Below are 71,416 nucleotides of genomic sequence, written 5' to 3' on the forward strand. Positions count from 1 at the left end.
CAGCGGGGCACTTTGACACCAGAAGTTGGAGCACGTCACTTCTCTGTGACTCTCCATCTCACTCAGAAGAAAAACTGGAGGCTTCACCATGGCCTCCACATTCTGTGGGACCCAGAGACTCTCATATTATTTCCTACTATTGCTGAGTCCCACTATTGTGGAGTCTGATTCTCTTTTGCTCTAGAATCTGACCTATGAGGTTGGGGTAAGGGTGGAATGGGCAGTGAACAAAACTAACCAACAGTGAAATAAGATCCGATGAGCCTCGGAAACCAGACTTCCCTGCTGTTCCCTGGATTTGTCAGGAACATGTGTCAGGAAGCTCAGGAACTTTGCACATGCTGGTTCCCCAGTTATCTGCACAGCTTCTTTCCTTACATCCTTTGTAACCCTGCCTAAACTCACAATCACCCCTACCTACTCCAGCACACTCGACTCTTCTTCCTTGCTCAACATTTCTTGACTGCATAATCTGATAGGCTACATTTGATTTCTAGGTTTGTTAGTATTTTGTTTCTTGTCTGTTTCCACCCAACAAGACATAAACTTCAGGAGAGCAGAGTTTTTGGTCTCTTTCATTCTCTGCCATAACTCCGTGCCTAGCATAGTGCCTGGCACATGGCAGAAGATGCTCAATAAGTGCCTGTTGAGGAAATAAGTATAAACAGGAAGTGCATGTGCTGTGTTGCTGTGGACTAAGTGTATTTCCTCTAAGCTTGGTTTTGGATGGCTTGTGGCAGCATGAAACACACAATTATAGGCTAGTCTCTGTAGTTTTTATTAGTGTTTTCTGGGACCCATTAAACAAACAAAAAAACCCCATATTTTGAAAAATATAATTCTTTCATAAAACAGAACTACTCAGTTTGAATTTAACATAGTTTGCAGGGCAAGATTTCTGACTTAAAAAAAAAAAATAGTGGCAGTAGGGTTGTTTTCCACAAATTGTCAACCCAGAAGCCGATGGGAAGAGAAGCAGGAATTATGCAGATAGTTACAGAAAGCTCCATCCCCCAGTTCAGCTAAACTGGTGAAGGTGCCTATAGTTCAGCGGTTCTTGAGCCACCTTCTCAACAAGTATTTATACAATGTTCTTTCTATCTCTTATTCCAGAAGTGGAGTCCTGGGAAGCAGTGCTGGGGCTAACTGAGCTCTGATCTTGTGATTGCTCTTCCCACTGACACAGGAAACAGGAAGGATCTCTCCAGTGGGCTTCTGTGGAGTATCGATCACACCCCATTCTTTGATAAGCTCCTCACAAATACGGCTCCAGGGTGTTCACATGGTAGGCGCGCCACAAACTTTTTTTTAACTATCGGAGAATAACATAATTGCCTTTCCCTCTTACTGTTTTAACTTCTCCTAGGTTGTTTTTTTTTTTTTTACATTTGAAAAACAACACACTTGCAAAACTAAAATCTAGCGAGCATGACTAACTTTATCAAAAGACCCTTCAGTATTTTTCAAAAAGAAAATACAAACCAACCCAAAAATACTAAAATTTAGAACTGCTTTATACTTAAATAGCAATTTACATCATATAAACACGTTCGTACTCTTCATTGGTTAAAACAGGTTAAAATTCATTGCTGGCTTCTTACACCAGATAAAGTCTCACAGTTCCTAGTAAGGTGACAGAATACTCTCACAATGAATATTGACTTGCAGAACCAAACCCTATCTTGCTTTCACTTCAGCGCAGGGAGGAAGGCAAAGGAAAGAGTCTCACAGTAAAATGTTCATCTGATAGATAACATGTCCTTGAAGTTTGGGCCAGTTCATCCAGGGAAGAAACAATTCATGTCCCGATTGTGGATACGGCCTCCTAAGCTGAGGAGTCTTCTAGGAGACATTCATTCATTAACATATAATTAGTGAGGACCTGTCTCATCATGCCAGGTACTGGGAAAGCAATGTTGTTAAGATATCATCCCTGCCTTCAAAAGGTTTACAGTCTAGCGAGGTAAGGATTTGAAGAAGGACAAACATATTCAAAGACAAACTCATCACCTGGGTCTGCCCTGCTCAGAAAGCAAGTTCAAGATGCTGTAGGTATGTTCCCGGGAGTCAGGACACTGCTCAAATTTTGTTAAGTCAAATATCTAGAAGCCTCAGATGATCTGAGTCTGGTAAAGTCTTGGCCATGCATTTCCTCCCTCAGGTTCCCATAGGCAGGGGGGACAAATAAGAGCCAAAGCCTTTTCTTAAGGAGGGTTTAAGGAGACCATGTGTGGTGACCATAGGAGCATTCAGCTCAGATGAGCTTCTCAAGTGAGAAACCGTGAGTCCCCAGAAGAAGGGGGTTTCACCTGATACTGGCTTGTCTCTGGGACCTTGCTCTCCTTTGCAACACCATGGTGGGAAGGATTCTGTCCACACCCCAAGTTGGCATGGCTCAATTGTCTTGAGTTGTCTAAGTCACGAGCAACATGTAACAAATGCATCAAACTCAAGCCAAGACAATAGATATGCTGAGAATTTCATATGCCATCCTATTTAAGCAGGAACCAGCTGCCAGAAACTGTCACTTTCAACAAATAACACAATCTGCTAACTGTCTGCAGTGTTCCAGTCAGTATGCCCCAGACTCACTCACTACCTAACGAGGATTGCTCCTCAGTGAGAGAGGAGGGTGCCAGAGGAGCCAAGGCCAGTCTGGAGGAATGTGAGAAACTTACAGGTTGGGGAAGGGCCGGCTCAGAGAAGGATCCAGGCAGCTTAGATGATGAATAGGCAAAGCCAGGGATGGAAGAGTAGAGAGCAAGTGAGAAGACGTCCCTAATAAGTTCACACAATTCAGACACAGACACAGACACACAAACATTTGTGCGCTTACACTAATTCAAATATCTGCAGGTTTAAGTCATTCTGTGTGAAGTGTAATCAGATGCTGGAAAGCCTCATGGTTCCTTAGCCTTGCTTGGCAAGCACGGTGTGTCTTTTAGGCAGGAAGGTCTCAGATCTGGGCTGCTCACTGTCATTTCAGTTCCCTCAGTGACTGCTCCTGGACAACACTGAGTAACACCTTCATGGAGATGACCAAGCCAGGCAGAAAGATAAACAACTTGGTGGGACCTTTAGAAGGGCATTGATTTCACTAAGCTATGTGCTAAGGCCACCGGCCATAATGGCTCGCATTATAATTAGGACAAAATTCTTAATTCTTCATACTAACAACCTTCTGAATCTATTACAAAACTCTGCAGCCTTTGAGCTCATCTCAGCTGAGTAAGTACCCCATCAGTACATGAGAAGAGCACGCCTTCTTATTGGTACATGTCTTTGTCCCTGAATTCTTGCTCGAAATAGAGAGGCAGGAGGGAGGACAAGGCCAAGGACGTGGGGAGCCAAAGAGCAAAGCTGCAAAAGGGATCTGGATGTTCAAACTCATTTTCGAAGTGCCTCCAGGCTCACGTTCCTCCCAGATTTCAGGGTCTGGTGATAAGTCTCCAAGTACCCAGAACAAAGCCTTCACTGCAAAGTCTCCAGCTCCTTACTGACCAGAGCTCCTGAACTGAGTTTTCTGGTTTTTTCTCTTCCATCCTTCCTTTCTTTTCTTTGTCTTAAAAAAAAAAAAAAATATATATATATATATATATATATATATATATATTCCTCTGGATGCAAATCTAGGCAAGACATCATTCGCTTTGGAATGAGTTAAGATGAGTCAGGAAAGAGATTATCCAAAAGAAGAAAAATTGTAAGAATTAACATCTGCAAAGATTTTTCCCAGGAACTAATAACTAGCTCTCTCCTCCTCTCCCTCCCTCCCTCTCTCTCTCACATATACATTCTTCTCTCAGGGTTTCCTTTTGCAATATAATTGTTACTCTGTGAAAATGTGTTCTATTGCTAGCTCTTGCTTAGTTTTTCTGACTTCAGCTCTCACCTGAGGTTCTGAAAAGAAATCCCTCTAGATATTTCAACCCATTGTCCAAAACATTTTAAAAGTGAAAAACTAAGTTGCCTTTAATTGGCACATTGTAAATCAACTATAATTTTAAAATGTTTAAAACGAGGTGGACTTTAATGTCTTGCTTTTGCTTCCTTCTCAAGACTAAAAGGTCTTATTTTTCTGCTGTTCTGAGAATTGATCACCACCATCCTCTTGATTGGCTAAATCAGTGGTTCTCAATCAAGGGCAGTTTTGCACCTCAGGGAACACTTGGCAATGTCTGGAGATAATTTTATTGTCACAATTTCGGGGACCAGCGTGCTATTGACATCTCGTAGATAGAGGTCATGGATGCTGTTGAACATCCCACAACACGCAGGGCAGCCAAATAACATACAGCAAAGAATAAGACAGCCAAAGTGTCAGCTGTGCCAATTGAGAAACCATGGACCTTGGGAGTACCAGAGCAAAGCAAGCAACTGGGGTAAAAATAACCAAGGCTGGACCTTCTCTTAAATTACTAACAGTGAGCAGAGGTGGCAACTGATGTTTTTCACCCATCCTCCAAGGGGGAGGAGGGAAGAGAGCCTTAGCACCAGGTAAATCATTCCTGAACGAGTATAAAGCCCCTCCACCATTTTTCTTCTCGCTGATTTAAACATGAAAGCCATGGGATTATGCAGTGATTATAGTCCACCCGGGGTTTTGGAAGTCCTTCTTCTCCACTCACAGGCTCCTGAAGGTCAGGTTAAACTTCCCAGCATCCTCCTGGTTCAGCTCATCAAGCTGAGACCCCGATGTTCATCCTGGCAACCATGCTCACCTCTCTTGAAAAGGCCACGTGGATGGATGCTTCTGTGGGGGGGACACATCTCCTTTTCCTAAATCATTCTGCATACAAAAACATTTAATGCCCTCTGATTTTTTTTTTTTTCCTTTCTCTTAGCAAGAAGCACAAGGCTACAAACTCGGTTCTTCTTGCAGCGGAAAAGAACTTCACAATGCAGGCAACGACAAATCACAAACCACATAGAGCATCATATGTCACAGAATACTGTGTACGTTTGTTCCCCATATAGGACATACTTCAAAAGTAACAAGATAATTTTATCAACGGTCCTGTTCCTTCTTCCCTTTAGAAGTAGATGTGGTTTCATTTTCCCCTCAAAGTACATAAATATCAGAGAAAAGTAGTCTTTGAAATATTTATGTCTGAGGACTTCTTGATTGGTTGTCACTTGGGGTGGGTTTGTGTTCGAGGTGTTACCAGCTTCAGTTTTCATTTTCCCTCCATCCACGTGCATTCTTCCCAAATTTATATACCAGTCTTCTTCCATCCACACGTTCCAGAATCTCTCTTTTGTAGTAATATCTGTAACAAAGGACATCGTATCAAGGGGCTGGTCAGATTAAGACCCGCCGGTGAGGAGTTCCCATCATGGCTCAGTGGAAACAAATCTGACTAGCATCCATGAGGACACAGGTTCAAACCCTGCCCTCTCTCTGTGGGTTAAGGATCTGGTGTTGCTACGAGCGGTCGTATAGGTTGCCAACGCAGCTTGGATCTCACATTGCTGTGACTGTGGCATAGGCTGGCAGCTGTAGCTCATAGTTCAACCCCTCGCCTGGCAACTTCCATATGCAGCAGGTGCAGCCCTAAAAAGACAGAAAAAAAAGACTGCCGGCTAAAGAACTGGTTGCAAGGCCTTACCACGTTTGGAGACTTGAAACTCCTCACCTCATGGCTCGGCTGAGTTTTTCGTAGGTCATGCTGCTGTTGTTTTTCTTTTTCCCCCAGAGCTGTGCCACGGCCTCTGATTTCAAGAACCTGAAGATGCCCTCAGACCGGTCTTCCCACTTGATTAACCCCGGATTCTTGTCTGGGTTCAGGAGAATGTCTCGAATGAATTCCCATAAGTGAGTCCCTCGAGGATCTGAGACAGTGGAAAAAGGCGTTTATTCATGGCCTGAGTCACAGCAAAGAAGGCCCAGGAGAAGCCTAGAGTTGAGACATCTCCCACTAAGTAAGAGTAACTCAATTCCCTGCTACCTGCTTGTGACACCACACCACAGAATCCTCAAATACCGGGTATTTAAAAGAATGAACTAGCACAGTGCTTTACTTTACAAATCAGAAAGCTGAAGCATAGAGAATCTAACAGATTTGACCAAGGTCACACAGCTAACCTGGGCAAAGCCAAGACGAAAGACGAGGTTGTAGATCTCCTAGGCTCGGGACACAAGGTTTATTCTAAATATGGCTGACAAATTGCTGGGGAATCCCTTCAACTTGTTACTTCCCAGGAGAACAACGTTTTATCACCTTTTTTTTTTTTTTCCTTTTTTGGCCACACCCACGGCATATGGAAGTTCCTGGGCCAGGGATCCAATCCAAGATGCAGCTTCAACCTAGGCCACTGCTGTGACAATGCTAGATCCCTAGCCCACTGTGTCAGGCTGGCAACACCACAGAGACAAACTAAGTGGTTAACCCACTTCGCCACAGTGGGAACTCCCTTAACCACTTTTATATAGAACCTCGACCCATCAAACGGCTGCCACTCAGCAACTGCGCTTGAGCCAAACGCACTTTGATAGCGTTCTAGAATTTTAACGCCTTGGGGGCAGGGGTCTTGCGGAGGTTGAGGGGGCCAATTTGAAAATGAAACCGTGACTGTGATGAAATCAGCAACCAAGATTGGCAAGAACAAGTTCAAGTCCACCCCTGTGGGACTTGGGATTGCACGGTTCTCTCCCCGAAGCCCAGGTGAGGGGCTGTGTCCATTCATCTGTAAGACGACCTGGAGCAGCAAAGAGTACAACTTCCAGATTATCTCACCTTGCTTTTTTTCCATGGCCCACACTCCCCCAACTCCACGGCTCTAATATTTCATACCTTTTCATAAGGTTTTATTATCAGGGGACCTGCAGCTCCCTAAAAGTGCTGCTGAAGCTTCAGAATACACAGTCATTTCTTGGAACAACAATTCCACAAAAGTAGGAAGCCAACATTCAAAAAAAGAAAAAAAGAACACACCTCCGCTGTTTCTTCCCGTCTTTCTCCTCTTCCCACCCCACCCCCCTTTTTTGTGTGTGAAAAAGGGAAATCCCTCCCCCGTGCCTGCAAGCTGTCCTCATCCACTGATGTCTGAGTTTTAGAACAAGTACAACAGAATGAGGAGGAAATAGCCATGGGGCTTCCACTTTGAGAAACAGCCGCAGAGGAGGTTACTTTGCTGGCAAGCAATGCCTCTCGTTTTTGGGGGTTTTTTTTTTTTTGTCTTTTTAGGGCCATACCCTTAGCGTATGGAGGGTTCCCAGGCTAGGGGTCCAATTAGAGCTGTAGCTGCCGGTCTACGCCAGAGCCACAGCAATGTGGGATCTGAGCCGCATCTGTGACCTACACCACAGCTCATGGCAACACTGGATCCTTAACCCACTGAGCAAGGCCAGGGATCGAACCCTCATCCTCATGGATACTAGTCAGGTTCGTTAACCACTGAGCCACGATGGGAACTCCTGTCTTTTCACTCAGTCAAGGTGAAGAAATGCAGGCAACATGCAGAGGCAATATTTGTCTAAAAACTGGTCGCCTCCAATTACTCTCCACTCGAAGGGAAAGGCCAGGAGGCGTCTGAAAGCCAGCCAACTTACTGTGCTTTTTGGTGTGGGACTTTGTAGGGTGGTCTTGCTCCTTTTTCATATCAGGTGACTCTGCTAAAGAGAAAAAATGAGAACTGCTTCATTTACCTATTTCCTACGATTATCATTTTCATTCATCCATCCACTCATTTAACCAGGATTTATTAAGCACCTACTACATGTCTGGCACTCTTCAGGTATGTGGTCTGTGCCCAAAACAGAATTGAAATGATATGTGCTCTGGAGAAAAAAAAAATTTCAGGTTAAGAAGTAGGGGTAGAAGTGTAGCGATGGGAATAATTTGCAATTAAGTATGAGGTGGTCCCGGAAGACCTCTCTGATAAGGGGACCGGAAGGGTGTGAGAGAGACAGTGACACAGAGAGTGGCGGAAGAGACTTCCATGCCTGAGAATAGTAAGTGCCAAGGCCCTGAGGTCGGCGCACACAGAGCAGAAGGAATCCAGCGTGGCTGTGAGCAAGGGGCAGAGAGGAGCAGCTGAGGTCAGATCCCGAAGGCCCTGGAGGTCTTTTTGAGGATTTTAGCTTTTCTTCTGAGAGAGATGGGAGGCTGTTGAAGGGTTGAGGTCATTGAAAAGTTTTAGGTTTTTTAAATTTGACTGTACATAATACAAAAATGTAAACATGTATAACAAAGAAAGCTGACTTTTAAGCTTAGAGGAGTGCCTTTTTGGCATGCAAAGTTACATTTTAATCAGCCTGACAAAGGGGCCATTGACTGGCCTGAACTCAGTACAGAGGCCACAGTGGACTACGGAAACACAGATTAGTTTAACAAATGACTTATTATGGTCACCCTTGTGAATATCACCAACAAGGAGATGGCAGAGGCAAATCTGTGACAATAGAAAACGAGGTGATCTAGTTCTGTGGGGGTGGGGGCACTCTGAGGGTCAGGAGGACCAAAGCAGATCTTAATCTAAAAGTCCCAGGATCAACACTCTGCCAGCTTTTTTTTTTCCTTCTCTCTCTTTTGGGCTGCACCCATTGCATATGGGAGTTCCCAGACTAGGGATCGAATCGGAGCTGCAGCTGCCGGCACACCCCACAGCCACAGCAACGCCAGATCTGAGCCATGTCTATGGCCTACACTGCAGCTCATGGCAACGCTGGGTCCTTAACCCACTGATCCAGGCCAGGGATTGAACCCCCATCCCCATGGATACTAGTCAGGTTCGTAACCATTGAGCCACGGTGGGAAGGCCCTCTGCCAGCTTTAATACAGAACTGCCCCTAAATGCTAGCCAATCATTATGTGATGTGGAGCTAGTAAAACTCACGTCTTGTGTGTGCATTACATCAGGGCTCCCTAACCTAGGGTTTACTGGCTGAGGTGTGGGCTTCAGCGGCACTTCAGACACTGAAACTGCAGGCAAGGAAGAAGGTCTGCAGCTTTCAAGACTGTTAAAAGTGGTTCATGATTCAGTAAAGTTTGAAAACCATTAGCCCCTAGTGAAAATGGCTAAGAAGACTAGCTTGTGTTTCTTGAGCACTTACTACGTACCAGGCACGGGGATCAGCACTTTACACGAATCACCTTATTTGATTCACACAACACCCCTGTGATACGATAGGTATAGGTACCAGCAGGAACCAGAGTTTACAGCTGTGCGGGAGCCGAGACACAGAGAGACCAAAGGACTTGTCTAAAGCCGCACAGCCTGAAAGTGGAGCCAGGATACAAACAGGAACAAGTTGAACCCAGAGGTTTTACTCATAACCACCATTCTGTGCCATTTCCAAAAAAGGGGCCACAGAGCAGATTTCATAGTCATCTTCCCCACCAAGAATCAGGTTCAGTTCTGCAATGCTCTAGTTAGTGGGGGAAAGTCATTCCAATGTGATGATTGTGTGTTTCTCAACGTGCAGGGACACATTCACCCAGTTGATCACCCAGCCTGTCACAACTCAGAGCGGCCAGCAATTGGAAAGCCATGATGGGGTGGAGGAGAGACATGTAATGAGATCTGGTTAGGAAACCTCCTTCTTCTGGTTCAGTGCACCACCTTCACCCCCAGCCCCCCACCCTGACATTGTCAGCAGGAGAGCCTGCACCTGACTCGGATTTCTCCGAAACCTGGAAGAAGACGTTCACAGGAAATGCGAGGAGACGGCGCTCTCCCTCCCTGGAGGTTTCAGGGTGAGGTTGCGACATCCCATCAGGATGTGACAATATTGCGACAGGTTGGCATTCACCCCGGTTTCCAAGTGATACATCACCCTGACAGGGCCACGTTGTTCTGCAGACAAAGAGTGGCATTTACCCAGCAGGCCACAAGCAAAGCTCATTTCCAAATGGCATCCAGGAGGGATGCAGGGCCCTTTCTTGCAGAGCCAGGGTTGAATTCAGAAAAACCCAACTGTCTCTCAGCTTCTTGGCCTCCGTCATTGTTTAGGAAGGGCGAGCTCCTGTAGAGTCAGTTATTTGGGGGGTAAGGTATCTTTATGAACAAAATGGAAACCTCGGACCCTCTCCTCAGAAAAAGGCACACAGGTGTGCCCTCGTGAAGTTCTGTAAGCAGTTTCAGGAGCTTTGGGCTCACTTAAGTGCTCATGAACTCCAGATTAAGAACCCCAGACCAGCTATGCCACGAGGCTATGTTCCCTTTGAGATGTCAGCCATTTACCCCAGCTAGACTTCCAACCAACTTAGGAAACTCCCCCACTAAAAAAATTTCCCCCAATAAAAATATGGAAGAATATGCAGCCAAAGGCAAAAGAAAACTCGATTTTTTTTTTTTTCAGCCTCTTCTGCCAGTCCCTAGTGCGTGGGGAGCAAGCTGTGGAATGGCTGACCTGCCTCGGCACTCAAATGCTTTGATCTGAAACTTCCCCTTCCTACGATGGCCTCTCCCCCTGGGTCTTCCCCTCACCCCCAATAAAAGTCAAAACCTTTGAAGTTAGCCATGTGATTAAGTGAGTCATTCTTATAAAATAATGGCTTGCTCTGGGGAAGCTGTCCAGCTTGGCTTTCTCTTGCTCTGCTCCCAGGCACCTCAGGCCAAGGTCCAGCCCAGGCAGGGGCAGCACCAAGGCACACTTTTATGATGAGTTCCAGAGCATGACTTCAGCTAAGCTGCTTCGCCAGAAACAAAGATTAGAAACATTTGCATATGATTCAGCTGTGAGCCATTTCTTTACGGGATATACAAATTTCAGTGTTATAATGGACCAGGCCACCCTCGCTCTAGGCTCGGCAAGCTGATGAATAAACACATCAAGCCTGAGTTGGCATGATGGGCTCGAGGACTATCGGGCGGGTCGGGAACACTGGTGGTGGACGTTTTATGAAATGAGCAGATGACAGAAAGCAAAACACAGCCCGCTTCTCCACCTGTGTTTATCAGCCAGGGCATCAGTTTACATGTGGCCTCACCTCAGTGCGGCTTGTAAGTTGCATTAAAACATATCAAGATATTGAACTGCACTCTGTGCCATGGGAGCTGGAAATCTAAAGGCTCAGACCAATGATGATGAAGGTCTTTTGGGGGGGCGGGGGAGGGGGTTCTGGTCCCAGCCAGTACAGACTAAGCTATTCTGAAAGGAATTGATCCTTGCCAGGCTGTAATTACCTATCCCATCTGGAGGGCTGTTACTGCAAAGAATTTACCAACCTAGGCGCTGAAATGATTTTTTTAAGTGATAATCCTAATAGGAGTCCTGGATGGCTTATTTTGTTTTCCAGCCTGTGTTAAAATCGGGGGATAGGAATCTAGAGCAGGGGGATGAAGAATCGAGAGAGGTGAAGGAGAGCGGACTAGGAAAACCCTGTTAGGAAAGACCCTTCAGGAGTCCAATAGGCTGAGTCCAGAGGCGGTGAGTTCCCTGTTATTGCAAATATGAAAGCAGACATTGGCCCCTATTGCTTCTGAGATTCTAGAAAGAAAATCGGGACACAGAGGAGAGCAGGGTGGCCTGGCTGTGAGGGCAGCAGAGCTATGATTATGGTTTTTTTGTCTCCCAGGTGCCTCAAGACCTAACCACCCCGAGGCTCAGGAAGTGGATGGTTTGACTTTACTCTCCGTTGGAATCTTCTGCCCCAAAGCCAAAGACCCAGGTCAAGGCGACGCCTTAGGAAGCGTGAGAGGAAGTTAGAGGGTGACCAGGGTGGTTTCCTCAGTCCTGAAAACCTTGGTCTTGACAGAGTGGCAGTGATTGCCACAGACCTTTTAGCCCACTTGGCTCATTTCCCCCAGAATGGCAAGTCCACGGCAGAACCTTTCCAGTGTTTGATCTATTTCCTAATTTCAACAAGTGCCATGTGAATGCTGTGGATGAGGGTGGGGGAGTCAAGAAATGAACTGGCCTCCATTCTTAACCTCAATTCCAGAAGCATTTACCCTGGCTCCCAGCTCTGTCACATTCAAAGGGGCTTGACCCAAAGAACCTCAAACCAAAAGCCATCATTATTTCAGTTCTCAAAAACACACTCAACAAAAGCAAAAACAAAAATGCAAAAAAAGGGGAGGGGTGTCGGAATGGTTGTTTGATTCTGTGCTTTCTTCCACCAACACTCTTTTAAATTCCGTTCCAATTTAAATTGAGGCTAAGAATGGAGGCCAGTTCATTTCTCAACTCCCCCACCCTCGTCCATAGCATCACATGACACTTGTTGAAATTAGGAAGTAGATCAAACTTTAGGTTCTGAGGTTGCTCCAAATTCAGTTCCAGGAAAAGACAGATCCCCTTGTGACAAGTCTAAGCTGCATTTCACAGAGCCACATAGATCCACAAATTGGCACCCAGATCAAGGGACAACAGGAAACTCTCTCTTCACCTCCCTGCTGCACTCACTCCTAGTAATGTACCTGTTTATCAGTGGACCAGGGGAAACATGATCTGAAACACAAAGCCCCAACAGACCAGCCCTCTCACCATAACCTTGAACGACAGTCATGGACAGCCCCCAGATATATCCATTCATGACCAAATACAACTAACATGAACATAATTCATAACGTGCAGGTGGTCCGATGAATTAGACATGATGAACCGTCAGGGCCAGACTTAAAAACCAACCTGTGATTGCCAGGGTTCTAGATATTTCCAGTTGCTACCCCTCTACCCGAAACCATCGCCACCATTGCACGGACCTCTGAATTCCACTGTCAGATATTCTTTCTCTAAAGCCAAAAACAGCTTGTTGACAATTAAATAGAGCCTTCTCCCCCATAAGTATACCCATATATGAATAATTGTATCTCCCCAAAGCAGGTTTTCATTGAAAAGAGTTCCTGTTGTCATAAAAGAGGGACATGGTTGGGACTGACATATGAACACTGAGGAATATGGGATGATTGGCCAGTGGGGACCTGAGGTATAGCCCAGAGAACGCTACCCGATATCCTGTGATAACCTGTGTGGGAAAGGAATCTGCAGGAGCGTGGATGTGTGCATGTGTGTAACTGAATCACTCTGTCGTACAGCAGGAACTCTCACAACTTTGCACATCAGCTATATGTGCATAAAACTTTAAAAAAATGGGGGAAAAAAAAAGAGTGACTTGGTTTCACAAGAGGCAAACACTTTTCCTAGAGGTGTCCTTGCTGGTCATTTTCAGTATACAATTATGGGCTCAAAAGCAGATTTTATGAGGCTTTCCTAGCCTTTTTTTGCCTTTTTACCTTTTAATGGGAAACACACCTGCCAAGTGGAAACATAGGGCATGAGTCATTCTCACTACTTCTCAGTAAGCACTTGCCTTGAGGCACAGTCAGCCTCTGACGTGGGGACAACTTACCAACGGGAAGGTGACCAGTAGTTGTCATGGAGATCTGGGCCCGGCAGAAAGTTTTGCTGTCCAACAAATCTGTGGCCATGAAAAGATAAAGGACATTAAGAACCCCCTCCTTCCAACATAACTTGTTGGCTGTTTAAAAAAAAAAATGAATAAGAAAGTAAAAGGGTCTTTAGTGTTGGGGAGTTAGTTACCTACTGTGCTACCATAGTTGGGGTCGAATAAATAGTTTTCTTCTTTCCAGGAGTTCATGATGGTAGGGTCTACAAAAGATAGAAAATGGGAAACGTCAGCAGGCGTATTCCTTAGAGTTTGTCTTTTCTAACCCACTGCTCATCAAAGAGGTGTAGCAAGTTCTCAGAAAGAAAAGATTCTGCTTCAGCTCCATGCTACTTTTTTTTTGTCTTTTTAGGGCCGAACCTGCAGCATATGGAGGTTCCCAGGCTAGGGGTCGAATCGGAGCTGTTGCTGCCAGCCTACACCACAGCCACAGCAACGCAGGATCCAAGCCGCATCTGTGACCTATACCACAGCTCATGGCAACGCCAGATCCTTAATCCACTGAGCAAGGCCAGGGATTGAACCCACAATCTCATGGTTCCTAGTCAGATTCTTTAACCACTGCACCACGACGGGAATTCCAGCTCCATGTTACTTTATAAGAACAACGTCCCTCCACATTTCCTCCAGTGCCCTGGGGGAGAGGGACTTTGTTACAGCCCCACCCAGGTGTTCTATAGCTTTCATTTTTAAGGAAGTGAAAGAAGGTGAAACAGTGGGACCCTGTCCTATACCAGTGGTTTCCTGGGGATTTTCCCAGTCTGCCCTTGGTGGGGGAGGTGAGGGGGGAATGGGTTCAGGAGCCTGGCCTTGTCTTGCATTCTACTCTGTTAGCACCAGAATGTTTTTATACTAGTGTAAAAAATTGGGAGGGACAAATACATTCACAATTAATGAGCATCTTTTCCTAGTAATATCTTCCTGGGAGAATCAGTGATGTTTCTTTTAGAGGAAAGTCTGCTCAGTCTTATCACAGAGGCTTCCTTGCTGAAATCCAAAGACTAGCCTCACGTTGCGTGTCAGCCCCCCAAGGCTATGGGATTTCTCCAATATGCTTAGGGGGTGACTTAAACTTTTCAGTACAACACTACGGAGACACAGAGGAGGGTGTTATCCAGTCAAATAAATAACTTTTAAGACTGGGGCCTCATTGCCTCATCTTGGAAAAGAAGTTTCTCTCTCTCTTTCTCTCTCCCTCTACATCCCTCTCTCTCCAGTGTGCTGGCTAAGCACGTCCCACTCTGACTCTTGGGATTTCTGATTCAAAGGAAACTCCCCTCCACCTACCCCAAATGAAGCCCAACTCCTACACACCCCCCACCTCTGGGCCGGTCTCCCACAGAAGCCTTTTCTTTCCCTGCTGGCCAAGAGCCGTAAGATCAGGCAGGAGCTGTCACTCATCCCCACCAGGAGCTTCCTGCTTTTCCCTCTTCCTAGATGGAGGCTGCCCTCAGCTCCCACCTGCCCAGCATCTGCCTTTCAGGGCCAGGCGGGTAAGCCACTGGCCGAGTGTCATTTTGTTTTTATAGCATAAACGGTCGAAAACCTGAGTCACTGGCTCAGTGCTCCTGTTTACGACATAGGGATTTAGCTGGTATTTGAACTAATAGCTACGTGTTTGGGCACCCCAAGCCCAATCTCTTGGGGTTACACCCTCTCTCTCCTTGTTGGGTCACCTCGTACACCTGTTGTTGTCTCTGAAAACAAACTGAACCAAAAAGGTTTGGGGGTGTTGGCCCCTGTATGAGCCTCCTGTCCCCTCCACCCAGGGTGGACCTTCTTCCCCACCCTTTGGCTCAGCTTTTCTGAACTGGCAACACGAGAATGTCTGGATGGTCAAAGAGGAATTGTCAAGTACTGGGGACTTCTCCACTAATGCCCTGGGTCCCCTGGTGGGTATATCTGTCCGGTCAATGGTGGGGATGAAGGGTCAGGGGGCACTGCCCTCTAGCCAAGCCTCAAGTCTGCCTCTAGAGCAGTCAGGCCTATAAATCATGGACCATCTGGGTAACTCAGCCCCTGGTCTGGCGGCAGGTGGTGGGGGAAGTTAGTGAGAGGGAGGGCAGGGCTAGGACAACCTCATTATAATTAACATGCTTAGCAGCTATTGTTTTTTCTTTAATAATGGTAGACCAGCTCCTTTATAAAGGAGTAAATAACTGCATGGGGCCAATTTCTGCCCAGAGTGACTCACACATCACCCCAGGTCAAATTCTGTCCCTGGTGACTGGCACGCAATCTTCAGGGAGGCTGGTGGCAAACTTTGTGGTTTGCCTATCTGGCCCATGTTCGCACTGATGGGGACATGGGGAGCGACCCTGGAGCCGTGGCAGCTCCAATGGGCTTGGCGGCAGGGGGACTTGCAGAGCTCTCCCTAGACTAGGAGGTCACAGGCCAAAAGTCACTACACAAGGAGCTCTGATTGGTACAAAGCTTGGGCACAGCTCCTCGAAGCAGGTACTGCCTCCTGCAAGTTTCCAGGGGAGACAGAAAGAGGGAAGACAGACCGAGGAAAGAGGGATGATCAGGCAGATGAAGAAGAACAAAAATGAATGTCGTTCCTCTGGCCTGCAGCACATACCACCCCCGGGAGCTCAGAATCATGGCTTTTGTCTAAATGAGTTATCTAAGGCTGGAGTTGGTTCCACAGCTGCCCTTAGATATCCCGACAGAAACTCCAAGGTCCCCGGGAACGATGGCAGCTACAACACTGTATCTTCCCACTCCTTGTGAGACACTCCTGCCAAGGGAGGAGACCCTTCCTCTTCTTTCCCCTTCTTCTCCCGACGTGGCCAGGTTCAACCCCCTGACTCTGTGGTGAGAAGGAGGTTCACTCAGACTCTGCATTTTCCCTGGCCCCTGGATCAGAGGCTGGATGTCCCTCTGACCAATGATGGGCAGCTGAGAGGTGTGGGCAAAAGGAGGCGCACCATCAGTCCGGAAATCAGAAATAGGTGGCAGTCACTGGTCCCAAGGACCAGGGGCGAATCTCAGAGCAGGGTGGCCCATTGGTGACAGCCAGGGAAGAGGGATCCCTGGGTCTCCTGTCAAAAACTGGCTCTGTCCTGCTCCCATGCTCTTCCTCACACTCCCTCCCAACTGTCCCCCAGGCCTTTGCCCATCACATTGGCTCCCTTCATCTGCCACTACTTACCGGTTTGTTCGGTCTTGACAATGACGTTGTGTGTAGACTGGAACAGGTCACTGCTGCACTGGCCTGTGAAGGACAGATTGGGAACGTCAGGGTGGGCCCACAAGGAGCCAAAACGTGATGCTTAACCAAGGACCAAGCTGGCTTCTTGGAAGAGCTTCTGCCAGTCCCACAGCCTGGTTACCTCTCTTAGCTTCTAGAAAGGGGCTTCCTTCTCTGCATCTACAACCTCAAGTCTGGGGTCCCTGGCCTGGAAAATCAGTAGCGGGGGACCCACATCAGATGGAATGATTTGGCTTTGCATGGAGAGGGCATCCAGTATGGTGAAAATAGATCTTTAGAAGTTGGAAGACCAGTTTTTCCACTAATACACGTCACCTTTCTGGGTCTTAGTTTCCCCATCTGTAAATTTAGGAGATTAAACTAGATAAAGTCATGAGATAGCCTCTAAGGTGCTTTCCTATACTAAGATCTGATAAAAAAGGACAAGGAAAATAGAAGGAAAGCCATCTTGATTCTTCGTTGATCTTAAATTCAATCAAACCTCTTTTGATTAGATCCATTTTCCAAGCTATGTCTGGATAAGTGCAGTGATTCTTCCCTGATTTATGCCTTGCAACTTCTCTCCAGATGAAACACATATAAAACCATATGTGTGTGTGTGTGTGTATATGTGTGTGTGTATGTATATATATGTGTGTGTGTATATATATATATATTAGTTTACTATGTTTTTCTTCCCCAGCAACATTGCAAATATCTCAGAAACAGAGGTCATGCTTTAACCTCTCTGACCTTCAGTTTTCCCAGATGAAGACTGCACCTGTCAAGTGAGTGCAATATTTGTTTTCTCATAAGGTCACCAGGTGAACTGATTCACTTGGAGTCCTTGTATAAGTAAACACTCAATAAATAGCAGTTAATAGAGTGTCTACAAAAGGACAAACAATGAAACAAAGGTGATAAATCTGCTCATTAGGCATTCAGAGGCACCAGCAGGATGCAGTGGGGCCAGACAAGTCATGGAAGGTAAAGGATGGAAGGGCCAAGGTGGGAGATCAAAGGCGGTCACGTCACCTCCTGGGCCGCTCTGCCTTAAGCTTCAGGCAGGGCAAAGCTTTAAGGAGTGGGTTTAATTGGAGGTGGAGAGGTAAATATTTTCAATTCTTCAAGTGTAAGTCTTCTCTTTCTGAAGATTCCTGGGAGTTATTTATAGAGCCTTGTTTGGTTTGGTTCTAGTAAAAGAAGAATGAGCAGCCACCTCTGTGAGGTGGGTGGGAAGTAGGGAGTGCCTGGGAGCTGAATGAGGTCATCCCAAATGGCCACCACTGCTGCCAGCTTGGCGGCCAAACGTTGAGTCCTCCTCAGTGTTGATGGCAGCTGTCAGGATCTGAGTCTGGTTCAGAGCCCTGGAGCTCATGCTTCCCAAAGCCTCGGCTCCATGCCCAAACACAGGTTCTACTTAGACAGACGTGCCCATTCTGAGGTGGACAGGCCAGCTCAATATTACGTGGCACTGCTTTCCAAAATACCCACGGTTCTCAGAGGAGCTAGTTTTTTAAGCACCCTTATCAGAGGAAACTGAGGCCAGTGTCAGGGACATTCTGCAAGGTGAGCTGCCTACCCCACCAGGTCTTACCAGCCAGTGTAGGATGTATGCACGTGTGAATAAACTATCACCGATGGACAGCCTTTGAATGGTGCCTGTCTCTGTGCAAGTGAGGCCTCAGAGAGACCTCTGGTGCTCTGGGACAGCACTAATTCCAGAAATCACTGCAGAAACACCCTCTTCTCAACTCAGGACCTTTTAAGAATCCGTTGAAATATTGTAAGTTTTGCCCTTCTCAAAAAATAAATGAGGCTTAATTTTGCCCATTTTCTTATCACACTTGGCTCCCATCTTAAGACCTTAGGTCTAGAAGTTAAAAAAATAAATAGCTATGATGATTTTTTTTTCTTCTTTTTACAGCTGTACCTGTAGCATGTGGAAGTTCCCAGGCTAGGATACAAATTGGAGCTCCAGCCTATGCCACAGCCACTCAAATCCAGATCCAAGCAGCATCTTCGACCTACATCACAGCTTGTGGAAACACTGGATCTTTAGCCCACTGAGGGAGGCCAGGGATGGAACCCACATCCTCATGGTCACTATGTTTGGTTCTTAACCGGCTGAGCCACATTGGGAACTCCTAGCCATGATGATCTTGACAAGTAAATGATTGGGAATTAAATGATCAAGCTCTGTTTTCAAGGGAAAGAAGAAAAGATTTTCTGAAAGTAGCAAGTATTCTGTGAACACTCAGCTGGCCCTTGTCTCTTTGGAAATTAACCTCAGGGAGAGAGTTACACGATGCTGAGTCTGTATGGAATTCATACGCTAGGCTTCAAGCCTGTCCTCTCTCCTCTCGTCTACTTCCCTGTTTCAGGAAACAGTCTAAACTGGAGGTGAGAACATCCTAGGATGTCCCTAAACAGGAACCCGGCAGGCTGCAGAGTCTCTGTTCTTCCCAGCTGGCTCCTAGCGGGGTGGAGAGAAAGAAAGAAAGAGAGAGAGAGACAGAGAGAGAGAGGTGATTACCGTTCCACTTGAGATGCTGCAAGTTGCTGTAGAGGAGCTGCCCCGCCGTCCCCGCCGCCCGGGTGAACTCCTGCAGACTCATGCTGCAGAGGTGTTCGCCATTGATGTCAAACTCCTGGAAAGGGATGCAGCTGGCATCCAGCTGGTTGGTGTCCAGGAGGTGCTGGAGCCACTCCCACACCTGGTACTTGGTCCAGTACTGAGGATGGATTTCATGCCACTGGCCTCCAAAAAACCCGCTGGAAACTGCAAAACAGGAGGCGGCCCTGTGAGTGACCCCTGTTTATTCCTGGGCATGATCCTAGATGCAGGGAGGCCCTGATGGCTGCCGGTTGTCACGGGGCTCACAACCACAGTCTGCGTGCGTCAGCGGGGATCGGAGCTCGAGATGGGCTTTGCAGAGGAGGCTTTTGGAAATGTAATTCTTTTCCCTGTTTTGGTGGAAGCCGGTCATTCGGCCTCTGTGCAACTTCATGTCCCTCCTCGTAAACTTACCCCTGGGTGCTGGCTGAGGACCCGAGCCCTGAAATGCTCTGAGATCATGAGCTCCTTCCCCACGTCCCACAAATTACCACGAAAGCAAAGGCATTGCTACAGTTTCAGCAACTTATTAGCTTCCTGTCCACATGCATAGTTGGCTTTTCTTCCCCCCCTCTCTCCCTCTTTCCCTTTTTTTTTTGGCCACACCTATGGCATATGGAAGTTTCCTCAGCTTTGACCTACACCACATTTATGGCAATATGGGATCCTTAACCCATTGGGCTGGGCCAGGGATGGAACTCATGCCCCAGCAGTGACCAGAGCCACTGCAGAGACAACACTGGATCCTTAACCCACCATGCCAGCGTGGGAACTCATTTCTTTCCCTTACACACAGATGTATACACATGCATAGCCCAAACTCAGACCCTTTTGCACCAAAAATGAAGCCGGATAATCTGGTTCTTTTCACTATGATGACTTTGCTTCTCTCAAAGTAGTCCAGATTATTCATCTGCTCACTGTGCTAATGTCCCCCCACCCCTGGGTTATTGTAGCCACTGTGATGTCACTTCCCTACTCGGTTACCATCAGCCACTTCCTATTAGCCACTGAAATTAGGTCCCAAACTGCCAAGCCAGACATTGAGGCTCTTTGCTAATTATTCTTCAAGTAACCCCTTTTTTCTACAGTGTTCTTTCAGCCTGGTTTGTATTCTGCGTATCACTCCCGGATGAATTCCCTCCCAGCCTGCAGACTCTGATCACTGCATAAAGCCAGCACAGACCCCCTGACTTACTGCAAGGGCTGCTGTCCTCTGAATCTCCCCAAGATGCACTTTATATTTCTCATAATTTCTTTTGCCATGTTCTGCCTTTCTTGATGGGTCTCTAAGAACATTCCTGTTCTCCTTTGTAAACTGTATGTTCAAGGTCATGGACTCTGTCTTACCCATCCTTGTATCTCCCATGAAAACTACCCCAGAGATTTTGCCATTATAGGTAACCCCCGACTTCTTTAGTGGAATTCGTTGCTGAAGAAGAAATAATGCAGGGACCTGGAAGAGTTGTGAGGTGCACTGGCAGGATGGTTAATTCAAGTACCAGTGAGGAAGTGGAGTGCATTCAAGCCAGGAAATACTGCTGAGCCTACTGTGGACTGACACCTGTATATGTATGCGATGCTCAGGCTCACTTACGAGGACATCACTAAATCAGTTCAAAGTCCTGGGAGGGATGGAGAAGAGAGAGTCAGCCTCTAGGGGCGTGTAATTGGGCTGAGAGATCTCAGAATCCCCTTGAAAGCAGAGGCCAAGGGGAGAAGTTCTCTTGTGGGAAAAGTGAGGGGCAAAGACAAAGGGAAAACCCTATTACAACCCACCAAGCCGAAGGAGGGGAAACCCAATTGAGCATGACACACAGATCCCACAAGCTCAAGGACGGACCAATAGCAGACAATGTAGCGCAAGAGAATGGTCCCTAATTTTTTCTTCAAGGTCATGCTAGATCAGTGCTTCTCAAACTCTATAACGTGATTATGAATCACCAGGGAATGTTGTTCAAATGCAGATTCTGATTCCCCAGATCTGAGGTGAGGCCTGAGTTCCCACATTCCTACTGAGCTTCCCAGGATGACGGTGGTGATGGTCGGTGGATACAGTTGGAGTTTCACAGAGCTACAGCGCTCCAAAAGGTTTGGTCCCCATGTGCTTGGCCCAGCCTTCAACACCCCCAGAGGGGAGGCTGAAGGGGGGATGTTCCCAACCCAGTCCCCCTTTGGCTCATCCCCCCTTGAATCTATCTGTCTCAGAAGCGCTAAGAGCAAGAGGTCGAGTTCCCATGGGCTTAAACGTAACTACTCTGGGTAATACCTGCTACTCCCATTATGTGCCTTATTCTTCATACCTCATGGCCACACAAAAGCAGCCCTAAACCCTCAGCCTGAGCCCTGAAAGGGAAGCCAGCGATGGAGAGGAAAGGGGCAAGGATTGGAAGAATCTAGTCCCAAAATTTAATTCCATAGAAATATACCCCAATATTTTCCAACACATCAGGCCTAGAACCAGATGTCTGTATTTCTGCCTGACTTTTTAGTGTCTCACCAATTTAGCTGTTTAAGGATGGGATAGACTTTTTGCAACCCCCCAAATCTTTGTTCTTTTATTTCTAAATTCACTGTATTGCTATGCAGCTCTGGGTTTGCAAACAAGAGACAACCACCTCCCTAACCCAGCCCCCTGCCTGGAGTAATTTCTTCTTTCAATGTCACATGATCCAGATTAAAGGATAGTTTGTGATAGTGCCTCACAAACTTGGCAGAAGCAGAGAATTTTGTCTGCACTTGACCAGGGGTGACTCCCCATCAGCCAGAAGACTCAGCAGATTCCTGAAGTTCCAGGAGAAGCACTGAAAAATCTATGAGTTCAGCTCCTCTCTGGCATTCAGCTGGCCTCCCCAACCCCATCAGTCATGACCAGGAGTTGGAACTTCTTTGGAGGCTCTGGAAGTTAAAAAGTCAAGGGGATATTTTGATTCGACTCCCTGCTGACCACACTCCAGAGCAAACAAGCGGAGGTCCAGGGGCCTGGGGATGCCAAAGATCCAGCCGGAAGGACATCCCTGCCCTCTGTGGAATCAACCTTCGAGGTCCCCACAGGGAATCTGAGGCCTGCCACAGGGAAAAGGTCATGCCCAGAAAAGGCAGCAGCAGGTGAATGAGTAAGAGAAGGTCACCTGTTCATGCTTTCAACCATGTGTGTGGCTGGGGTTCCAGACTGAACAGTGGAGTGTCCCTTGATTGGCTTGTTGGAGAATACAACCTGCCATTACCTTCCCCCTCCTGCTTCTCAGACTCTGCTCACCAATGGGCCATTTCCATCTTTCAGGGGAGGCAAGAGCAACAGAGCGCCCTGGGAGGAGAGTAGCAGCAGGCATGGGGTGCAAGAAGGCCCAGAGCTCCTTACACCTTCCCGGTGTGGTGCACAGCTGACTGCCTAAAATGAGGGCCTTCGCAGTGGGGTGCAGGGCCCTGATTCAGCACCAACTTTATTCAGTTCTGCTTCTCCAGTCAGCCATGGGCTTCATCATCAAACCCCCTATAAGCCCCCCCACCAGGCCTTCCCTCTTCTCATCCACTGGTTCCAGATTAAAGCAGCAAAGGAGCGCACGGGGTCTCCCGACAAATCTCCCCTCCCTTTATAAAGGGCAGTCACCAGAAGATGACATAGAAAGATCGAGCTGCTATAACTCTCTCCTCCCTAAGATCCATGCTTCCGGGCTTCATGAACACACACGCACACACACATACACACACATGCACACACGGCTTTCCCTTTAACCCTATCTTGCTACCCGGCCAACACTATTAAAGCTGGCCTGCCTTTGAGGCCTCTCTTCTATCACTACCTCTGCCAGGCTGCCAACCTGAAGCTTTGAGCATCGGGAGGGAACCATGGACTATCTCAAATGAGCTTCTGTCTGGAGCCCTGGGCAGCCTGTGGGAACGTCCAACATGAAGCATTTTCTGCAGTCTCCCCTGGTCGCCACACCCCCTGCTGAATAAAACTTGCGTTTTTCCTTAAGTTGAGGAACAAACCCCTAATTCAAGCTAAGGAAGAAGCCTCAAGGGGAATGACACACACACGCTGGGGCCCCCTTACCATTGCACGTGGGGTAGCTGTCTGTCCAGGCCGGCGGCTGGTGGAGGAGGTTGTTGCTGGGGTTGAGATTCATTACACCACTTCCTTCCAGAATCATGATCTGCAAGGGGATCAAACAGCCCGTTCAGTCAGTACCTTCTGGACAGACGTCCCTGGAGAGCCGAGATCACAGAGTGAATTTAGCAAGAAAGAGTCTGTCCCTTCCATTGCCTGCCAAGCATGTTGCCACAGCTCTTTCAGTAAAAGCAAACCTCACTGGCAATTAAAAATTTCCAGGTTCAATTTTCATATGCATGAGGCAAGTTTTTACAGCCACCCATTCATAAATGAATAATCTCTGATCAGGAATGAAATGGGAGGAAAATGTAATACCTGCTCACTGGGCGAGTCTGGCCAGCTGCCAGTTTTTGTGTTTTTGTGTGTGTGTGTATGTGTGTGTGTTTAAACAAACGTGAAAATGCCAAGGAGATTTTGTTTAAAGTGGAATTGCAACCATTGAAAACCCAAACCAACCAGTAGCAGAACAGACCCAGCACCTGTGCGGGAAACCGTGACCTGAGATCAGACGTTGACAAGCCCCGACACACCTGGGCAGCCCCGCACCTGGGCATCCAGTAGATTTCCCCATTCGGATACCTGCCACAGGATGGGCTGGTCTCGGAGGACCTCAGCCATGCTCGACCTTGAGCTTTTCAGGTCTATTGAGCCCTGTGATAATATTAGGAATTCTCAGACAAGACACTGCCCCTGTCCTTCCTTCCTGGTAAAAAAAATCAGACCAGTGTTCCCTGGCCTTTTAGAGACCCAGAGACTACCACAGGCTTTGAGGCTGATCTGAAGGTGACTTTCTCAGTCTGAAGGCTCATTTTCTCAGGAAAGGACCCAGGAGAAGAGCCTTTCTTCCATGGGCCTATTTGGATTTTCTAAACAATGTGAACATTTTACACTTGAGAAATGTTCCCCTCAACCTTCCAGTGTCTAGAGTGTTCCAACCCTCAAGCCAGGCACCCTCCACCTTTAGACTCAAAGCCCCAGAAGTGTGTTCAGTCAGTCAAAGGATAAGCAGTTTGTTTCCAGAAGGAGATCGAGCATTGCCCATGGCCTCTAGAGGTCACCTGTTCTAAATGTTAGGGTGGGGAGAGAAGGCTAGCTTGATAGTAGCCAATCATGGAAATGTTCCTGCCTGTTTAGGGGAAGTCTTGCCTCTTCATGTACCACCAACATCCCCAGGATGGAACCTGCCCAACCAGAGCAGTTCCACCCCTCAAAACCCCTTTCTCTAATTTAGCTACTGCTCCTCTGGTTCTGTGTAAGACTTGAGAGAGGAGAAGAGGGATCTGGAAAAGGCATCAACATTTACTCATGCATTTATTTATTTAACAAATATTTAGCAGCCTTGCAATGGGCTGGGCACGGTTCTAAGGACTGAGGGTAGAGTAGTGATTAAGAGTTGAACTAGGCTGAGCAGGAACATTTATGATAATTAAAACCATCATCCTGGTGGTTTGGTAAACTATTAGGCCTGATTCCAGCCCCGAGTAGAAGGTAGGAGAAGGAAAGATGAGATGGGAATGATAACATTGTAACAGACTTCAGCACCAGGAGATGGCAGAGCTGGGTTCTAGGTAGTGGGGCCCTGTAGATGAGTCCGAAGTCAGGGCTGCGCTTGATTCCAAGCTCTACCCCTTCCCAACAGAGGTTAGTACTAAACCAAACAAGTCATTAACCTCTCTTGAACCCCTATTTCCTCTAATGCAGAATTCAGATCATACCTACCATGTGTAATTGGTTGGAGATGAAATGAGTTTCTATACATTGAGCATTTTGCTCAAAAAAGCGCTTGACGATATGGCAGGTGTTATGATGAGAAGGGTCCCTACCTCTCTGGATAACCTGAATCAGAAGCAACTTTGGGCTTCAGTCTCCCTGTGCAAAAATTTAAAGAAAGTAAAGAAATTGTTTCCTGAGCTCATTTCCATAAAACTTTTTTTGTTTTCTTTTTTATAGGGTTGCACCTGCAGCGCAAGGACATTCCCAGGCTAGGGGTGGAATCGGAGCTGCAGCTGCCAGCTTACACCACAGCCATGGCAATGCTGGATCTGAACCTCATCTGCAACCTACACCCCAGCTCACAGCAACGCCAGGTCCTTAACCCACTAACTGGGGCCAGGAATGGAACACAGGTCCTCATGGATACTAGTCAGGTTTGTTTCTGTGGCGCCATGACAGGAGCTCCCTCCAGAAATCTCTTCGCTCCTCACTCTTAGAGAATAAAAACCAACCTAAATCAAACCTTCTTCTTTTTCACAAGAACTGGGCCTTTTCCCATGGAGCTTTCTAGAGCAATTGCCCCAAGCTAAGAAATCAAACGGGGGACTTTAAGGCAAAAGAAAACCTCCAGGTCCCCAGAGGGGTGGCTGGGAGAGGGAGGGGACATGGCACTGGCTCCTGTTTGCTCAAGGCCGGGCTTGTTCCTTGCCAGCATTTGCTCAACTACAAGCAGTAGAAAGGTTACTGTTTAACCCCGAAAGGGCTGAACTCAGAACCCAGCCCATCTGCACATTGGGATCTGCCCTCCAGGCTGGGGGAGGGGAGCGGGGGGTGGGCAGGGGAGGCTTCCCTGAAATTCTTTCACAAGGGTTTGCCCACAGGGCTGTTTCGAAGTGGCCATTTCGGTGGAAGCCAGACCTGCCTGGGCCAACTCTGACCTACCTCCTCCTCAGCCCGCGCAGGGCTTCTGTTCACTACTTTCCCCAAAACTCGAAGGCAGGGTTGTGTGAAGGCTGAGCGCCAGGGCTTTGGACTTGGGGAGAGGTGGGCTGAGGCCCTAGTTCCCCTGCTCACTTTGAGTGATCTTGAGCAAGTTTCAGGTCTGTCTAGCCAAAATCTTTCTGATCCTCACTTTCCCCACCTGTAAAATGGGAACAACTCCAACTCAAATGAGCAGGTGCACATAGAGAGCAGCTACCAAAAGACAAGTCCATACATGTCCTAGGACCACGCAAGCCACTGAGGACCAAGTGCCCCCAGCCCCTTTCCTCCGGGAAGACATCATTTCTTACCTCGAGGCGTCCAGACCAATCTCAACCCTAAGAGAAGCTCTTAAGACTACAAGGCCACAGCTGTCCCATAGCCACCCGGCACCCCGCTGAAAGCTGAGCACACTCCCTGTCGGCACCCCCTTTCCGAGGGAAAGCAGCTAGCATGGCGAGGGGCCCTTTTTTATAGGGCATGGTAAATGGTTACTGCCCATAAAAAGAGTTTATGCGGCTTATTCCCTAGTGAGTCAGAGTTCACTCAAGCTCACCCAGGCTTGTGAGGAAAGAAGGTCAGTATCTCCAACCCAGCTTGGGGCTGTGGGGACAGTGCCAGGGGCGGGGTGGGTACAGAAGGCCCCAGGGGCTTCCATAGCTGAAGGCCTTCCCCCAAGTCTTAGCTCCTTGGAGGCTCTTCAGGTGTAAAATGAAGACATTTGCCCCCCAACAGCTTCATAAGACTGTTGAGATCAAATGAGATAATGGGTAATATGCCTTGAGATTTTTTTTAAAAAAAAGCATTATCATCACCAACTCACCCACACTCCCAAATACTAATATAGACTTTCTATGATACGTGGTGATTGCTTTATGGAGTCCAAAAATCAATCCTTTTATTTAAAAAGTAAGGGGATTATTTTAATGCTCCTCTTTAAACTTTCCACTTTACCTTCAGCAGAGCTTTTATTATTTCCTTTTTAACAAATATCAGCTATGGGTGGGAGAGTCTTTGGAATCCAAGCTCCCTATCTTTGAGCCATGGGACCTTGAGTATGTTACCCTTTCCCAAGCTCAAGATCTGATTTCTTTCTTTTTTTTTTTTTTAAGGGTGGGGGGTCCGCACCCACGGCACATGTAAGTTCCCAGACTAGGGGTCAAATTGCAGCTGCAGCTGCTGGCCTACGCCACAGCCACAGCAACGCCAGATCCAAGCTACATCTGCGAACTACACCGCAGCTCATGGCAATGCCGGGTCCTTAATCCACTGAGCAAGCCCTGGGATTGAACCCACATCCTCATGGATACTAGTTGGGTTCTTTACCACTGAGCCACAATGGGAACTCCTGGTCTTCAGTGATTTCAAAGGGGGAGTCAAGGGGGTGTGGAGGTCCTCCCAGTCGAAGGGCTGTTTGGAAGGATAAATAATATCATGAATTTATTTATTTATTTGTCTTTTAGGGCTGCACCGGTGGCATATGGAGGTCCCAGACTAGGAGGTTGAACCAGAGCTACGCCACAGCCACAGCAACACGGGATCCAAGCCTTGTCTGCAGCCTACACCACAGCTCATGGCAATGCCAGATCCTCAACACACTGAGCGAGGCCAGGGATTGAATCTGAGTCCTCATGGATGCTAGTCGGTTCGTTAACCACTGAGCCACAACGGGAGCTCCAAATAGCATGAATTTAAAAGCCTCTAGCCCAGTGCTTGTACACCTGCCTTCGATTAAAGTCAGTTTCTTCTCGTTTCCTGAAACATCAATTCTTAAGGTATTTCTCTAACACAATCTGCTTCTTCCTGGATTCAAAGAAATAAACTCAGGGCCTAAGTAAGAATGGTTCTACCCTTCGAGCCAAGAGCAAAATGTGAAAAGGACCCATCTGGCCTCATCTCCAGCTCGAAGGGGACTTCCGGGGGTTAAAAGCAGAGTCCCTCAACCTCAGCATGACTGGCATCATGGGCTGCGATGGGTCTTCATGGCCAGGCCATCTCATGCATTGCAAGATGTTTAGCCACATCCCTGGCCTCCAGCCACTAGATTCTAGCAGCAGTCGCCACCCCCCCCCCAACCACCTCCCCTTTTCCCCACAAAACGTCCCCTGAGGCCAAATCACCCCCAGTTGAGAACACGGGTCAAGTTAGAGCCTGTGGAAATGACAGCTCAGGCTTTGATCTTGCTGGGGTGGTGACCTTGGACTGTTCCCGAGCCTTTGTGAGCTGCTCTGTCCTCCCCTGGGAAACAGGCCCAGCATTAGCACTACCGCCTAGGCTTGGACTGAATGAGATAAGGGACTGTGAGGCCCCCAGCACAGTGCCTGGTCATACCAGGTAATTGCCTCCTTAGAGAAAGTTTAAGAAAATGCACTGGGTAGCAGGCCCAGCTTTGCCTGCTCCACATGGGATGTATTCTGGGAACGCAGCATAAATTGCTGCTTGGACTATTAAAAACTGTACACCCCCCCAAAAAAAAAAAGAAAGAAAGAAATTTTAATTCAGACCCAAAGAGTGAAATGCAAGGTGGGTGACTCAGGGAGTTTTCCCATTTACCTTCTCTTATCCCTGCTTCCTGCACAGGAGCAACTGGAGGAAACTCTGTGCCCCTTCCATTGGCTAGACTTCCACATTAACTCCTCTCACAGCAGTTTCTAAGACTGACGCTTTGAGAGACAGAAGTCTGCTCTTTTTTTTTTCTTTTTTGTCTTTTTGCCTTTTCTAGGGCCGCTCCCGCGGCATATGGAGATTTCCAGGCTAGGGGTCTAATCAGAGCTGTAGCCACTGGTCTATGCCAGAGCCACAGCAACAAGGGATTCGAGCCGCGTCTGCAACCTACACCATAGCTCACGGCAACGCCAGATCCTTAACCCACTGAGCAAGGGCAGGGACCCAACCCGAAACCTCATGGTTCCTAGTCGGATTTGTTAACCACTGCGCCACAACAGCAACTCCAGTCTGCTCTTTATTTCAAGTGGAGGAACCAAGCATTTGCCCAGTGGATTAGAGCACAGATGGTGCTTCATACCAACTCCCAGGCGGGATCTATCCCCCCTTAGGCAGCAACTCCCCGAACAATGATGGGCCACAAGGGTTTGGCAGAGAGACGGCACTGGGCTTTGCTGAGGTGGCCACAGCCACTCTTTGCTCTTCATTTCATTAAGGCGCAGTTTGGGGTTAAGCTTCCACAGGGCCCTAAGCACTAGGGACTGGGACCACTTCTGGGCCACCCATGTGTCGAGACAACCCACCACCTTTGGCCAAGATCTGGCCACTCTACCAGATTCCCTTCCAGCACCAGCTTGGCCACCACACACAGGGAGGACCAATGGATTGGCGAGGGGGCCAGCAGAGCACTTGGCCTGACCCTAAAGTTTAAGAGCCTCACATTCTGGCTGCTGCTCGGTGCACCAATGGGAGCATGTGAGAGCCACCCAGAGACAGAATAAAGTCCGGTTGAAAGGACATGTTCAAGGTGTGAGGAGCTTCAGACCCAGCCCGACGTTGCTGCATTTCTGAAGGGCAGCTCTTAAGCGTAAGCACTCATGACTCGGGGGTGGTGAGGATTGAAATCTCGATTCTGCCCCTTGGGAGGCTGTGTTGACCCTGGAGAAGTACTAGCTTCTTTAAAGTCTCAGTTTGCCCCTGTGACAAAAAAGCGGGGGAAATGGAGTTGATGTGTGGATTTAAATGAGAATGTTTATAAAGTTCTTATAGACTCTCTCCTCCGCGGCCAGTGCCTAGGATGTATTAGCTATGATCATGGAGACCCATCATGCCATGGGTCTCTCTCTAAACTGTGTTGGTTGGCTTCAGGGACATCCTTGGGGTCCGGGTAGACCCTTCAGAGGCAGGGTGGTGTAATGGTTCAAGACTCCAGGCCCTAAAGGCAGATGGCCATGGTTCAAATCCTGGCTTTGCCAATTTACTGATGGGACAAGCTTGGACAAGAGAGTCAACTTCTCCGGGCCTCGGTTTCCTCATTTACAGAATGGAGATGATATGAAAAGCATTGGTGAAAGACAAAATGAGATGATACCTATAAAATGCTTAGAAAAGGGTTTGACACACTACTTGGAAAACATTAGCTGGTTTTTATAATTATTATCAATGACTTATTGTATTGTGACTATTATTTTGTTAAGTCTCCAAGAAGGAAATGGAGGGTTAAGTTCATTTCAAGCAACAAGGCCTCTAACTTCTACCATCTATGTAATATTCCACCATCCCAGCCAGCTGGCACAGTCGAGTGTAAGGCTGGACTCGTGCCTTCCCCTTTCCACCCCAGGCTGCTGGGTGGATGCACCATTAAGATGGGCTATGGACAGCATCTCTCAGCCCCTGCTCACAGAAGCTGTGCTTGCCCCTCTGGACATGGTCCCTGCTCAAGGGACTGGAAGCTGTTGCTCCAGCTGCTCTTCGTCCCACCAGACACACGCTGCCTGAGGCTGCCAGGAGCAGTGGGAGGGCACACCTCGGCAGGCTCTGGGTTACCACCCGGTGTTGTGCTCCCACACAAGTGTGGCTGGTCTGCAGGTGCACAGGAGAGCAGCACGTCTCAAATGGGAGCTCCTGGCAGAGGATGGACAGAAGATTTCTGCAGCCTGCAGGGTCCCCTTGCACAGGAAATGCTCAGTTACTGGAAGAAGGGGTCTGGGATTTGAACTCAAAGGGACAGCAAAGTGGGGGGGAAGGAGGCACCCCTGGGACTTTGACAAGGGCAGAGCCAAGCACCCTGGAACCCAGGAGCTTCTGCCCAGTCTCGGGACTGATAAAAAGGCCAAGCATCACTCCACTGGTCTCTCTTAAACATACAGAGAGAACCTGCCAGCAGAGACATATGCGGTCCAGTTTGGGCTCACTTATCTGGAACCAGAGGTATCTTTTGCTCCGTGGTAGGGCTACTGAGACCTAGGACCAAATGCTATAAAATAACGACAATTCTACTACAGCAGCTGGGGCTTATTGAACGTTTAAAATGCACTGGCTCTGTGCTAATAGTTTTAAGTGCATCATGTCAGTCAATATTCACAATCACTCTATAAGGCAAGATGTCACTTATCTGGGGCTTATCTGAGGCTCAGAGGGGTTAGGTCATTTGTTCAAGCTCACACAGCCTCGAAAGAATTGGAGCTAGAAGAGCACTCAAACCCGGACTGCCTAGCAATAAACCCTGGGAACTTTCTGCTGAGAAGGGGGTGCTTTGCCAGAGAAGAAAGACACCCTCAACTCAACTTGCCCCCCGCCCCCATTTCATACATAGTCATTGCTCTCTCCTGGTGCCATCTGGGGCCTCTCACCTCTACCACATTTCTCCAAGATTATAAAATTCTCCAGATCACTCAATCATGCAGGGACCCTGATTTTCCTTCTTTTCCAGAGCAACCCATAGTTATCTCTTTTTCCAGTATATCAAAGAGTGACTTTTAGGATGAGAGCATGGAAAACTCTCTTCATTTTGCCATGTCTACAACATGCTTAGGTAGGAATATGCTAGGGTTCAAAAGCAGGGCCAGTTTTATCAATGATACTCTTTCAGCCATTAAAACAGATCTATACACCTATACATTTATAGATACATACATACTTATATACATGGATAAATATGAATATTTATGCATGCATATAATATAAATACTTCTCTCTCTTTTTTTTTTTTTTTTGCTATTTCTTTGGGTCGCTTTACTGTTCACAGGATATTTATTTATTTTGTCTTTTTGTTATTTCTTTGGGCCGCTTCCGCGGCATATGGAGATTCCCAGGCTAGGGGTCTAATCAGAGCTGTAGCCACCGGCCTACGCCAGAGCCACAGCAACGCGGGATCCGAGCCGCATCTGCAACCTACACCACAACTCACGGCAACGCCAGATCCTTAACCCACTGAGTAAGGGCAGGGACCCAACCCGCAACCTCATGGTTCCTAGTTGGATTCGTTAACCACTGCGCCACGACGGGAACTCCTTGTTTTTTTTTTTTTAATTATCTTTTTGCCTTTTCCAGGGCCACTTCCTGCGGCATATGGAGATTCCCAGGCTAGGGATCTAATTGGAGCTTAGCCGCCGGCCTACACCGCAGCCACAGCAACGTGGGATCCAAGCCGTGTCTGTAACCTACACCACAGCTCATAGCAATGCCGGATCCTTAACCCACTGAGCAAGGCCAGGGATTGAACCCACAACTTCATGGTTCCTAGTTGGATGCATTAACCACCGCACCACGACGGGAACTCCTAATATAAATACTTCTCTTATGACTCAATAAAGTTCATTTTATATTTTGGAGATAAACAGGTCCACGATTGTTGGAGCTTCATCTGAATTAGACCTCAGGCGAAAAAGCGGGGTTTGCTTCTGCTAGAAAAGGAAGATACACTGGGAGCCACCAGGGCCACAGCAAATCTTTTTTTTTTTTTTTTGGTCTTTTTGCCATTTCTTGGGCCGCTCCCGCAGCATATGGAGGTTCCCAGGCTAGGGGTCGAATCAGAGCTGTAGCTGCCAGCCTACACCAGAGCCATAGCAACACGGGATCCGAGCCGTGTCTGCAACCCACACCACAGCTTACGGCAATGCCAGATCATTAACCCACTGAGCAAGGGCAGGGATCGAACCCGCAACCTCATGGTTCCTAGTCGGATTCGTTAACCACTGCGCCACAGCAGGAAATCCCCACAGCAAATCTTAAGTAGGGCTTTGCCTGAAGTCTCTGTTCCCAGCCCCAGGGGACTGAGAGTCAAGGCCATGGTCTACCTTCTTCCCAGCTCCTCGATTCATTCAACCACATCATCTCCAAAGTGCCTCATAATTGGCTGCCTTGTGTGGGTATTTTCACTCCTCAAACCCAAGGAGCGATTAGGTCTTTTAAACAATGACTTTTGTGATGACTACGATATCCAGATCATTCTCGGTTCTTAATCAAAGTTGCCAGCAGGTGAATTTACAGCACTTGCCCAAAGGATGTTGCAATAGCTCACTGACTTCCTGTTTCAATATGACTATCATTTCAAAAGAACTACTCCCAAGGCAGAGAAAAGAAAATTCAAGTACATGTGAAATCTAACTGAATGTAACATAGACAATAATTCATGTTTTCCAAATGAATCAAAATGTGAATCAAGCTTGGGGAATGTATTTGATCCTCTCGGGATTACATCACAGGTAATTTCATACCCTCATAACGTGTTTTGAAACAGATATTTCATGTTTCCAGGGGCAACATCGGAAGCATTATTCCTGGGCTTTCAAGTGTTTTCTTGAGCAGTGACGCCATATTGGAAGGCCAAGAGCTGATCCATTATAGATATACTTTTCTGACTGTAAATCATTTAGAAACATACAGATTATGCTGATCTTTATCATTCTTGGTGCCAGATCCACACAAGACACAGATACTGACAACAGACAGGCACTAAATTTGATCAAAAGACAAAAGTACCTTACATGACCCCAGGGGCCCTTATCAATCTCGTTCAGCTATATGACAGACTAAAATGGAGCAAGCTTTGAGTCATAAAAGCTTAGAGGCTTTTGAGACCTCCACAGAAACTAGGGCTCTCTCCTCCCAGAAATGCATATTCACACCTGGGGCCCTGGGCCCTCTAAAGACCATCCACTGACCTCTTACAAATCTATGGACACCAAGAGTCTTTAAAAAAAAAAAAAAAAATCTCTCTTGCACTCATGTTGGATTGAAATGTCAAGAAAACTTTGTAGTGGGGTTGGGGGTGGGAGATATGTTTACTCCATCCTCTGAGAGAAGGCCTGAGAGATTCTATTATTGCTCTCTGCACTGGACCTGGGTGTTGCCTAGTTCTATGGCGACACCAGGAAGGGCCCCATTGGCTCTTCCCATTGGCAGCTGCTGGAGCCACCCTGCTGCATCCAGGAGGGCCATTCTGGACCTCTGTTTGGCAAGCCGGTGAAGATTTCACCATCTTCCCCACCACCCTGAACCTCAGTATCTATCTCCCCATGAATCCTCAACCTCTGTTCTAAAACCAAATAATCATAAAGTAAAGAACGTATAGCAAAGACCAAAACACCAAAAAACAAAAACCTAGGCCCCCACTTATTACAATCCTAGGTCTCTGTAGGTCTTTGGAAAGGGACACACGTGATGAACCAGAGCATCCAGAATTAATTTGATGGTGGTTTTTCTATGTGACTGAAGAGGCCACACAGCTGTTTCTCAAAAGTCAGTCTTTAGGCCACCTCTATCCTCAGCACCCGAGGAGAACTTAAACTTGAAGTTTCCTGGGGTGCCACCCAGACCTGTGAATGAGACTCTATGTCTTTAAGAACCCCCGCTCACCAATCCTTAAGCCCTCTCACAGCCGAGCCCTCCTGGTCCAAGGCTCCTCTGCTTTGTCTTCCCTCAATTTCCCACAACAAGATAACCACCTCCAGCAGTGATGGGCCTTGAAAGAGAAATATCCATAAAGGCCAGGAAATCCCTGTAAAGTCAGAGACAACACATTCAGTCCCAAGAACCCGAGCTCCAGTTCGTCTGCGGTTATTTGCCAACTTGAAATGAAGCAGGTCCTGATGTTCAGCACCACCAAAGGGTTCGAGGCAGCAGTGCCCAGCCGCTGAGAGGGATGGGTCCCTGAAGGCCAAGCAAACAAACCCAGCCTCGGAGCACAGCACTTGAGGAGCCTCGCCGGGACAAGGACTTCCAACAGGGGAACCTCATGGCCGGCTGAGTCAGCCCTTCCCCGATCCCACCCCCACCCCTGCTCTTCCAAAGATTACTTAATCACCCTGGATTTTAGACCTCAGACAGAGGAAGACTGCTGTCTTAGCCTTCAGAAGAGAGAAGCCATCATCAAGCAAGGTTTGTCCTGCTAGTACAAATATTTATTTACCCCTCCGATTAATAGGTATTTATCGACTATCCTCTAGAGGCGAGGCACTGCGCGGACATCAGGGGACCAAACCCAGAAGCTGCCCTGCTCCATTCGACCAGGACACCGCTTCTGAAAACAATGTCTCTTTCCCCATGTCCTCTGACCTCATTCGCCATCTCCTGCTGAAGACACACAGTGGAGTAACAGCGGAGAGAGCCAGGCGACCGGCTCCAGCATTTTGAAAGGACCGAACTTGGCGAGAATTTCAACACTGTTTAAAAACAGGACCGATCCTCCTCTCTCCGGCAACCCCGTGCCCTTGCCTTCGCAGGAAACCCTAAGACCTGGAGTTGGCAGCCCTGCGTGTCACAAAGCAGCCTCAGCCAAAACCAATCTCAACTCAGGGCAGAATAAAGCCGTTGGTTGTCTGGAGGGCTGAATGTCTTTCCCCGAGACAATAGCGTGTTTATGTGTCAGAGGGTTATAGGGGCAGGTTAACATAAAACCCACCGTAAACAGAGCTGTTAATTCAGTTGCTGGCAGGGGCTTCTGTTATCTTCTGAATACCTCCCAGAGGGTATAAGCCCTACCTTTTCATTTGAGTTGGCAGCAGAGTTATTTTTTTGCACCTGTTGCTCTGCTCCAATAACAACGCAGTTAAGCATTGATTTGTTGGAAAATAAACAGAAAAAAGCAAAGAAAGGCATCTGCCCAAACAGCCTGAGCTGGTTCGACTGAGAGTCCATGCCAATTTGTTTTTCCTACAAAAACCAAAGAAAAACCCATGCTTTCAGTTTGAAGGCTACCCTCCCACTCCTTCCGAAGAAAAGGTGGTATCAAAGAGGCCAGCCAGAGCTGGCAGGGCCAAGAAGCCAGAAGACACTGTACTTTTCCATTGGCTGGCTCTATGAGGGCGCTGAGGGGTGTCCAAGATCCACAGAATGACATGGCCAGCCTCCAGCCAGCCCAGATTAAGATCCTGATCCAATTAACAAGGGCAGGGAAAGGGGCTGCCAGGGTATGACCAAAACTCAAACCACACTCTTCCAAATGGTTGACTTCTGAAACTCAGTGTGGCTCAGGGAGTAGGTGTGGTCTAGGGGTTACCTCCTAAAGCAGGGACTCAGCGTGCCTCTCCCAAAGACTTCTTCCATCCAGCCCTGGGCAAGCAGTATGATTTGAAAATCCCCGTTGTCTGGACCAGAGCTTTCCCAGCAGGGCAAGGACGCTGGCCATTCCTCCCTCCAAGGCGACCTGTGGATACGCACTCAGGTGCTGCCAAGTGACTTGAAGTCCCAGATGAAAAGGACCTGAGATGTTGACAGTGCAATGCCTGCATTAACTCAGGCATCACTGCCGCGCTCTCATTTCTCAACAGTTTGTCAATATCACATGATGTGCTCAAGCCCAAAAGGGTCACAAACAGCTAAACAAATCACTCAAATGGAAATCATGACAATGCTAATTAAGCAATGGCATCATCACCCAGCCTTCAACACACACAGTCAGGAGAAGCCTCTTAATATCTCTCTCTAAGCCTTGAGCAGAAAGCCTAGGATGTGGGCAACATGCCAGGGTCCCCGAGATTATCACCTCCCTCTGCAGCTTCCTCTCCGCCACAGGACCTTCATTATCACCAGACCCCTGGCTTCAGGGGGAGCCCAGAGGTGGGGGACGGCCTCGGAAATGCCTCTTCTCAAGGAGCGTTAAGGACTAGGTGTCCTGACAGGGGAGGGATATGGCTGGCTGAGCATTCCCAAGCATTCCTGTCGTGAGCAGGGCAGGGAGTGGAGTGCCTCGGAACCAGACTGGGCAGCCAGAAAAAGAAAAGATTCAACAACACCCTCAGTCGACTGAAAAATAAATAAGACCTAGGGCGCAGGAATGCGGGAAGGGTGGAGGGAGGTAAGAGGTGGGAATGGAAGCCAGGGAGGAGTTGGGATGGACTGGGGCAATGAATCTGGCCATTTCAAGATTCGAGTTTCTTCCCAGAGAAAGATTAAGATGCTCCCACCAAGGAAAGATCAATAGCCACCAACTTGGGATCTCACTGACTTTAGATTTTCAGAACAACCACCGCAATTATGACGGGGATGAAAGTTCATATTTCTTGAGCGTTTACAATGTGCTAGGAATTGAGCTAGGCTTTACAGGAATGGTCTCACTCACTCCTGGCAAGAGCCCCAGACGCTGGTACTAATATTATGCCCATTTTACAGATAAAAGGAGGCACAGAGACTTTAAGCAACTTATTTGAAGACACAAAGCTAGAAAATAGATCAGATGTATTATAGTAAACAAATCAGGGCCTGGGGGGAAGTGCAATATAATTCTTTGTAGCTTTGAAATAGATCCTTGTATTTTTTTAAGAGGAGGAGGATGTCTCTTAGGATCACCTATTTTTATTTGTGAAGTCAAGATCCTTTCAGTACTTAATTTTTTTCCCCCTAAATGTGAATAAGAGGCATACTAAGCATCTTTGTGACCTAATAGGAAAAGTTCTCTCTAGCGTCCAGCAGTGTGGAGGCCACAGATGCATCAGTTCATGGCCACTCAAACCTATCTGTCAAAACTTCAGTCTGGCTTCCAGGTGAAAGCCCCAGATTGACTCAGGGATTGGGCTTGGCTGCTTGAAGCCCCCTCAGTCAGACTTATTAGCCATGATAAAAGAGCAGTAATAATAACAAGGAAAAAAACCACTGTTGAAAAGTTAAGGAGAAATGATACCTCCTTTGGAAAAGCATCTGATATCTGAGCCAGCACACACAGGTCCTGATGACAGGCCTGCCGTGTGGTGGACATCATTTTGACGAGGGGAAGCCCGTGGATGTGTCATTCTGGGAGGCTGCCTTCCATCACGCCCAGGGAGAAATCTAGGAACGGCACCCCCTCCTCCACGAGGCCCATGACCCTGAACAGTTTGTAAAGATGTAGCCGTGAAACACACATAGAGCTTCATCAGGCTCATTCCAGTATCATCTTGGCAACTTAAGAAACAAATCGCATCTGCATCTTCTCACAAATTAGAGGATCTCCTCTTAAAAGAAGCAGAGTTTTCTTTTTGTGCCGATATTCACTCAACAACAATGGACAAGAAAGCCGGGTTCCTTTGTAGTGCCTTCCTACAAGAAAGACAGACTCTAAGCACAGCAGGTCTCATGTTTCCTCCCAGAATACACTTTGCTCTGCTCCTCCCAGCTCCCTGGCTGGTATAGTAAGCCCTCTGGAAAATAAATGAAAACAGTCCTCAGCAAGGCAAGCAGCAGGAGGGTTCGGCGATCCCTCCAGATGCTTTGTTGGAAATCTTTGATGCTCAAACAAAATTATCAGATTCGCCAGTTCAAAACACCGAAGGTCAGCTAGATGAGCAAGATAAGAATGGGGGGAGGGGTGGCTCTCCCCAGCAGCTTCCCAGCTTCCCAGCATCAGGAGTTGTCATGTGTTTGAATAATTGCATTGCACCCAGAGGCAGGCCCAGCTACATAATTTGCAGGGCTCAGAGCCAAAGGAGGATGAGGAGCCCCTTGTTGCAAACTGTATCAAGAATTTCAAGACAGGGAGTTCCCACTGTGGCGCAGTGGGTTAAGAATCTGACTACAGTGGCAGAGGTGAGGATTCAATTCCTGGCCTGGGAACTTCCATAGGCCGCCAATGTGGCCATTAGAAAAATAAATAAAAAAGAATTTCAAGACAGCAACAACAGAGCGTTCAAGCTTGGTGCTTTCTACTTGCTGGGCTCTGTGTGACCGTGCTGGCTGCACCCCTTGACAACAGCCCTGTCCCAGGGGGTCAGACCTAACTTTTGCCTTCACCTGAACACTTGCTCTGTCACCAGCAAGGCAGGGGGCATCTCTGCTGTCTAATGCTTCTCTATCTAAAGCCCCCAAAGTAGTTAGGAGGATTAAACAAAATATGACATTGGACATGCCTGGAATAGTACCTGGCTTATAGCAGGCACTCAATGAATATTAGCTATTATTAGTATTAGTATTACTGTTATCGTTATTATCTTCATTATACCAGGGTCCCTTGACAACTCCGCAGCTACCCACAGGCTACCACCCACAATGACAGGTGGGAAGACAACACAGACCATCTATCAGGTACTGCCTTTCAGAAGCCATTTCCTTGACCTGCACGTGCGCGCGCGAGAGTGCTATAAGTTAAGGATCCTTAGCCTTCTCTTTATGCCGTGGACCCATTCTGCAATCTGCTGATGCTTACAGACCCCTTCTCGAAATAATGATTTTTAAATGACAAAGTAAGATAGTAAGATTAGAAAGGAAGTTTACCTTGACATACAATGATCAAAATACTTTTTAAAATAAATGTGTGATATCATAATAATATATGTTTCTTTATTAGTACTTTAAGCAAGAATCTCTAGTGCAGGTCCAATAACCTCCACGATTTCAAAGTAGTGATGATTATTGATACCTGGAGACATCCGTAACAAGTGTAACGTGATATGAACATGTCTGTAACTTCTCTCGGCGACAACCAGGTATAGCTGTTGCTACCGTGGAGTTTTGCCTACATTCAGGTTGAAATTGAGTTGAATTCCTATTGAGTGTTGAATTTTAGTTAGATCTCTGAAAATAAAATGGAATTTTTTTCACATCCAAGTTCATGAACGCCCTGATATTGCTCCATGGACAGCATGAGATCCTTGGATCCCAGGTTAGAAATCCTTGCTATTTTACAGCAAGGACTTCTTGGTTCAAATAGCCTCTAGATGCCCCTTCCATGTGGCCAGAGCCTCAGGTGAACACTGTACAGGAGGCAGACCCCCGTAAAGCCATGGCAAGATAAGTAGGAATTTTTTTCAAAGCCTCTAGAACACCCAGAGTAACTAATGCCTTAGTTATAGGGCCATTAGGTATCTGAAGATACTCCAGAATTTAAGGGGTGAGCAGTGTATATAAGGTTGCAGTTAGCCACATGATATGCCAGGAGGGGAACCAGTTTCTTACGGGGGCTCCTACTCGCCAGGCATGCAGGCAGGGATAGGAACGTACTATTACCTACCTCAAGTCTTCCTTGAATCCCTATGGGTTAGGGTTTGCAGCCGGCTCAAGACCAGACGCGATTTTTTTGGTTTCACCTCAAGCAGTTCATCCCCTCTCCTTGCCACCCACTTTCCTCACTGAAAATGCTGTCACATTTCTTTCCAAGGTCACAATGCAGATCCAACATCCGTCATTTTGAAAAACAAAATCCCAGAATTATTCAGTCACTCTAACTCAATGGAGACTCACTGAAAATGCCCATGTTGAGGATTTAGCTTCCAATTCCATTCCACACATTACTAATTGTTTATGCACAAGCATTTGTCTGGGTGCTTTCAGATGCTTGGTCTAATATAATCCCTACGAAGCCTGGGCAGAGGTTGCTAATCCAATTTTTCAGATAAGGAAACATATTCTCAAGCTTTATTAATTCATCCCAAGTCACTCAGTTACTTAGAAGCAGAGTTGAATTTGAACCTAGGTATTCTGACTCTAACCTTGGCACCACAGTCCAGCTGCTTCCAGGCAATAAAAATGCATAGCCTCCCGCCCCTCCAGACACTCAAGCAGCCAATGTCTATTCTTCATCAACGTTCCTCACCCCACAGCCTCTGGCCAGTGGAGTTAAGATGAGTGAATGGCAAGCTTGACATGCTCTGATTTTCTCAGTGGATGTAATTGAGACAGAGGATGAACTGGGGCCAAATCTAAAGACCACTGCAAAGAAAACAGAGTCACCATGAAAACAGGGCTGAAATAGTCTTCAGACCCCACTTACCTCATTAACCAGAATATATCGTTAGCTCTACCGAGGGAATTCTTCTCAAAGGTTACTAAGAGGGACCCCAAAATCATCTCTAAGAGACAGTCATAGGCTCCAAGGCCCAGTGTCACACACAAAAAACAGAAGACCCTCTTCATGGTTCAAAAAAAGACTCAATCAACTTCTGGAAGAAGTTTGCCTCAGGCCAAGAAAGGGCTGGCAGGTTGACTAAAATTTCTCAGATTCATAACTGGACCAATAAAGGCTGAGGTCCCAAGGTTATTTATGGGACATCTATGACACAGAGTAAGGGGGAAGTGACAGAACAGGAAATTGTAAGTTCACCACAATTACAACAACATCAAAGAAAGTATGCATCTGGACAAGGTCCTACAAAAGTAAAAATAGGTGGTTATGTTAAAATAGTGGGGTTCGTGAGGTAGTCTATTAGTCCAATAATCAAAGTATTATTGTAGGCATTGGGGTTCCTTTTGATTTTTGGCTTTGTTTTCATCAGAGAGTATGTTTGGAATGCAGCTATGCTGGTCACATTTTAAATAAATAGGCAGATACCCTTAATAACGCTGAAGATACTTCTGAGAAAGGAAGGGAAGGAGACGCTAAGGGCTAAAGCGCGGGGGAAGATATCGTGAATCCAATGTATCAGAACAAGGGGTTCGGCCTCATAAAACAAAGGAAAAACAGAGTGTGGGTGCGTGCTGGTGAAGTCAACTTTCAAAGGAGTATTATACAGCGTATCTCTCTCTCCCCCCCCCTTTTTTTTAAGGCAGCACCCGAGGTATATGGAAATCTCCAGGCCGGCAATCAAATCCGAGCTCTGAGCCATAGCTGTGACCTGTGCCACAGCTGCGGCAAAGCCTTAGGGCACTGTCCAGGATTGAACCTGAACCCTCGCAGGGACCTGAGCCACTGCAGTTGGAGCCTTAACCCATGGCGCCACAGTGGGAACGCCAGGGTGTCTCTTTTAAAACCAGGCCGATTAAAACCCTGGGAGCCTATTTCAATGGGCTGTCCTGCTTGACCCTATTGCAAGATCTAGTTGCTTCGGATTCAGGCGGAAGCCCTCTGGTCTGCCCAGTGGCTGGGCCAGCCGTGCTCCCCTTCCGATTACCCCTCGGCTCTTCCTCCAGGCTGACTCCACGTCCATCCAATCTACCCAATACTTCATGGACAATTGGTCAAGCGAGCTGATCAGCACCACACAAGCTGAGTAGCCTCCGTGGGGGCCTGAATGTTCACTTTTCACTGAATGTTCACTGCTTTGGTGTTTTACAGAAGATGTCATTAGAGTGCTGACCCGTGTACACTGCCTGCTCCCGGTGGTCAAAGAGAGTCCGCTTCATCCACTTCTACACTCGCACCAACTTTGGGTACATGAGGCAATGGATAAAGATGGGGTGTTGTCATGGGAACAGACTCGAACACCCCTAGTAAAGGCCCCTAGTCTCCAGGCTTAGCACCTCCACCAAGTATATCCCTTAGCCCAAATCCTGAAGACTCCAAGGAAGCCATTGAAGGGCCCTGACTGATCTTCTTTCCTGTCTCATCCCAGAAGGACATCTTCCACCCGATACTCAGCTTTCACAGACTCAAACTATTGCCCCCAGCCATGGCTATTCCCCACTGTCGTCAGATTCCAAGGGCCAAAGCAGATCTTACTGATGATGGGGTTCAAACACCTTTGTCCAAATCAGAGATGTGGAATATGCGGTTTTGGTCACACAGCTTTTCTGGGACTACAAAACCAGGTCCCCTAACTGCTAGTCGCAGGAACATCCTGCACCCTGCCTTGTCCACACTGTTGTGCTCCAAGCACTCAAATACAGGAGTCTGAAATTCTTCAAGGAAGATTCTTAAAGAAATATCTTTTTCCCCTCTTTGAAGTCATTTGATATACATTTTATATCAAATAACTCTTAAGGACCCACAGAAATTTCTACCCCAGCACATCTCAGCTTCCCGACATCAAAACCACTTGGCTTGAACGTATGTCCCATCCGGACGTTAGCTGCTGAGGAGGCTCTATCCCCACCCTACTGCCCGCATTGCACCATTTGTTTTCCACAGAGCTTAATAGTCTGGCCCTTTAAAACTCAAATTTAAATAAATGTAATAGTCACATGTCTAATAAGAACACAATTGCTGCTCCTTAAATCATATTATTTAATCTTATTATTAAATATTAGATAAGAAAACATTAAGTAAAGTTTATTATCGTCCCTGTCTCTTCAGTTATTCAGCAACAGATTTAAGAGAACCCTGGCTGGATTTGGCCATCCTTCCTGCCTCTGTCTTCAGATGGCAGGCCCCACGGTGGGGCCAGCTTGGCTCACCCAGGCTGAAAACCCGCACTTGTCAGTTACCCAGTAACAAAGCCGGGAGGCGATCGCAAGGTCTCAAGCCCCAAGGCTGCATGGAACCCATGCCTCTCAACCGGGGCCCCACCCACAACAGTAATGACTGTCGCTTCAATTCTACCAGAGAGCGTCGCTAACAAGAGACATGGGCTGAAACAGCAGCAAAAGGGTGTCGCCAAAAACCAGGTTCCGACTTTACCTTTGGTTCCCTCAAACCGTGGTGTTGTGTCTCAATTGAGTTAACATGTTCTACCGCGGCATTCTTGATACCCACCCCACCCCGTCTTCCAGAGGTCTCTGAAAATCCCATCCTTCATTGGGACTTAGGGAGGACCCCAGCTGGAAGAAGGGGGAAAGACTGCATTACTTTTTAATGATTTGTATAAACCTCCACGGCTGGGCGTAGTGCTTTCACACTAAACAGGGTTCCTATCCTGAGTTTTCAGAAAAGCAAGATGGTTAGAACATAACCCAGTGCTGACCCTAATTTGGGGGTTGGGGGCAGTTGAGGATGAGGAGGAAATAAACCATGACAAGATTCCAGAAAGCTAAATCCTATTTCCTAGAAGCGAACTTTGAACCAAAGCACTCACATTCTGGCCCAGGACCTGATATGAGTTTCTTCCAGTTTCCAATTAGCTAATTAAACGCAGTTGAGTAAATAGTTTAACCTCTCAGTTTCCATTTTGTGTCAGCCTTTCAAGCCATCAAAAGGAGATTGAAAGAGGACCTGGATAAAGTTGGTAAATAAATGGCAGCATAAACGTGGAAGCATGAGTGTGAATGTACGACTTCTCAGAGGTCCAGAAAGGCCCAAGTCATTTCCATTTGGGAGAGCTCACAGTAGATTAAAAAATTTAAAAAAAAATGTGTATATATACATATATATATGTGTGTGTGTGTATCTCTCAAGACAGCGTTGTTTGTATATAACAAATAGATACTTTTTAACACAAAAGAACACATATAATTGAATTTGAGATCTTTCACACATATGAGGTCTGGATCAAAGCTATCACCCTAACCACAACCACGCTAAAATGGTTCCGGCAAATGCCGCCATCTTGAACAGTAACGCAAGAGAACTTACAGAATTGTTGTTCCCTCAAAGGTACTGCTTTCAGAATTCCTCTGTAAAATAGTTGGAAAACATGGAGGATTGTCTCCGTGGTATGTATTATTTTGTAAAAGGTGATCTCACACTTTCAAACTACCCTCGTTTCATGTTCCCATTGGGCATCAACAAAAAATCAGCCCACCTAAAGCCCTAAGTGATAGTGTGAACATAATGTGATCCTACACAACTTCAAATTATAAGAAGATGGACTTGATGAGTTATTTCATAGTCTCAGGGCTCTAGGTCTTAAAGGGAATCAATGGAGCCTTCTGCAAACTCCAAACACAGCTATTGAAGTCATTCCTAAAATCTCTTAGGAGCCTTTCCTGATCACATCACTTACCCATGAAGTTCTTTCGAATAACACGAGTTCATCTCTCCTGTTGGAAATCAGCTCTTCCCTGGACCTCAGTGGAATTAGCACATGGCCACTCATGATCCCCAACTACCCCTTTACACAGTGAAAGGCTCTGTCTAAACACTCCCTCACAGCCATGCCTGCAGAAACAACTCCCGGATTAGACCTCCTATTGGGAAGTTCTGAGTCCCAACCCTTACCACTTTTTCACTGTTACTAAGGTCAGTGCAGATAACCAACAAGACCTCTGTGAACTTAGACTCATAGAAGCTTAGGCTTCACCTTAACAAGACACACTCTCCCACAATCCTAGGAGTATCCTAAATCTTGGTGAAGATGAAGGGTGAAAATGTCACTTTCCTGACTCAGCGTTGTCTTTTACCAACAAAAAGATGAACTCTCTACTGATTCCAGTTCTATTGACATGGAGGCCAATATAGCTCTATTGTATCTATGCAAAATCCAAAGAGTCCATGTCTTAGAAGGCATTTGGTGCTGACTCACATCTGCCTGTCTGGTCAGAGCATCCCATTATGGAACAAACAAAGGGTTAGTCTGTCCCCTTGTGATATGGCGAAACCCTGCGCCAAAATTGTTTTTTCGTTTTCTGGACAGAAATGTGCAGCTCTCCCCCAGTACCCTTGCCTACCTGGACGGCCCACCACTTTTTCCAAGTGGGGTACATACACCCTCACCTGTTTCCAGCCATTTTCCAACACCAGAATATACCGAAGATGAATCTGCCTTTCCCTACAACTAATGATTCAAGGAAATGATCATCGCTAGAAAGTGAGAACATGTGCTCTGAGCCCCAATAGTTTTTTGAGCCAACCAGATCTTCACTGAGTTCCATCATTGTCACCTATCCCTAGCTTTCAGAATTTCAGAAATCAACCCAGGGAAATGGCTTTGTCACAGAAAGAGATGGAATCCAGGGAACCAGGGGGCTTTTCAATGCACAGTGATCTCAAATCCAGACTCCACGCTGGGAAATCACAGCATGGGTGATTAACATGACAACGGGAATAACATCCAAACTAGCCTCGCTGCCCTCCGAAGGAAAATTCTAAGACAACCCAGTGAGGTAAGCACAGGTGAGCCGAGCTTCACTTCCTGCCAGCTGCCTCCGGGAGTCTGTTGTATTTTATTCTGTCTGATTCAAGGCAGGTTTCTCTTTCCACTCAGGTATTTGAATTCCAGAATCAAAAGAAGGTTTAAAAATAAAGACTTACCTCATTTACCTAAAGATTCTGGGTGGCAAATCCAATAGCTGTGGCTAATGGAGGGGAAGCAGCAGGCAGCCCTCACGCCAGCTCCTATGGGGAATGGGGAACCAGGAGTGTTATCACGTCTGAGCCCTCATCAGAGTGAAGATAAATGCATATGACAATAATTTTAAATCATTTTGTAGGATGTTAAGCAATAAGCCACCAACCGGGAATTCCCTAAGTCACTTCCTTCTCTTCTGATTGGCTGCCGGGCCCTTTAAAAAAATAAAATAAAGGATTACAAACATTTGCTCATTTGCATTTGGCCAACTCACACGTTAGTGTTCAAACAAAACAGGTCTAACCAGGTTATGCCTGTGTCTCGAGAACAGAGAGACAACCTGTTAATGGATGAGGAATTGATTTGGTGGTGACTGTTCTTTGCAGCTTAGAGGCTGTTTCGGGTGAAAACCACCATACTTGATCCCCAAAGACACCATTGGGAAGAGAGAATGGAAGAGCAAAGTGAGCAGAATTCAAATCAGGAGGAGAGGCTGTATGGAGGGGTGGGGGCGCTCTTAAACCTCTGTCTAGAGTACTAATCTGTACTCAGTCCACTCTGCCTTGGCATCAGCGTCCTTAGCCTGGCTGTGCGGGCACCAGGTTCTTAAGGGCTCCTGGGCAGGTAGCCAGGAACATAGGGTCTCTCTCCAGGCATCACGATCACCTCCTTGACAGTGACCCTGGGTAATTTCAATGGACTTTGAAAAGCCCATCTGCCCTAGCCCCTGGTAAGATCTCTGGAAAATTTGAAGGGAGGGTCTACTCTGAGTCGTTCAGGTGGAACAGTCAGTTCTCAACAACGCAAAGACGGACTGTCTGGTTGGTGGATTATCTGGATTCTTTACCTGCTCTTGACACTTCTGTGATCTTTTATTTATTTATTTTTTTAAACTATTTATCAACATTCCCTAGAGGAGAAAGAGAGGGAAAGACCATGATGCTGAAACTGGAAATATAACAACACAGTTTGAGCAAGAAGAAGCTTGAATCCTGGGGGAGAGGAGAATCCGTGGGTTTCAAATGCCTGTGCAACCCCCATCCCCCTGGGCCAAGGGCCTGCTTCACTGGGTCACAAATGCCCTTTCACCACTACAGGTGACAGAGGCTCCTAGCAAGGAAAAATACCATCCTCTAACCAAGAGTTTTCTCTCTTGGGTCTTCTTGGACACTGGCCTGGCATGAGCTAAATGTCTAGGCAGATTTCTTTAATTCACCAGGCCTCTGCTCTGTGGGAGAGGAAAAGGGAATTAGAGTTTTGACAAAGAGACCAAGATTTTGTGATCAAAACCCAGAAGTTTCCTGTGTGAAAAAAGGAAAGTCTGTATACGGGCAAAAACTGAATAGAACAAAAAGTAAGCAGTCGTGCTATTAAGGTAGAATGGTGGGCACATGGCAGGAGCATCCTTTCTTGCTGAATTTCCTAGGGTGGGCTCTGTGAATGGAGAGGTTCTTGAACTTGAAACAGACTCAGTGGGAAGGCAGGGGCTTGGAAGAGTCTTGAAGGTTTGAAGGTCTGGGGATCGCAATTTAGGGAGGTTTGAAAGCCCCTCTACCCCGCCGTGGCCTTCAGCAAATGTTCCTGCCATTACTTATCTTCAACATGCGTATTTCCCAAAGGTCTTGTTAAAATGCAAATGTATGACAAATACAGTAAATATCACTATTGCTCATTATCACATTAGCCCCAATTAGTCTATCAGCTCCAGATCTCAGAGCAGGGCCTTGAGGGAACAGACTGAATCAGGAGCAATCTGAAGCAGTAACTCTGCCCCCTTCAGGGTGTGTGTGGTGTGTGTGTGTGTGTGTTGTGGGGAGGGCCAGTGAAGTGTTATTACTGCTTGTTTAACTTCCAGGAAGAAAACTTAGCCTTCTTAAGCATTTTGCTTGATTAAGCTGAGATAGCAGGGGAGTGGTTGGGAAGTAGGGGTTGTGTGGTCAAGAGGTGGTGAACTTCAAAAGCAACTCCAAAGTGATGGGACTCTCTGGTCCAGGCCCAACCACCCTAATTATAGGCTCTTTCCTTTCTAGCTGAAGAGCTCCAGTTATATCTCCCTTTCTTCACCCACTCTTACCTTGCCTATTTTAGTTCTGAGGACTGCTCCTATAAGGCACTCCTGAGAAGAGTCATTTGGGGATGATAGTGGTGAAAGGGGATGGAAAGATGTCACCTCATATTCACAAACCACCTTATTTGTGGAGTCTTTACGTATATATACAAAGTACCTAATGATGTGCCTGGTCTTTAGTGGGTTCTTGCTAAGCATTGGTTCTTTTCCTTACTTGGAAATTAGTTGAATCTCCCAGAAGAAAAACAAAAAGCAAAAAATAACATCTCCCTCCCTCACTAAAAAAAAAAAAAAAAAAAAAAAAGAAACAGCACTGACAACTAATTAAATAGATAGATGGTTACAGAGATGATGGATAGATAGATAGATACATAGATAGATACATAGAGAGAATGCATGGAGGTCCTGATTTTTAACTGAGAATGCTGAAAGCTGGATTTGATGCTGAGGCCTTCTTGCAAGAGCCTCAAATATATCAAGCATGTCTCTCATGGATAAGAAGTTTAAAAATGTAACCCACAAAATGAGAAAACATACCAGAGCCTTTATATAAACAAATTGTTAGTTTTCTTAAAAGTCACAACCTTCTTGGAAGTTCCCCCATGACCAGTGGGTAAGATCCAGCGTTGCCGCAGCTGTGGTACAGGTCAAAACTGCAGTGCAGGTTCAGCCTAGCCAGAGAACTTTCACATGCCTTGGGTGCTGCCAGAACAAAACAAAACAAAACAAAGTCATAACCTTCTTGAGCAGGAATCAGGCAGGAGTCTCATTATCAGGTCGCACTCCAGCCCCAGCAGATATTCCATTTGTTCTATGCTCCCAGGATCTCCTGGAGACTGTTGGAAGTGGATAGAGTGATGAGACAAAGCCAATGGTCTGGGTTTTAAGGATGAGAAGACTTGAGAGAGAGAGAGAGGCAAAGCAGCTTGCCCTCAGGTCAAGATCAAGATCATACTGGGAACTGGAACCACCTTTGCAAACCCAGATACTCTGCATAGAAATCTGCATAGTTTCGAGGTCCTGTTGCTGTCTTAGACCTGCGCAAAGACACAGAGCCTTTGAGTCGAGTTACCATGCTTCTTCCCACAGAGGAAAAGGGGGGCAGCGCGCACCAGACCAGGTTGTGCGCAGTAGCTGTGGACCCGAGTTCAGCTGGATTGTCTACTAGGAGAGCCATGTCTCAGAACCAAAGAACCCCAGGGGCCTTAATTCCTCAATCGAGGCCAAGACAAAGAATCTCTCTGAGCCAAGTATCAAGCCCTGAGGGGTCGAGTCTTAATACCAACACAAGCTGTGGTTAAAAGGTTAAGGAGAGCTATGTGCTTGCTCTGCAAAAAGAGGATGCTGGCTTATAGCACCTTTTTAACTAGAGGCCCTCTATTTATTTTTGAAAGCAAATGTGTGTTTATATATGTTTCTGTCTATCATCCCCTCTTGATGACATGAAATTACCTCCAGGGCAGAATATGACAGCAATTTAGTGAGAGCCACACAAGACTCTAGAATTGACAGGAACAAGAAACTCTGGTGGGGGGAGAGGTATATAGGGCATTATCATCAGTTACCTTGGCTGGAGTCATGTAAAGAACTAGGGTCAATAAACATCATCTTGCCTCATAGCCTATTCCCTTCTAAAAGCTGTGTTTCCAAAATCTTTACATTTTGGCTTAGATTTGATTCCCGGAGCCCTTCAAATCCTCTGGGAAGCTTCCTGGGCTCTGAAAGTGACATCTGAGCTCCACTGGGGAGGTCCGACGTTGACAGCTGTTCAACAGATATCCATGGCACCTTCTGGTCATGGGTTTTGCCATCACATCCGTGCCTACACACTGAGAAAATTCTCTGCCAATGGCATGTACCACTTACTGCTGAGGTGAGGGACACCCTTGGTACTAGAGTAGGGGAGAGGGGCTCCCCATTTCTGGGAAAAAAAATAGCCCATTGCCTATACGCATATGCACACATGCATATAAATACCCCTTGAGCATCTGTATATGTCACCCGTCTTATATACGCACCAACAAATGAACAGAACTGACCTCCTGAACTCCTCCATATTTTAACTATTCTCAAGACACTTCCATTCTTGGTTAATTGAACTCGCCCCAGCCCTGTTCCTTCTGCCCCACTTATATCTTATCACCCTCTTTCTGGCCTTAATCTTTCTTCTCAAAGAGCTTTAACATGGTGCCCTGGCTGAATGCCAACTCCACGGTTGGGCTGAGGACTTTGATTCTTGAATCAAACTGCTTTGGGCATCTGAAGCATATTTCCATCAGGGTCTGTGGGAAGAATGATGATTTCTTCTTCTTAGAGAGAGGGAGGGAAGACCAGGCAAAAGTTGGCCACTTCCCGGCTACCTTCTTGCAGCCTGTATTTTTTTGGGTGGCAAAGAGTTTCTTAAAACTATAGTAAACTATAGTGCTGGTTTTTAGATAGTGTTTTCAGGTTAGGATTCTTCTTCCACTGTCATGGAATCCCGAGATATAAATGGAATAAAGAGATGCTGCTGCAGAGGGACCAGAGTGAGACAGCTGCAGCCTCCTCCGATGGATTGCCCTTCCCTGTCCCTCCTCTGACCCCTGTGTCCTTGCTCTAAGCCTGTGGAGCATCAGTATCACCTTTACAACACCGGGGCTCCTGCCCACACCTACCAAATTGGCACCTCCAAAGGTGGGTGAGAGCAGAGACAATCATCAACTTTGTAGTTGTCACCATCTATTTATATTTTGTGGGCTCCCATATTATCCCACTAATGGTAAACCAGACAACTTGGCTTCTACCGTCCAAGAGGAGGTTTTACTGGGCCTGACCTTGGATGAAGGTCTCAGTGCCTCATCTCTTTCACTCAGGGGCCATGAGAGACAGCAAACACCAGACCCAAGAAGAAAATGTGTAAAATTATCATCTAAAGGACCGTCTAAAGGTCCAATTATTAAAATCACCATCTAAAGGTCCAATCACCAACTAAAGGGAGAACCTGTAGTGTTGCAAGACGAGGGGTACTCAGAAACTATTCTCTCACCCTCAAAAAGGAAAAAAGAAAAAGAAAAAAACAAAAAACAAAAAACATAGTTCAGCTTTCTCAGAACCAGCTGGTGCAGCAGAAAGGACAAAGATTTTGGAGCCAGGAGTTCCCATAGTGGCTCAGCAGTAACGAACCCGACTAGGATCCTTGCGGATTTGGGGTCTATCCCTGGCCTCTCTCAGTGGGTTCAGGACCCAGTGTTTCAGTGGGTCTACCCAAAGCTCTTGTGTAGGTCACAGACACAGCTCAAATCTGGTATTGCTGTGGCGTAGGGTGGTTGACCCCTAGCCTGGAAACTTCCATATGCCTCGGGTATAGCCCTAAAAAGAAAAAAAAAAAAAAAATTTGGAGCCAGACAGACCAGGACAACCCTGTCACATTTACTTACATCTTACATTTTAACTCTCTGTTTCCCCATCTGTTTATTGGCAATACAGATGCTCACAGTGAGCCCTTTGGGGAGTTGGATGAGGAACTGTCCAAAGCATTAGCAGAGTACCTGGCCTTTGGTGGGCTGTCAAGAAGTACCTACTCTCTCAAGTATGGAGCTAGAATCTCCTGAAATCCTCTTAGCACCATGTGAAGTTTCGTATGGGTGAGCAGAGGACTACTTTTCCATGCTCCAAAAGACAATGCAGGAGAAGGGGGCAAACCTGGACAAGATACAGGAAAACAGAGGCATAAGCATGACTGTTCACCTTTACTCTGTTTCAACCATATCCTAGTCACCCAACAATGCATGGAACTTGAATCACCTCATTTAATCCTCACAAAACTCCATCAGAAAGGTACTATTACTCTTCCCACTTTACAGATGAGGAAACTGAGCCTCATAAGCCTGAGAAGTAACTTGGCCGAGGCCACCGGTAAAGAAAGTTGCTGGAGCTCAGACCCAGCCCGTGTCATTCCAAAACAACATCTCCACCACAACCCTCTTCAAAAAAGAGAAGCTTTGCTTAGTAAGAGAACAGACTTGTGGTTGCCAAGGGGGAGGGGGAGGGAATGGGATGGCCTGGGAGTCTTGGGTTAATAGATACAAACTATTGCATTAGGAGTGGATAAGCAATGAGAACCTGCTGTATAGCAGAGAACTATGTCCAGTCATTTGCGATGGAACATGAAGGAGGATAATGTGAGAAAAAGCATACATATACATATATATATATATATATACACACACACACACATATATTCTTATATATATTCATATATATAAATATGAATGTGTATATATATATGTAAGACTGGGTTGTTTTGCTGTACAGTAGAAATTGACAGAACACTGTAAATCAACTATAATGGAAAAAATGAAAGTCATAAAATAAAAAAAAATTTAAAAGAGAAGCTTAACAGTGTGCTGAAATTTGCATTATAATATCTTACAGGAACAGGGAAAATGAAGCTCAGTTCTGGAAAGCAATTGAAAATGTGAATATTTCTTGGAAGACTGAGATTATAAAGTTGAAATGAAAAAAAAGTAGGAAACAGGCAAACAGGTCTGGATCTTATGGGACAGTTTTCAGCCCCTGCCCTTCCATACCAAATATTTAAAAAGTCAAAATGCTCAGAATAAGACTAGAGGGGAAGCCCATTGGAAAAAGTTGTGACCTGGTCTTGTCTGGGAAGTCATGAGTCTCTTCTGACACAAAGGTCACTCCACCCCCCATCAGCAGCTAGGCAGGCTAAGCACCACAGTGAGAAGCCCTTAGGCATCTAGATCGAGAAATGGCAGAAGCGTAGAGTGAAGAGTTGGAGGGATGACGAGGGCATTAAATATGAAGGTTGAGGGCAGTCGTGGACACTAGCTGGGGGTGGGGGTTGCTGTCAGTTTCTCAATCCCCATTCTTTATGAGCAATTGGGTGTCTCAAGAAAATGTAAAATGCTAATCAGCCAGACTCTGCTCCGATATGCCTTCCAGACAGAAATTAGGAATTGTAGGACCTGCTCGAGCCTCTGGAAAGAATGCATCTAGAAACCTTCTGGAAATGATATCCAAGGGCTGACAAGCACATCCATTGGGACGATGCAAAAATCTCATTTGCATAAATAAATGACTCATTCAGTCCATTCAAAACACATGCACCTGCACGTTGGTGAATGCCAAGATAGAAACCCTTGGAATTATTTCTGAATAATTCCATATTGAGGGGAAATCCAGATGAAATCTCGCAATGTGTATTATGGCATGTCTATGATTTTTCTCCCCTTCCCCTCCCCCCTCCCCATCCTTAACCATCACATAGGGGGGTTTGAAATTAGTCAATCTGTCTTCCTGGACGAGAACCGTATGCCAAATACTTATTTTGAGACCTCGTTTCTTTTATGACAGTGCCCCAGGAAAGTTTTATGAGAATCCTAATTTCAGGTTGGAGGTTAATAGCTCTGAAATTCTGAGAACCAAAAGATATTGTGTAGGTGGGTGTACAGTGAAACCGAAATAAGGAACTCCTCTGTAAACTGAACCAAAAATATGCACAGTCAGTTCATCTGAACACTTCTCTCGGGAGGACGACCCCGAGCGAAAGGACCAGCCCCGGGCTACTCACTTCCTCACAGTGGAAAAGATGGCGGCCGCTGAGCTCTGTTCGGCTGCAAAGGACGCGACTCGGAGGGCGCGGGCCAGAGCCACCCCTGACAAGGTGAACGTGCCAGAAGGGCATGGTCTGCTTGCCAGGCACCTTCTCCGTCAACACCGAAGTGATGAAGGACTTTTTCCATCCACACCAAAACCCCTCAAAGTCTGCCCAAGGGTTAGAGCCCTCAGATTCACCAGTTTGTGCGTCTCCAGGGATTGCCAGAACCACTAGAGCAGAAAATCTCAGGGAGTCAAACCTTAGCTCTCACAATTGTGTGTGGTTGTGGTGGAGGAGGGGCGCCCTCGGCAAATTCCTGGGTTTTGCTAATTCCTTTTCTTTCCAGCTTGGCAGGTCACCTTAACTTGGACGCTGAATGCCCAGCTGGGGAAAATAGGCTTGTTAGGGGATGGGTCAATGCTCTGTGAACTTCAGCCTTGGCTGGGGGTAACATTCTTTGAACCACCAGGTAAGACGAGCCTAGGAAGCCTCAGCACTGTGCCAACATGGACACAATTGCCCGTCATCCAGACCCACCATGGGTCACTGCACTGCCTGACTCCGAGTGGACCACTCATTTCTCTGACTGCAACCCACCTCCACACCTCAGACCTGTTGGCAGGGCACATGGGGCAGTAGGGAGAGTTGCCGGGAAAGAAGGTGAAGTGAGACCAAGAAGGAAATGGGCAGAGAGAGAGGAGTTTCGGTATCTTTCATCCTGAAGTCCGTAGAGAAACTGTGAGATGTCCCCAAAACTCACTTGGTAACATTTCTTACCATTTTAATCACAACGGGACCAGAATTTTATACCCACATTTCCATTCTTCATGTTGGCCACCTTCTCGAAAAGCAATCAGATCATGCCCTTATTCAGAAATCTTTGCCAGTTTCCCCGTCTGTGGAGCTACGTTCCTCAGAGGACACACCTACCAAGGGTGGTTGGCGAGATGATTTTGAACACAAGTAATAATTTCTATTTTAATGGTTATATGTTTTTGATGGGAAAACAAAGTAAAAAAAGAGAGTCAAACTAAGCCAAAATGAAAATGATTGAGCCAATAATATAAATGGGTACACAGACATGGCAAAAAAAAAAAAGTGATAATAAAATATGAGTGATTGAAATTTGGAAAATAATGGCTTAAAGACCTATAGTTTCAACTTCCTGAGGGCACACTGTTACCGGTCCCCCCACCACTTGGTCTCCACCTATGTCCTAAGTCCCACGGTCTCCAACCGTACCTCTGGGGTACATCCCATATGCGGTGGACCCACCCGCATGGCTTCCGCACACGTGCCACGTGTTCCTTGCCTCCTTCTGTCCCACCACGTGAACCATCCTTTCCCCACCTTTGCCCAGTGGAACCCAATCCATTTTCTCCATTCCATCTTCCCCAGTCACTTCATTAGAAGTTAAGTCTCCCAGAATGGTTTGTGCTTGGAACCATTCCACAGTCAACATTCAACAACTATTTATGGAGCTTCTACCATGGGCCAGGCACTGTGAGAGGCAATGAGGGTTCAGCCATAAGAGAAAGGAAAAGACAAAAATTCCTACCATCACAGAACATAGATTCCAATGAATCAAGATGTTAGCACTTCCTGTTCTGACACGTGGGGCCACTTTGGGGTTCTTCTTTTCCTCAGCCAGCCAGGCAGACAGAGTCTTCATTGCCTATCGCCAAAAAGGTCTGCCATGACTCCTCTCAAGTAGCAGGGTGTTGAATTGGCTTTTCTCAGGGGTTGAAACCCCAGAGCCAGGGCTCAGGTGTCTGGAAGCAGTGGCATAACCCACACACCCTGTGTGCCTATGGCTCTTTAGAAACTCTTTCTTCTGCGTATCTCCTTAGATCATCCCAGTGTCCCTGGGGCAGGTGATACACACAAGATGGCTGAAATGATGACCCCCACTTGGCTCGGCATCTTTCCCAAGGTCATGCAGCTGGTGCATAATGGACCGGGACCTGAGGTCAAGTGCATGGTTCCCAGCAACTCCTCTTGCCCCTGCGACCTCCCTCCTCCAGCCTCAGGGAGAGACACCTCCAGGCACAGATGACTCTAATTCCTGATGGAAGATATTGCGCACCTGCTGGCACAAGGCTCTGTAGTGACTTCAGGAAAGAGGAGGGCATCTGAGAATAGTCAAGAGAGGGAGAGGCCCCAGCTGCCTTTCCAGAAAGTAACAGTGCAGAGTTGCACCTGCCCCTCTCTTCCTGCATCTCCCTCCTCTCCTCTCTCTCACCTTTTGTCTCTTTTCCAAAATCATCACCCAGCTCCGCAGGGAGGTGACCTGTAAAGGAACCAACTCATCCCAGACTTTCCTAGTTTTAGCCCTGAACATCCCTGCCTCCCAGGAAACTCCATGATCTCAGGCAAACCAGGAAGGTTGGTCAGTCCAGTTGTGTGTCACACGGACTATGCTCCAGTCTGATCTTCCCTAAGAACTGTGTGTCCTTGGGCGTTAAGCTACCATCTCTGAGTCCCTGTTTTCTCATCTGCACACAGAAATAATACCATCCTCCAGGGCTGTGGAGGGGATTAAAGAGGTAATATATGTTTATGGAGCACGTCAGTGCACTATAAATGGTTGCTGTTATTAATACCATTGGAAGCTGCACTGAAAGCTGCAGTTGAATCAAAAGATCTGAGACAGTTAATGCCTGTGGACCGGCTCTTTATTTTATTTTATTTTATTTGCTTTTTTTAGGGCCACACCCACAGCATATGGACGTTCCCAGGCTAGGGGTTAAATCAGAGCCACAGCTGCCGACCTACACCAGCTCCCAGCCACGTCTGTGTCCTACACCACAGCTCGTGGCAACGCCAGATCCTTAACCCACTGAGCGAGGCCAGGGATAGAACCGGCATCCTCATGAATACTACTTGGTTTCATTTCCACTTCGCCACAACAGGAACTCCAGACTGGCTCTCTTTTACAGGCAACCATGCCCAGAATCATGTGACCACAAGGGACATAATCTTACCAGGGCCTCTGAATGGCAAGAAACAAAAGACCTGTTAGCCGGGAGTTCCCATTGTGGTTCAGTGGGTTAAGAACCTGAAATAGTGTCCGTGAGGATGCGAGTTTGATCCGGGGCCTTCCCCAGTGGGTTAAGAATCCAGCATTGCCACAAGCTGTGGTGTAGGTCACAGATGCAGCTAGGATCCTGGTGTTGGTGTGGCTGTAGTATAGACCTCAGCTGCAGCTTCCATTCGACCCCTAGCCAGGGAACTTCCAGATGCCACAGGTGCAGCTCTAAAAAGAAAAGAAGAAGGAGGGAGAGGAGGAGAAGAAAGAAAAAAGAAAGGAAAAAGAGAAAGACCCACCGGCAAAGTGCTGTAAGCCAATTCCACAACAATGCACCCAGCGCCGCCTTGCTATTTTTAGTAAGCACATACTGTGTGCCAGATACTAAGTGTTTCATTTCCAGGCAGTTTCTCATTTAATCCTCACAACAGCCCCTCAAGGTAGCATTATCCTCCCCCATTTTAACCATGAGGAAACTGAAGCTGAGGGGATTTGGTAACTTGCCTGAGGTCACACTGCTGGGAAGGACCGACAGAAACCAGGGCTGCCTGCGCTCAGTGACACTATCCCCAACCACCTCTCAGCTTATGTAGAAAACATCCCCCCCCCCGCCCCCCGCACTGGCTTCACTGGGAGCTGACCACTTTCCCCCCCTCCAAATAGAAGGAAATTGGCATTTGATGAGGCCCAGGGCAATCTGATCAGCCTTAGAGAGAGAAGGGGAATTAGCAGGCGAGCCCTTGCTTGCTGGGAGATGGCTTACCCAGCAACCCTCCTGGGTTTCCCAGAACCTTGAGTAAATATTTACATAATCTCACTGCATTGCGCCCCAGCTCCAGACTGTGGAGAAAAATATAGAACCAACCCAGGTCGACAAACCTTTGTTGTTAGGACATATTGGTTTTCAGTCCACGACAGTCTTGTAGGCAGACTCATTCCTGCAGATTGTCCAGCAGAGAAAAGGGCTCCTGACTTGGTAAACAGACGGAGGTTTTCATCTCAGCTCTCCCACTTACGAGCTACGCCCCTGCAGACATCTCGAGGCTGAGTTTTCCCACCTGGCAAATGGGTGTAAAGTTTGTCCCAGTATCAACATCATCATTATCACCAATATCATCACCGCCTGTGGAGCACTTACAGGTGTGCGCACTCTAGACTTGCATCTTTGCATCCACTCCTCTCAGCCGGTGTCGTTACTGTTTTTACCTCTGTTTCACAGGTGAGGAAATAGAAGCTCAAAGATGTTAGGAAATCTGGACAAAGTCATACATCCAGCAAAAAGAAGAGCTAGATCTGAAACCCAGGTGGTCCGACCCCAAATTCTTGCTCTCTACCCCTCTTTACCTCGCCCCCTCCCCGGGCATCAGCTCTCATAAGATGCACTGTAAAGCTTTCAAAGACATGGCACCCCTACATGGGCCCCCCTCAAAAGTCATCCTGCGGCAGCATCCTCTGGTCCACACTGCTCAGCCCATGCTCCTTAGCAGGGCCTGGCAAGTCTAGGGAGGGGCTCAGGGTGGGAGAACCCCCCAACATGGGGGCATCTTCCCTAACTGTCCTGCCCTCCAAGCTCATACTGAATGATTGACCAGTCTGGATAAGCACCTGTGAGCTTGAGTGACTCAGGAACACAAGGGGACCCAGGGAAGAGCCTATCACTGCAGAACAAAGCCAGGCAGCAACCTGTGGCTGTGCTAATTACAGGCTGGCGAGGCGGCACGAAGGCCAGGGGCTGGCTGGTTTATACAGCAATGAGTCACGACCTCAAAGCCTTTGAGGTCTTAGAGGCTCCATCAGGCCACTGGGGACCCAATTAGGATTTCTTTTTTTGTCTGTTTGTTTTAATGATTTTTATTTTTTTTCATTCTAGCTGGTTTATAGTGTTCTGCCAATTTTCTACTGTACAGCAAGGTGACCCAGTCACACATACATATATACATTTTTTTTCTCACATTCTCATGCTCCATCATAAATGACTAGACATAGTTCCCAGTGCTAAGCAGCAGGATCTCACTGCTTCTCCATTCCAAAGGCAATAGTTTGCATCTATTCACCCCAAATTCCCAGTCCATCCCCCCACCCCCTTGGCAAACAAGCCCAACCCCCTCTGCCCCTCCTTCCCAACTGCCACTCTGCCTAACCTCCTTGCCTTGCCTGCCTCCAGAAACCCATGGCTACATCTCCCAGGAAGGCCCCCTCTAGCCCCACATTTTCCAGAAGGGGGAAAGAGGATGTATGTTTGGGGGTGAGATAGAATTGTCAAATGGACCCCAATCAGTAAGATGGTTAAAAAAAAAAAAAGGAAGCCAGGGCTCTTCGAAGTGTCCTACAACAGGGTAAAAATAGGTCATTTCTCATCAAGGTAAAAAGCAAAAACCTCCCCCTATCCTCTCTGGCTATCCATGACATCCTCATCCAAGGCGAGCCCTGCCATGCCGAAACAGAGGCTCTCCTTGGCATTTTTGTTTTGGCTCAGATAGACCTAAATTTGTGTTCCAGATCTGTCGCTTGTGGCTGTGTGACCTTGGCCAACTGACTTGACCTCTCTGAGCCTCTACTTCCCCATTTATTAGAGGCGGACAATCACAGTACTAACTCTATAAGGTAGTTAAGGGGATCCAATTAGACAACAGAGGTAAAGGGCTACTTTTGTCAGTTATTCGATTTATTATTCTTCCTGAATTCGTTCTGAATTCTGCCTCCTCCCACCCCAGTCCTCCATCTTCTGTCTTACACAGTTACCATGGATCACCATCTCCCCATAGTTTGTGTGGCTTAACCCCCTGCCCCCTGCTTAGAGGAGTTTTAAAACGGAGCCAGTTGACTGGGTGACCAACCTCAAGTTGGCCATAAGTCTTTGGTTGACACAGGGGAGCCTGTGTTGTCAGTAATCGGCTCTTGAACTTTCCAATGGGCCCGTTTTAGGTTTCAAGGGCTAGAGAGACCCCTTTCTCTCCCTCTTCTGCAAGTGCTCCATCTCTCACTTGCATGCAGCACCAGAAGGTCACGGGCTCTTCCCATGGAAATGCTCCTTGGTTACCCGGCAATTTGCATTTTGTAACACCAAAGGACATGTGACCATCCACAGCCTGACAGCGACCAAGTGACGCTTTTTTAAACTCACACCTCAACCTCTCCACATCTTCCTCCACTCTCTGACTACCGTCCCTCCAAACACAACAAAGATCTGTGTGTCAGAACTTTCTAGAATAACAAGGACAATAATAATATTTCATGTCAGGAGCAATGCTCTGTGCTTAAAGTCAATTTATTCTGTTGCCTCCAGATTTTATGCTTGGAAATGTAAAGACCCCATTTAATCCTTGACGGGAGCTTTCCAGACTGTCTCGGGGCCTGGTTCCTAACATCTTCTTGAGTAACCTGCCCTCAGATGTTCCCCCCTCACTGTGGTCACAGAGCATTCAGCGTGTCAGGCAGAGGGCCAGTGAAATAAAGCCGGTCAGCGACCACGTGGCCAGTGGAGGGAGGAGGGTTTCACAGTTTTAAAAGCCCCGGTGGAAAGGGTGACAACCACGGTTGGTTCAGACATGGGGAGGCAGCAACACTGTTTGTGGAAGTGTGTGTTTGTACAGTCTGTTTAGAGAGCAATTTGGTGGTATTGACCAAAATGTTAATATTCAGATCCTGAGAACGTTGCTCAGAATTCCTCCCAGAGATACAGGCAGGGAAGCCCATAAAAATACACGATAAAAAAAAAAAAAATTGAAAACCACATTCATGTTTATCAAGAAAAGAATACTTAAATAAGCTATGGTCCATCTGTACTGTGCTATAACCCTCTGTACTATCACTATAACCAAGTGATATTAGGAAGACAGAGTTAGGTCTGCATACTATGACATTAAAAAACATCCACATACAGTGAAAAAAACAAGCTAAAAACAAGGTTTATAAGATGGTTGTATTTGGTTGTATTTTAGGGGTTTAAACACATGTATTTTGTGTATGGCTGGGAGAATATACAACAATGATTCTAATAGTTGCTGCTGGTAGGCAAGATTAGGAAGAAAATTCCCATTCTTCTTGAAGTTCCCATTGTGGCTCAGCAGTAATGAATCTGACTAGCATCCATGAGGACACAGGTTTGATCCCTGGCCCTGCTCAGTGGGTTAAGGATCTGGTGTTGCCGTGAGCTGTGGTGTAGGCCGGCAGCTGCAGCTCTGTTTCAACCCGTAGCCTGGGAATGGCCCTAAAAAAAAAACAAAAAAAACACCTTCTTTGTTTTCATCGAGTGACAGGTGTATTTATCTATTTATACCTAGGTGACAAAAATACCCCAACACAACAGATCTCTCCATTTCTCCCCCTACCATCCCTCTATAGACTTTTCTGGCAGAGCAATGCATAATAACCCCAAATCAACATTTGTTCAACGTTTTGCCATTTACAAAGCAAAACCTCATCCAAGTCTCACACTACCCCTGTGCGATTATCCCCATTTTACAGATGAGGAAACAGAGGCTCAGAGAGGAAAATGGTTCTGCCCCATGTCAAATGGCTGGAGGTTGGTAGAGCAGGACCAGAAGCCCAGGTTGTCCTGCTCCAGTGCCAGTGTTCCCTTCCATGGCCAAGACCAGGTGATGCTGCCTTGGATCTTCCCTGGCTCAAGGAGAAAACCAGGCACGGCTAAGAAAGCTGAGGGCTCAGGAGGGGAGAGGAGCAGAGGGGGAAGAAGTGAAGGGCTTGGGGAAGAACAGGGAGTAAAGGGGGTTAAGAAGAATAGAGGCGGGGCCGCCTGTTCGGTAATTAAATGCATAAATAGGCCATCAGCACAGCGGCAAGGCCCTAACAGGTCCCTCCCCACCACAACAGCTCCTTGGTCTGGTGATGAGTCCTTTGTCACCATCTTCCTGGAAGCTGTATGAGAGCCAAGCCTCGACCCCCGTGTGGCCGTAGGACCACGCCCACCCTAGGTAGGTCCCAGGTGGCCCTTCGGGAGGCCCTCAGAGCCACGGGTGGAGGAAGGGATCACAGAAGCCTTTCTGTAACACGTATCTGCTTTTTACACACACTTCCACGGCTCCCACGCCCTTTGGAATAAAGTTTAGCCTCCACAGCCTGATTCACAAGGCCCTTTGTGAGCTGGCTCCTACTTACTTCTTCAGCCTCATCTCCAGCTCTTTCTCACTGGACATTCTACCTCCTGGCTCCATTCGGTCCCCCAAACAGGCAGGCCACTCTCCCCTTTGCTCTGCCTCTGCCTCTCTTATCTTTGATCTCTTCCATACGCTGGACTCCCTCTGCTTCTCCTGGCCAACTGCTATCCAGGCTTCAGATCTCAGCCCAGATGGAGCGGATCTGGGAGCTTTGCTGATTGACGGCCCTGCCACCACCCCTCCCCCATCACCCCAAGAAGGTGCCTCCTTTCTCCCTGGGTCTTCTGCTCTCCAGCATTTACTGCGCTGCATTGTAGCGGCTTGTTCCCTTGTCTCTGTCCCTGGCTGGCCTAGCAACGTGGCAGGTGCACTATAGGAATCCTTAAATATGTGGGAGGTGACAGGTATCAGACCTCAGTGATGGAACTTAGCCTCGCAGCGCTGGCCAGTGGCACATTAATTTTGCTGCTTTCATCCAGAGGGCCTGTTCTTCTCTGCCTTTGTCTGGGAATCTTTTTTTTTTTGTCTTTTTTTTTTTTTTTTTTTTTTTTTTTGCTATTTCTTTGGGCCGCTCCCCCGCATATGGAGGTTCCCAGGCTAGGGGTCTAATCGGAGCTGTAGCCACCGGCCTACGCCAGAGCCACAGCAACGCAGGATCCGAGCTGCATCTGCAACCTACACCACAGCTCACAGCAACACCAGATCGTTAACCCACTGAGCAAGGGCAGGGACCGAACCCGCAACCTCATGGTTCCTAGTTGGATTCGTTAACCACTGCGCCACGACGGGAACTCCTGTCTGGGAATCTTAAGCTTTGAATGACAAAGTGTGTGAAGAAGGGTAGTCACTATTAGGAGGTGTGTTGTAAGAAATCTCTGGCAAGTGCTAACCACCACTCCTTAGGGAGAGAAACAGAATTCCTTCACGTTTACAAAGTGATAGAAGCCGAGGGCTCTGTAGGAGTTCCCACTGTGGCTCAGTGGGTTAAGAACCTGACTAGTATCCATGAGGATGTGGGTTTGATCCCTGGCCTTGCTCAGTGGATTAAGGATCCGGCATTGCCATGAGCTGTGGTGTAAGTTGCAGATGCAGCTCAGATCCCACATTGCTGTGGCTGTGGTGTAGGCTGGCAGGTGTAGCTCTAATTTGACCCCTCACCTGGGAACCTCCATATGTGCAGGTGCGGCCCTAAAAAGGAAAAAAAAAAAAAAAAAAAGAAGCAGCAGCAGCAGCAGAGGGCTGTGACCTGGCTCAAGAGGTCAGGAGTCCATTTCCTGCCTCCAGGCCAGGCTGGCTCAGTGGCAGACCAGTGAGTGCCTCCTTGAATTACGAGCAGGGGTGTATTATTATTAATATTATTAGCAGTCTGGTAATGGTTCCACTAAAGAGGAGCACTTCCAGGAAAGGCGGCATCACAACCTCCCAACACCCAGGAAACCACGGAAGCACGTCTTCATGGCGTGAGGTCTGGCTGCACCCCTCAGGGCAGCGAGACTGCCCGGTGCCAGAAGGAATGCCAGCAGACTCTCCCTGAGGAAGGGGTATAGAACATGTTCTAGAGTCAGGCATTGGGTGCACAAAGTCATCGGGGTCACAGTCAGGCACCTGCCATTTACAATCAACCAAGCCCTGCCCTGTGCACTTAAGATCCTGGCCGGCAGCATCTCATGGGTTCCTCACGACCCCGCCAGGGCCTCCCATGTGGCTTCAGGTTGAGAAGGAGCTGGGCTGAGCACACTTCGGCTCAGGGTCCCAGAGGTCTCAGTGCTAAGTGAGCAGCCAGGCTAGAATCAAGGAATCAATGCATTCGGTTGCCAGTCTGATGCACTATTTCAACATTCTGCTTCTCTGTCCAGAAAGAAGAGAGAGATGGGACAGCCCAGCCCACGTACCACACAGTTCATGCTGTCAATAAACACCTGAGCACCTACTGTGTTCCAGGCACTGTTTCAGGCTCTAGGAATACTAGGAATAGAGCAGCGAGTAAAACAGAGGTTTTGGGGTTTTGGTGGGTTTTTTTGGCCACACTTGCAACATGCAAAAGTTCCCAGCCCAGATCAAACCTGTGTAACACAAGTGACAACGCCAGATCCTTAGCCACTAGGTCACCAGGGGACTCCAAAACAGATTAAAAAAAAAAAAAAAAGCAGGAGTTCCCATCACCACTCAATGGTGAGCAAACTCGACTAGCATCCATGAGGACATGGGTTCAATCCCTGGTCTCACTCAGTGGGTTAAGGATCGGGCGTTGCTGTGAGCTGTGGTGTAAGTCGCAGACACAGCTCAGGTCCTGTGTTGCTGCGGCTGTGGCGTAGGCTGGCAGCTACAGCACCAGTTGGACCCCTAGCCTGGGAATCTCCATATGCCTCGGGTGTGGCCCTAGAAAGTCAAAAAGACAAAATAAATACATAAATAACAAAAAAACAAAAATAAACCAAAAAACCCTGCCCTCATGGAACTTAGATTCTCACACTGTGGTATTTACTAGTGGCTACAAGTGACGTCAGATGATATACTGGGCCTGGAATTCAACAATGTTGAATCACAGAGTGAGAAAGGAAATGTCTTCCCATTTCACACACCTTATTTTTTTATATTTAAATTAAAAAAAATAAAAGGCAGCCTCAGCCTGCCGATGGCCCCCTTTTAACAAAATGGGCATGGTGACAGGATCCAGGGAGAGAAATCAATCCCATTGTTGGATTTTCACCCTGTTTAGTAACAGTGACCATCCCTGTGTGGCAAGTGATGTTAATTTTCCATCAAAGATACTGATAAAGTCACCTTCTAAGTAAATGTAAACTCTCTGATCCGGGAGTCATTTTAAAAAGAAGGACCTAAGAGGCTAGTTGGGCAGGTGGCTGGTGTCTGCAGCAAGGCACGGGGTTTGCAAGCCTTGAACTAGGCGGTGTGGCCAAGAGCACTTCTGCATCTCCAGACCCAGACACAATCCTGTGGCCTTGTCCTTGAGCTTTGAAGAACCAGTCGGCAAAACCCACAGGCTCGGCCTCAAGCTTAAATGAATCCCACACCTGCCTCCTCGGGCCCCCCCCACCCCCCGCCCCCAGCCACGACTGGGCCCGCCCCACCCTGTCTCCAGGAGAGAGGCCACAGGAGCTGAGGCTGGAGCCAGACAGCAAACACCCTGCCCGCCCGCCCTCGGCCGCCAGTGATCCCTTGCTCTTATCTCAATCCCCACACTTTCACTGAGGGCAAAGGTCACTCGCAGGAAGCTTCCTCCAAGTTAATTACCCTTCCTTCTCAGAAGCCAGGCTCCTCCTCATCTAAAGAAGAAAGAACTGTGTCCAGCATCCTGGTTTGTACCACTTCCTCTCACTCCACACACTGCAGGCATGGAGGGCATGGCCAACAGTGTCCTGAGGACGTTTATCTCTTGGGCTCCATCACTCTCTGGCACCATATTCAGTGTATAGGAATTATACACCCATTGAATGAAAGAACCCTTTTGGAAACCACATCTCCTACTGAGAGTAGGGAGTTCCTGTCGTGGTGCAGCAGAAACAAATCCAACTAGGAACCATGAGGTTGTGGGTTTGATCCCTGGCCTCGCTCAATGGGTTAAGGATCCAGCGTCGCCGTGAGCTGTGGTGTAGGTCACAGACGCAGCTTGGATCTGGCGTAGGCCGTGGGTGCAACCCTCAAAAGACCAAAAAAAAAAAAAAAAGAAAAGAGAGTATAATGTAATAGGGGCAGGCAGTGATCTCAAACTCCACACGGATCACCTGGGGATGCCATTCAAATGCTGATGCTGATGCTGGGAGTTTGGGGTTGGGCTGGAGTTCTGCGCTCCTAGCGGTTCCTAGAGGGCTGGCTTCTGGGTGATGCTGACACAGCCAGCCTCAGACAAGTATAGACCACCTTCTGGAGCCAGACTGTCTGGATTCCAAGCCCAACTCTGCTACTTACACACCATGCAGTCTTGAGCCAGTTACTATACCTGGATTTCTTAACTCTAAAAAGAAGCGGATGCTTTATAGGGCCATTGGGAAGGTTGACGAGTTAATATGTGTTAAGCACTTTGCCAGTGACGGGCACATATTAGGCACCCAAAAACATTGGCTGTTTTCAAGAGGTAGAAGGAGAGTCCTCTTTACAGTAAGGCAACCCCTCTCCCTTCTGTCCTGGCCCCTGCCCAGGACACTCAGCACACTCTTCAGCAGCATCCGGCTAGCCTTGGTCCAAACCACCCTTGAACAGCCCTGATTCCACAAAGGTGGACAGAGCAGTGGGGGGGAACGCTCTGTCCCACCCGCACCCCAGCTGTTGGGCAGCAGCTGGGTGAGCGGAGTAGTTGAGAATCTACCATGGGCAGAAGGAAGAGAATTCTACCTTGCAGAGCTCAGGTTCCAGCTGGCAGGCATCGAGACTTGTTTTCCCTAAAAGCCTCTCAGCTTTCGGGAGGCAAAGAGTTTTTATCACCAAGATTCTGAAGAGCCAGGAGTAATAAAGATCCATGAAGTAACTCTGCCGAATAGCTGATATCATCAGAAAGAAGGCAGGCATGCCTGTCGGGAGAGTTCTCAGGAGACGTAACAGCCCTTTGGGGCTATCAGATCAGCAGAGTCTCAAGAAAAATTAGAAGACCCAGGTGCCCAAAGGTTGGCTCTTTTTTTTTTTTAATTTCTGGCTGGGAGACCCTTCTCATCTCTAGGCAACTCCCACACACACCTCCCCCCGAACCCCACAACATTCCTGGCCCCCAGCCTCACACCTTCCACTAGCATCATTCATACTAAGACATGAATGGCTTGTCAGCAGCTTGAATGGAAGTCTGGAAGTTTGGCTTCCCCCCAGATCCATATATATTAATAGGGAAACACCCTATTAAGAACCTTTTCGACATCAGCCATGGGAAAGGGGCAGCTGGAAGGAAAGTGATGCGGCTTTAAGGTTGAGAAGCTCCAAGTCAGAATCCCCATTCTAGCTGTGTATGCTGGGGCTGGTCACCAAATTCCTCATCTATAGAGTGGGGCTCACACTTCCCATGCACGGCCATGTGGGACACTGGCAACCCCTCAATTAATTAGTGACTGTGATTATGACCTCTTTGGAGCACCGTGCCTGGCCTCCCTGGCTTGGGCTGGCCCTTCCCTCCTCGGTCCAAGCCTATCAGTTTCTGCCTCCTCCGATTCGGCAGCTGGACACCTGGAGGCATTCCCTTGGTGTCCCTTTCCTTCCTGGCTCCCCATGGGGAACTCACTGAGGGCAGGGACCTCGTCTGATTGGGCTTGGATCTCCGCCTCCTGCAACAGGGCTGGTGTCGTAAAGAGGCCCTGGATTCCAGACCCTGACCCTAGAGATAAAGGGAGCCCTCCCCAGGTACCTGCCCCCATTTGCCCTTGGGGCTGAGGTTTGGCTAAGGGACAGGGTCTAGTGGGGGAGGAGCCTTGCCCGCCAGTGGACCTGGGGCGCTGCAGCCCATCTGACGCTGGCATGTTGCTCCTCTCTGGTGAACAACCTTGGTTTGATCCTGGTTCCTGGGGCGGGAGAGGTCCTGGCGTGTGCGGGCAGGGAAGCTGGAAGCTTTGGGTTGGGCATTTTCTCCATTGTTTCATTGTCTCTCTCTTATCTCCAGCTAGTTAGTGATTAACTGCTCTTTGAAGATTTCCCAGCCTCCAAAGCTCCCCCGGGAGCACAGGTGGCTGCTGGGCTGGAGCAGGAGAGTCTGACTCCAGGCCCCCTTCTCTCTGCAGGACGGAGAGAGACCAGAGGGTCATGGGGTTTCGCACTCTGCTAACCAGCAGGGATTCCTAGGAAGGGCACCGGAGGAGTGTCTGCGGGCGCGCTTTGTTAGAAGAAAGAGTGCCTGCCTGTGTGTGTGTCTGAGTCAGTTCTGGGGGACGGAGGGGGATCATCAGGACCTGGGAGAGAGAAGCTTGACTCCTTCTCACCACCTCCGCCTCCGCCCACCCCTAGGAGCTTTTGGTACAAACCCTGATCCAGCAGCTTGCATCAGATAAGAGCTATGTTTACAGACATCCCCCCACCGCCGCCGCTGCAGAATGTTCCACTGCCTTCCAGCAAGCCCCACCTCGGGGGGGCCCCCAAGGAGATCAGGCAGAAACAGCTTACTTGGTCGAGCATTGTCCAGCTCTCTCCAGGGGACACAGGGTGTTTCTGTGTGGAATGTCAGTCTCTCCTCCAGCTTTTCCTTTCTTTAACACTGGGATTGTTGATTTGAGGTTTGTACTTCCTTAAAGGAATTTAAAGGAACTTCAGGAGTCTTGGAACCTTCCACCACCATCCCCCCTCTGTCCCCACCTCCCCCTCACTGCCACAAATAAAATCAGCAAACAATTGGGACTAGCATCTAAGGACATTTTTCTAGGAATGGGCTTCTACTACACTAAGCCAAATGATGTAACCAGACCTTGTCACATCTCACCCTAAGGCCCTTGACTTACTTCCTGTTTATTCCATTGCTTTTACTGGGCACAGGGGGTGGGCAACAAACCCTCATTATGACAGAGACCTGCCCGCTGTCTCTCACCTCTTTGGCCTCAGGCCTGGCTCATGGCTTCAGGCCCCACCAGTTCCTTTGCCCAGGCTCCTGGCCTTTGCCCTTGTTGCCCCCTCTCTCTGTCTCCAACTCTGCCACAGCTGCCCCTTCTCAGAGTTCAAGTTCAGCTCCAATGTCTTACCCTCGGAGCAAAGTCAGCGTCACCATCACTGCTCCCTCTGTTCCCTGTAGCAGCCTGTGGGTCTTCATAGCATGTGCTAGGTCTTGCTTTGCTCAATTCTTTTGTTTTAGAATGTAAGCTCCTGAGGGCAGGATTATTTGACCCTGTCTGCCACAACTCAGATTCAAAACATTTGTAGCATGAATGAATGAATGTGAAGCTTTCCTTAGGTTCTCAGAGAGGTTGGTTGTAAACCCCCAAAAGTGGGAGTTCCCGTCATGGCACAGTGGTTAATGAATCCGACTAGGAACTATGAGGTTGTGGGTTCAATTCCTGGCCTTGCTCAGCGGGTTAAGGATACGGTGTTGCCGTGACCTGTGGTGTAGGTCACAGATGCGGCTCTGATCCCTCGTTGCTGTGGCTGTAGTGTACGCTGGCAGCTAAGCTCCAATTAGACCCCTAGCCTGGGAACCTCCAATATGCCACAGGGAAGTGGCCCTAGAAAAGGCAAAAAGACAGGAAAAAAAAAAAGTTAAAACTATGGCTCTAAATCAGGGCTCAACAAGCCATAACCTCTGAGCCAATCCAGTCTCCTGGTTTTGAAGAGCCTGCAAGGAGGAGTTCCTCCTGTAGTCCAAAGGGATCAGCGGCATCTTGGGAGCGCTGGGACACAGGTTCCATCCCCACCCTGGCACAGTGGATTAAGGATCTGGTGTTGCCACAGCTGTGGCTTAGGTCACAACTGCAGCTCAGATCTGATCCCTGGCCAAGGAACTCCATATGCGGTGGGGTGGCTAAAAAGAAAAAAAAAAAAAAGAAGAGCCTACAAGATAAGAATGTTCTTTACATTTTTAAATGATTGGGAAAAGTTAGAAGAAGGATAATATTTTGTAACATGTGTAAAATATATGAAATTCAAATCTCAGTGCCTATAACTGAAGCTATGCTGGAACACAGCCACAGTCATCCATTTATATGTTCTCTTCAGCTGCCTACACACTGTGACGACAAAGCTGAGTAGTTGTGACACAGACAGTCTGGCCTGCAAAGCCTAAAATATTTACTGCCTGGGCTTTTACAGAAAAAGTTTGCCAACCATGCTGCAGCTAACGCTAAGAAGGAGGTAGAAGTGGAATCCAATTAGATACAGGAAAGGATGGAGAAAGTAAAAGAAATAAAAATAAAAGAGAAGAGGGAAAGGAAAAGAGAAACAATAAGGAGAGAAAAAAAAACAACAAAACATTGTATTGAGAACCTACTATACACCATGAACTGGGTTTGGGGCTTTACCTACTTTGTCTCTCAGCTCTAGACAAAACTTTAAGTAGAGGCACAATCTTTGGTCAGGAAGTCTCCATCCCTGACTCTACGCTTCCTCTGATCACCTGTTGCCTGACCCTCCAGCCCCTTCTCTGCCGTGAAGGCACCCAGCTCTGTCCCTTTCCCATGGCATTTCCTGTTCCAGAGACATCTCTCTGCAGAGATCAAAGCTGGCTTGGTCCTGCTTATTCCCTTAAAGTCCTCTGCTCTCCACTGAAGTGACAGCAGGAGTGAAAAAAAGTGGGGTTTTTTTCCTGCATTATTTCCACCCTCACCCATGCTATCCAGGAGGGTAGTTGGACTTAGTAGGAATTCAGTAAATATTTGCTGAGTGACTAAATTACACAGGCCACCACCCAGAGCTTTAGTTCAATTAAGCACCATTTATCAGGGTAGAGGACCCCAGCACGGGGCACTTCTGTAAGGAAGATGGTTGGCCACAGACAGATTAAACTTCTCGACATCATTACAACCCACCCAAAGACCATTCTATAGAGACCTGAGGGATCTTGGCCTGCTCCCCCACCTTCCTGCCCTACTGCCCTTCTGTGGATCTGCTTACCTCTGGTCCCCAAGGCCCCTGCCCCTTCTGCTTGCTTTTTCCTGTTCTAGGCTCTTGGCTGGTCCAGAGGAAAGCAAGTAATAGGATGAGGGTTGGCAAGGAGGGACAAGTGGCAGTAGAAAGTGAAAGGATTGTATCTGGAAACTGTATTTTCCCTGGGTTTGCTCCAAGACAGGAGTAGGGAAAAAAACCCAAGCCACGAGGTCCAACCAGAAGCCAATCCCAGATGACCTCTCTGTGTGATAAGAGCTGACAGCACACCTACCTGGTATTTCCTGTAAGAGGTGATGACTCTTGCTTCGGTGGCAGGTTTGTGAAAGAGGACAGAATGAGAAGAAATTGATGAACTTGTGAGCACTAGCCCTGGGAATTCAAAGAGAGAAGGAGGGTCAGGGGCTGGGGAGAGGATAATTTCAGAAGAGGTATGACTGATGCATTAGTGATGCCAGCTGGGAGAAGGCTTTGCACTGCAGGCCCAGGTCTTTGGTGTGTCTTAGATGACACCATCGGCTGAAGGCTTTCCATCTCCTGTGCTTTCCCTGTGTTTGGCCTTTGGTGGCAACCATCAATAATTCCTTGGGGACCCCAAGATTGGAAATGAGGGAAAGACTTTGGGCCACAAAGTCCCTCTTTGTGGGTTACAGGAAGGACTGGAGGAAGAAAAGCAGATGGCAGCAAGGGAGAAGAGCCAGGTCGATCAATCCTCAGAACCCAGAGTAGAAAAAAAGGTGAACTTGGTGGATTGCCCTGACTTTCAGATGTGACCCATCATTACCACGGTAGAGCAGGACCTCTCTAAGGATTTTCCCACTTGCACTTTCAGCTCGCCAAATGCCATTGTCTCTTCCGGGGCCATTTTTCCACCAATTTTCAGAAAGAAAAGCCAAAGGTTTATACAACTTGTTGTCTTTTTCATTCAAATAAAAGAGTCTCTATTGGAGTTCCCTGGTAGCTCAGCAAGTTAAGGATCCAACGTTGTCACTGCAGTGGCTCAGTCCTCACTGCGGCATGGGTTTAATCCCTGGCCTGGGAACTTCCGCATGCTGCAGGTATGGCCAACGAAAAGTGGCTTTACTGAGGGAAGTCTTGGATTGAAAGAAATATATATTCGTACAACTTAAACTCCCTGCTAAAAAACACAGAAGAAGGTCAATTTTAAAATGAGCACCATTTTTTAAAAAATGAGCATCATTAAACACATGGAAAGGGGCTCACCCTCACTGATCATCAGAGAAGCACAAACTGACGTGAGAGCCCACCCCATGCCCTTCAAATTGACAAGACTAAAAAGTCTGATGATGATACATGTTGGCCAGAACAAGGAATGAGTTCTAACCCACTGCTAGTTCGGGACCGGGATTGTTATAAACAC

General features: G+C 47.4%; 1 protein-coding gene across 4 annotated transcripts; it reads right to left on the minus strand.

Moving 5' to 3' along the window:
• Positions 1–4,172: 4,172 nt before the first annotated feature.
• On the minus strand, positions 4,173–45,920 carry EHF (ETS homologous factor). Of its 4 annotated transcripts, XM_047776014.1 has the most exons (10): positions 45,873–45,920; positions 45,670–45,753; positions 23,223–23,322; positions 19,085–19,330; positions 16,510–16,572; positions 13,490–13,558; positions 13,299–13,367; positions 7,553–7,615; positions 5,637–5,832; positions 4,173–5,270 (listed from the first exon to the last, which is right to left on the minus strand). In XM_047776014.1, the coding sequence occupies exons 3-10, from the start codon at positions 23,317–23,319 to the stop codon at positions 5,171–5,173; spliced, it is 903 nt and encodes a 300-aa protein (XP_047631970.1). In that variant the 5' UTR covers positions 23,320–23,322; positions 45,670–45,753; positions 45,873–45,920; the 3' UTR covers positions 4,173–5,170. The 4 variants fall into 4 exon arrangements, with proteins under 4 accessions (XP_047631970.1, XP_047631969.1, XP_047631972.1 ...); XM_047776013.1 differs by lacking the exon at positions 45,873–45,920 and having other exon boundaries at positions 45,670–45,830; XM_047776016.1 differs by lacking the exons at positions 45,670–45,753; positions 45,873–45,920 and adding an exon at positions 40,600–40,809.
• Positions 45,921–71,416: the final 25,496 nt, after the last annotated feature.

This window comes from Phacochoerus africanus, chromosome 4 (genome assembly GCF_016906955.1).
Source record: "Phacochoerus africanus isolate WHEZ1 chromosome 4, ROS_Pafr_v1, whole genome shotgun sequence".
Lineage (NCBI taxonomy): Eukaryota > Metazoa > Chordata > Mammalia > Artiodactyla > Suidae > Phacochoerus > Phacochoerus africanus.

What these genes read in the sequence shown, in the direction of transcription:
- EHF (XM_047776014.1), bottom strand. Translation starts at nt 23,319, where the DNA reads ATGATTCTGGAAGGAAGTGGTGTAATGAATCTCAACCCCAGCAACAAC. An exon ending in CAGCTACCCCACGTGCAATG is followed by an intron (nt 19,331 to 23,222) that starts GTAAGGGGGCCC and finishes CCTGTTTTGCAG; the next exon opens with TTTCCAGCGGGTTTTTTGGA. An exon ending in GCAGCATCTCAAGTGGAACG is followed by an intron (nt 16,573 to 19,084) that starts GTAATCACCTCT and finishes TGTCCTTCACAG; the next exon opens with GCCAGTGCAGCAGTGACCTG.